Source organism: Phaseolus vulgaris, chromosome 8 (genome assembly GCF_000499845.2).
Source record: "Phaseolus vulgaris cultivar G19833 chromosome 8, P. vulgaris v2.0, whole genome shotgun sequence".
Taxonomy (NCBI): Eukaryota; Viridiplantae; Streptophyta; class Magnoliopsida; order Fabales; family Fabaceae; genus Phaseolus; species Phaseolus vulgaris.
In genome coordinates, this window is record NC_023752.2 from 48,692,403 (window position 1) to 48,764,491 (window position 72,089).

The 72,089-nt window shown below is 34.5% G+C and overlaps 2 protein-coding genes and 1 non-coding gene across 3 annotated transcripts; 2 read left to right on the forward strand and 1 right to left on the reverse strand.

Annotated features, from left to right (window-relative positions):
* Positions 1 to 4,685: 4,685 nt before the first annotated feature.
* On the forward strand, positions 4,686 to 4,758 carry TRNAK-CUU (transfer RNA lysine (anticodon CUU)). The gene has a single exon. It is a non-coding gene; the product is annotated as a tRNA-Lys (tRNA).
* A 14,820-nt stretch (positions 4,759 to 19,578) lies between these two features.
* LOC137825280 (putative pumilio homolog 8, chloroplastic) lies at positions 19,579 to 24,462 on the forward strand. Its single transcript, XM_068630953.1, has 5 exons — positions 19,579 to 20,822; positions 20,931 to 21,093; positions 22,155 to 22,318; positions 23,262 to 23,517; positions 24,057 to 24,462. Exons 1-5 carry the CDS (start codon positions 19,579 to 19,581, stop codon positions 24,159 to 24,161), a joined length of 1,932 nt encoding a protein of 643 aa, XP_068487054.1. The 3' UTR covers positions 24,162 to 24,462.
* Positions 24,463 to 41,795: 17,333 nt separating this feature from the next.
* On the reverse strand, positions 41,796 to 46,137 carry LOC137826431 (annexin Gh1). Its single transcript, XM_068632389.1, has 5 exons — positions 45,688 to 46,137; positions 45,089 to 45,234; positions 44,359 to 44,577; positions 42,665 to 42,877; positions 41,796 to 42,443 (listed from the first exon to the last, which is right to left on the reverse strand). Exons 1-5 carry the CDS (start codon positions 45,761 to 45,763, stop codon positions 42,147 to 42,149), a joined length of 951 nt encoding a protein of 316 aa, XP_068488490.1. The 5' UTR covers positions 45,764 to 46,137; the 3' UTR covers positions 41,796 to 42,146.
* Positions 46,138 to 72,089: the final 25,952 nt, after the last annotated feature.

Consider the following 72,089-nt stretch of genomic DNA (forward strand, 5'->3'; position numbering starts at 1 on the left):
TTATGGGGATGTGAAAATCATGAGATGCAAAACAAAATAACTCTTAAAAAGAGGGTTAAGAAAATCCCCTATTTCACATAAGCCTATATTATAGGATTAGGGAGAGGGTTTGAGTGGCTTAGTCCATAGAATATTTTTACACTACATGATTACTTTTGGATGTTAGTTAGTTGCATCTTGTTTTACAGGTAATTGCATTATGCACCCTCATCATTTGAAGCGACTCCATGTAAATTTGAAATTTCAATTTTATCTTTTGGATTATACAATATGAAATCCATAATACACAAAGATGTATAATTGATTCTTCAATCTGAAATACATATTTTATGAATTTTTTAATTTTGTTCAAGTTGCTTAAATACAAAATCATTATATTCCAATACAAAATTAATTTTGTAATAATAAAAATATTTCGATAAATTAAGCACATAACAAGGTTGTTATAAATAATCATGTCATATACTACTTCTAAAAGTTCACGCACTACATATTTTAACTTAAAAATACAAAACCTAAGTACATAACAAAAAATCCTCCTCCCTCATCCGTGATGTTGTTGGGATAACTACAATGCACTTTGGGTTTTTTTCCATCCTGGAGTACCTTCCAACATATGTCCACAATCAATAATGTGTTGTAGGATGTCAGTGATCCTTCTAAATTACATTTATTGAAATGAAATTGGTCATTTAAAATATAAAACAAAGAATCATGGTAAAATAACAATAGATACAAAAGAAGATAAATTACTCACCAGACAAGCATAGTCATACTAAGATGCAGGTCATGTCTCACCATCATTCGAACTATGCGACTGATGATGTGGTAGTACAAACGATCAATCTTCGTCCACCCCATGAAGTATGTACAAGTGTGACATTGATCTCAACTAGTGCATGTATCCGATTGCACTTGATGATGGATGTGAAGCCACTCTCAGACCCATAACAAGGTGGTTAGTAAAGTGCAATCATCGAGCATGAATAACAACCACTCCTTCCAATGGTGGGAAGGTCGAGGAACCGTTTGCTCGAACCCAAACTGCCGCAATACACGCTTTTGAAAATGACCATGAGAGCACATCCCAAGCCAAATATATTTGAGAACATGAATATCACCTCAAACAACCTATTAAGACTATGGTTGTCATAAGGAGTCCATATCACCCCAACATGGATAACACCATCTAATTTAACGTGCACAACACCGACTATACATATATGGTATCGATCACATAATATACAAACTTAGGAAGAACCTTTTGATATGTGAGATTGATATACCTCCTTCCCATTCCTAGGAAGTTCTCACATGTCCACCTATTATGTCATCAACAAAACATATTCATATATTCAACTGAAAATAAATCTAAAATTTTCAAATTCTATATATTGTTTACCTATAAAAGTATGACATAACCACCTAGTTACTTTGTTTGGACAAAGTATGCATCCCTCAATCGGTCATACATGTAGGCGAGCGTGGCAGCTCCCCATGCGTATCCACCACACATCTTCAAATTGTTGAACAACGTCAAGTACAATACGTTAACATATGTTGCACTTTTATGAGCGAATATTTTGTACCCAACAAGATGCAACAAATAAGTATGAGTGCCAAACTCCACTGGCTGAAATGAAAACCTTATCAACGATCTCATGGCTAATGTTGCACAATGGAAACAATCTGATGTTAAGCACCGAGACCTCAATTTAAGGATGAGAGATCCCAAGTTTACTTAACTTCCGGTCGTGGGAGACCAACTTCAACTCCACTTGATCCTAAAAAAAATATGGCAATGTTTCTAATTGCAAACAATAACACATGACCAAATATAACTAAATTGTTTATTCCTTACTTCTCTCTCCCAGAGTCTTAAGGTCACGTGATCAACATAACTCAGTAGTAAAAAGGTATCAAAAGGCCTACCAGTGAATCTGTGATGCTCATAATGTCTTCTTGCAACTTTTGGCAATATATCACCACCAATGTCAATGGAAGTTTTCTCCTAGTCTCTTTTTGCGGATTGACGTTGTTGGTCCCTGTCTAGCTTTTCCTTAAGATGCTTCATCTTTAGTCCTAACAATTTCTCAACCAAATGCCAAAAAGGCCAAATGATTCCATTAAGAGTAATTTTTTTTTAAAAAAAATGCATTCCAAAATATGCATTCTAAAATTTATTAATATATTCCTGGATGCACAATCTAGAATGCATTTATGGATTTGAAAATGTATTTCAGATTGTGCATTTCAGAATGTACACAACACATCAAAATAGGTTAAGAATTGTGTAATCCATAATTTTCTAGATCACTCAATCCGAAATAAACCACCACCAACAAAAACAAAGAGAGATTCACGAAAATTAGCCTCTTCAAGTTGTACAGTGGGGCATCAAGGTCCGAGGCTATTCTTCAAAGGGAAACACTTTTCGGCAAAACCTCTTATACAAACAACGCAGGAAATGAAGTGAGTGAGGAGAAAAGAAGTAGGATATTTTATAAATGTGAAGCATAGTGTTTTGGACAAACACAACTTCACACCATAGGGTTGTAGAATGCAATGACCTATACAATTACATCATATAAATAAATAAAAAATTAAAAAAGTGTTTGTACATTAAAATTTGATTGATGTGTTATAATATCAAATATTTAATGAAAATATTTTTTTTTATTCAAATTAAGGCAATTCATGGATTTAACTAGAGGTCGAACTAAACCTTTCACTACAAGAAAACCATGAAATAGAAACCAATTTGTAGAAATCAAAATAATTAGTTGCAATAGTAACTAAATTAGAGACTATTTTAAAAACTAAAACAAAAATTGGTTTCTAAATTAGTTTCTATTATTTTCTATTATTGTTAAATAGTTTCTAAATTGGTATCCAATTAGCAACCAAGGTTTTTGCTACCAAATTTAGAAACTAAATAATTGGTAGTTAAAACCTTAGTTGCTAATTAGATACCAATTTAGAAACCATTTACAATAATAGAAAATAATAGAAACTAATTTAGAAACCATTTTTTTTTAGTTTTTAAAATGGTCTCTATTTTAGTTCCTATTGTAACTAATTATTTTGGTCTCTAAAAATTGGTTTCTATTTCATGATTTTCTTGTAGTGATTATGCTTGTTTAGACATTAGGATACCTTATGCAGAGGAATAATTCTGGTCAACTTTTTAGTGGCAGATTTTTTTTAAGTTATTTGTCATTTTTTTTTTATAGATTGTCCAAGTTACTTGTCAATTTTTTTTTGTTGGTAGACTGTCCAAGTTAGTAAATATTTTTAACAATAAAATTAATAAATTATCCAAATAACTCATCTATTACTGCATATAGATGTAGAATTATTTCTTTAGCCATAGATTCATGACTGTTAACAAATCTTAGACTTAAGTGTTATTTTCTTATTTTTCTTAAAATTCAAAGTGTGGTTAATTCCTTTATTTGATTAATTGATAATGGTTTTATTTGACTTTCCATGTTAATTTCACTCTTTCTATGGATTTGGAATACTACCAATTGTTAGTTTGTAAATGTAGGATAAAATAGTAATTTAAATTTTAAGTATAACATTAGATTAATAATTAATTTATAAAAATAGAAGCAAATTATTTCTTGATTGAGATAGTTAGAAAGATAACACAAAAAAAAAAAACATAGCCTTACCAAAGAGAAAAAAAGGAAGACTAGCCACTTGCCAAAATAGAGGTATTTTCATTTCTTTGCATTTCATTATTTGATAAATACATTTAGACCAATAATTTCTTTATATTGTTATGCATTTGGTTACTGCATTATATGTTAAATGTATGGTTCCATATTTTTAGTTCACTCCTGAAGTTAAATGAAAGTGTAAGTTTTATAAGAACAATTATATTAGAGTAATTTGTTCTTATTTATTAAAGAATAAAAAATGATATCAAAGAAAATTTACCAATAACATATATTTTTTATATAATGGTATATATATATATATATATATATATATATATATATTCTTTCTTAATTTCAATAAAAATATATAATATTATACCAAGATGTAATAAAGTTTTTAGTTTCCAAATAATATTTAATTTATTTAATATAGTAACTAATTGTTTTTTATTTTTATTATTTTTTTAGTGTATAGTAACTTTTGTATATAAAAGTTAATTAATAAAAATTTATTCAGTTGATAAAGATCAATTTATATCTCATAAGGATATACGAGTTTAAATTTTGTCATATAATAGTCTCACTAGGATATGATAATCTTTATTAATAATATGTAAGTGTCTTTATAATTGTCAATTGAATCTTTAAATATATTCTAAAAGTAATGAATTTGTAAGACTTAATACACATATATTTTTTAATATATATATATATATATAAATTATAAATAAACATATTATTTTAATAGAGATTCTATACACATGTTTAAATTTAAAGAAAATTTCTTATAAACTTAGACAAGGTTATTACATAAGTAATTAAGCTTCTTCAGCTTAACCAATTTATATTAAAATAATATATTTATTTTTAAGCTTACTCTAATAAGTAACATTCATCGGAAATATTTTTACAAATCACCAATTATATTTTTACTTTTATCCATCAAAAGTATTCTTATATCATATATATAATATTCAATAACTAAGAATAAATTGTAAAAGATGAAAATTAATAATATCTGCCCGTCTAGCTCAGTTGGTAGAGCGCAAGGCTCTTAACCTTGTGGTCGTGGGTTCGAGCCCCATGGTGGGCGATTTTTTTTATGTTTTCTCTTTTTTAATTTTAGGGTTTTTTGTTTTCCTCTTTTTTTAATTTCTTTTTCCTTATAGTTTTTTTTAAATGTACTGTTAATGTATTTTTATTTTCAATTTTATATTTAATATTTATTTCTAAAGATTATGCATTTAAAAATGTTTTTAAATAGTTTTAAATTTAGTAATCAAATATTAAAATTACAAGATACAAAAAGATAATAACACTTATATCTCAATTTAAATGTATATTTTTTAAATATAATAATCTTTTTAAATATGATTTTATTAATTATAATAAAATATACTTCTTAGAAAAATAATAAAAATGATTTTATACTCCAAAATAATTTCTAAATATTATTTTTTATAAACATATATTTTATAATTAAAAACAATTTAAATTATTTTTTAAATATTATTTTGCTGTATATATATATTTATTTATTGAAAATTATACCTTTATTTATTTTATTTATAATAATACATTTATTTTGTTAACCCAACTTCAGTGACATTCTTAAAATTCTTAACCTCTCACTTCATTGTCCCCAAATTTATCAGAAATTTAAAAAAGAAAAAAAAAATGATACATTTCAAACAATTATGTACAAAATTCATAGTATACAAAGTAATTATAGTAAATGTGTAACTTTAAAAGTATAATTCTGGTAACTAGATAATAAAATCATGAGTTACAAAAGATGAAACACTTATATCTCATGTAATTCCTTCTAAAGATACATTTTCATACAAGAAAGGAGAATGCGAGAAATATTATAATACTACTTTTTAAATATATAATTATTTTTTACAATTATAAATCATGAGGTATAAAAGATAATAACCCTTATATCTCAATTAACTCCTTTTAAAATTAATTTTTATAAAAAAGTAAAATATGAAAAATGTTTTAATACTATATATACTATTCAAAATGTATAACAGAATTCAGTCATATATTTAGTGTGATTCCTTTAATTTTTCTTCGCAACATAAAATAATATAGTAAAGGTTAATATTTTTATCCTTTTATAAATGTGGCATTTATAGTAATTAAGTGTAAAACTGATTGATATAATTATCACGAAAGCATAATTTTAAAGTATACTTTCTGGCAACTAAATAATAAGAGCACGAATTTAAAAGCATAATAACACTTATGAATCATTTTATTCAACCCATTAATATTTTTTTTTTTAAATTAAAAGGCACCAGTAATTTTTTATTTATTTAAATTGACAACATGAGTATCACTCTCGAACTAAAATTAGAAAAATTAAAGTATTATATTTTGTTTCTGCATTATGTCAGAACGTATTACCTATATTTCAAATATCAATACCGAAATAATTGACTGAAAATAGAAAATACGAGTCACTCGTTTGTACCACAAGAATATATAAATAAAAAAAGTAAGATAATAATATTGAGATCTTGTTACTTCAATGAAAAGATTCGCATCTAATAAATATACATTATAATTATTTATAATTTTTGCATCTGACAACTTTATTATACACATTATTTGTATATAAATATATCACGTAATTATAGGAGTTTGAATAATATATATTCCCATTTTTTTTCATACATATAATTTAATATATAAATAAAAATAATTCTGATTAATTTTAATATATTTGATATTTTTAAAACTTTTATACATCTATTTTAACATGTGGAAAATATCTTCTGAAAATCCACATATATATTATCCTCTTTTGGTAATTCTGTTTTTAGTGTGTAATTTATATATATATACATATATTATATATATATATATATATATATTATATTATATTACATGTTTAATATTTTACATCATATATTATATATATTTTCAATAAGATGGAGATATTTTTTAACATGATGTTCAATGAATATTATTAATTAAAATATAGTTAATAAGATAGTGAAATTCATAGTTACTTTTTAATGTATAATATAATTGTCACACTAAGATTCTTGTTATACAATGACTTTTGCGAGATACATCCTTATTATTAATCATATTCTATTAGAAACTGATTATAGGTTAGGGTAAATATGCACCTATTTATCTAAGTCTAATTCATAAACTTTATATAACTTTTCACTACCTGATGTCTTAATCTACATGATCAAATAATTAATAAACCTTTACTTAATAAGCTAATATGTTTGATATCTCGTCACATAGGCCAACACTTTCACCACACATGTTACCATCCAAAGTATCCAATGCACATCAAGAAAAGGGTGACATGTCATATATATATATTATATATATACATATCATATCTCACCTTATCATTATCATCACATACATATCATACATTAATCATATATTTCAACACATATATAATTAGTTACATTTATTATATATTATCATCATTAATAATATTTGAATAATAAACCATTGAGCTCCTTTTGTTCAAGTGCATTCACTTCCCATTACTCAGAAATACCATCTCTCTTAATCACCAATCTCCATGCTCGAGTGTCCATCCCTTAAGTGTCCTCATCACCCTATTGTAATACATACCTATTGGACTTTTTCCAACAAGGTCGAGAGGTTCATGCATTGTTATATCAATGCTTGAGAAACTATTTCACCACTTTAGTTCCCTAACTTGGTTGCATGATTCTCCAAGGTTTTAGAACTCATGAAACACCGCCAATCATCCTCACTTGAGTGGAAGCCTTCTAAAAGAGAAAGAGTTTCTCTAACCGCTCTTTCACTCAAGCGACAAGCTCTCACTTGAGCTAAACACTCAATCACTTGAGAGTTCACATAATCGTTCAAGCCATGGTGAGTAGTGTGTTAAGTCAGTAGATGATCTAATACTCATAAGATGATCTAATGATATGAGTGTTTATGTGTTTTGATGATAATAAACACTATAAGATGTGTTACAGTATAACAAAGTTCACTCATATGCAGTATAAGTTTAAAACATTAAGAAAATGAGCAAAGACCAACAAATGTTAACACATTAGACAATACAACTAGCAACAAGACGTGTTAAACGAATGTCACATACTCATAGTAGAAAGACTATCAGACAATCCAATATTGATCTTAGTATAGGACAAATGTCTAAGAGCTTATAAAGATAACATTCAAAGAAGAAAAGACGCGTAAAATGATATACATAAAAAGCTCACGTCAAATGATCTCATTGGAATGCATAAGATGAACTCATTAAGAAGATCTCATCACAAGATCCTAGTGCACGTGGAATCATTAGAAGATCATCACACGATCCCCTTGAAGATCATAAGGCAAACGATATCAAAGCACTTGTTTACAAGCAATCGGACGAACACTAAAGATTGCACATATCAGATGATACAAGTATCTTCTACTCTTTAGACAAACCACTTTGTCATGGAAGTGGTCATATTAAACTTTTACCTTCTTAGAAAGTTTTATGACATTATTATTACGTTTTCAAATCTTATTTGATATCTCTAAAACATAGAAAATATTATTTTCAAATAAGATTAATGATTAAATGGTTTTGGAAAGATTTTGTATTTAAGAACGTAACATAGAAGAATTTGAAAATCTCAAATACCTTGTGTTTAAATGTTTTGTGAATGGAAAATACTTTCTTGACTATAAAATATTTTCAAATACAACTTTGCAATTAGAATTAAATTTAAAACTATATTGGAAAGTTTTTTAATGAAAAATATTTCATTATAAAGTCTTAGAAAATGAGAGCATGAAAGTTTTACATTCTTAGAATGTTTTATGACATTACTTTTATGTTTTCAAATCTTATTTAAAATCTCCACAACATAGAAAACATTATTTTTAAATAAGATTAATGATTAAATGGTTTTGGAAAGTTTTCGTATTTGAGAACATAACACATACCCCCTCCGAATCTAAAACACTATAAGAAGAACTATTGTTGTTGAGATCCCAACCCAATCCCTTTAAATGATTGGGGTTGAAAATATGGTTTCTTCTTATTGTCCTAACCATTCTATTTTTGGCCTTCAACCCCTCCACCACCTTGGATTTCTCAAACGAAGCGAAAAACTCTTTGATAGATAACAAAATCACAATCTCTTTTATCTCCTATCTTAGGGCATGATGTGAGTTGATTTTAGGTGTTTTCATTTATGGTGACACTTTTACTTAAGATTGGAATTTTATCAATTAATGGTGAGGACCTAAGGAAGATTCTCATAGGACACGAACTTAACCAAGTGATTAAGTAAGTGTGAAAATGCACTTCATAGAGGCAAAGATGAAAAACAAAATATAGTGAGTATGAGATGCAATTGCGAAATTGAAATGGGCACAAGGTAAACATCAATGGTGGACATGGTCTCCCAAATGATGCACCATACTCATGATTATGAGTGAAACCCAAGAGCAACAAATAAGAGAACTAAAAGACAAAAAAACATAAAAGGAATGGAGAAATGGAATGAGAAAACTTATGGTGGTGGGTGAGAAATGTCACGCCACTTGGAGGGTGATTTTCTTCCAAGATTAGTGTGTTGGCCACCACTTGAGAGCTTCCCAATCACTCAAGATAAGTCCTCAAACCTAAGAGGACATAAGCCTCACTAAAATGATACATACACTCCCTCTTATGCTAAAGGCACCTTATTCTAGCCTATCTTTGCTATTTGGACCCCTAAAGTGAGCCCAACATTATTTACAACATATTCTATCTCTTAAGAAGACCAAAAGGAAGAACAGTTGGTGCTCTGGTTTATGCCCATCTCAACTGGTCGAGCCCATGAGATCCTCGGTGGGGTCTTGAATTGTTTGCTGAGATGACTGCTCGCCATGTGCTTTGTCTTTTTCTTCTTTGGTCATCATGAGAATATGGCTATTGCACAAATTTTTTATTTTTATTTTTTTTAATAAGCAATAAAGATTTAATAAATAGAAGTACTAGGGGTACTCCAACCCATTTACACAATTCCTTATACTAAAGAAATGAGGTTTCCAGATAACATGCCTAAACATACACATATATATGCTAATCTTAACCTCTTTAAAAACAACAAGATGTCAATACATAAACCAAATTAGCTATAAAGGAATCCTACAACTTAGTCCAATTCCAGACTATAAGCGTATCAACTCAAAAGAAAGACTTTGTCTCCTTGCTATCTATTGCATTTTCCAAGCATCCATTATGATTATAGTTGTACCCCAAGGGCATTCCTCTCATGCAAACTAAGAATCCAACCAAAAGCAAAGAAAGGGCGTTAATCATCAATGTATTGATTTTAAACATTCATATACATTAATACACCAATCAGAATAAGAGAAATTTGACTTTGGAAATTTATAACTTACCCATGTCCACGCCTTTACTTGGGCCAAAGCAAAAATTTCAACAGGATCCACCACTGCATTATTGAAAATTATCCTATTCCTATGATTCTAAATTCCCTAAATAATAGAAATCCACATACATTTCCAAACACAATTTCCCAAGTAGTTTAGACCCGTAAAACCTATTTGTTCGAAATGTTGAATAGCATTATCACAATGTACAAAAGCTCTACCAGCCCAAGCATCAGACATACACCATACTTTAGAAGTCACTTTACATGTGAAGAAAATATGATTTACTGTTTCAAGCTCAGACCCACACATGACACACATTCCCCTTCCAACCTGAATTCCTCTATGTACTAAATTATCATATGTTGCAATTTTACCAAATAAAACACGCCAGGCAAAGTAATGTGCTGATGGTAGAGCTTTTAGGCTCCAAAAAGAATCAAAATTGAAAGCAGAGCATGAATGTGACTGCAAATTATTTTGTTGGCAAAGGATTTTATAAGCAGAATTAACAGTAAAACAATTTGAGATATCACCTACCCACATCCACTCATCATTTCTACAAGCATCTATTTTAATAGTCTTCAATTCATCCATAAATTCATTTATAATTTCATTTTCCCATAAAAACCACTCTCTTCTCCATTCTATTTGCCATACCCACTGATTTTCTTGCCATACCCCATATTTATCTACAGAGCCCTATTTAAGCACTGAGTTTGAAAAAATTCTGGGATATCTGTTTTTCAAAGTATCATTCCCTATCCAATGGTCTGTCCAAAACATAATATTACTCCCTGCACCGACCTTCCACCTTCTTTAATTATCAAACCAAGAGTTTGAGTTTCCTCCGCACTCCTTCTTGATATCTCTCCACCACCAAGATTCAGTATTTGACACAACACTATCATCTAACTCTCTCCAAGACCCATATTTAGATTCCAATACCTGTTTCCAAAGTCCTGATTTTTCACAACCAAGTCCCCATTTCCATTTCCCAAGAAGAGCCATATTAAACAACTTTACATCCTTAATTCCCAGTCCTCCTTCCGATTTGGATTGACATAGAAGGTCCCACTTAATCCAGGCTATCTTCCTTTTATCACTTCCCCATCCCCATAGAAAATCTCTTTGTAATCTTGTGATTAAATTCCCAACTGTTGTAGGCATTTTGAACAGAGATAAGTAATATAAAGGGACAACTGAAATGACAGATTTTATCAAAGTAACTCTTCCAGCAAAAGATAAAAATTTTCCTTTCCAACTAGAAAGCTTGCTTTTAATTTTTGTTATCATATCATTCCAAAACACTTTTTTCCTATGATTATCTCCCACAGGAACCCCTAAATATTTAAAAGGAACTTCCATTTGATTACAATTTAAAATCGCAGAGTATCTTAGAATTTCAGTATGTTGTGCACCTATACCTGCGATTTTACTTTTTCGAAAATTCACCTTCAAACCAGACACAAGTTCAAAACATCTTAGAGTACATTTAATTGTGTTAATGTTTTTCACATTATCCTCACAGAAAAATATAGTATCATCAGCAAACTGTAACATACTAACCTCAACCTGATCCAAGCCTACTTTAATCCCATCATAGAGTCCTTTTTGTTGGGCCACTCTCATGACTCCAGCCAAACCTTCAGCCACTATAAGAAATAGAGATGGTGCTAAAGGGTCGCCCTGCCTTAGGCCCTTTGTCGGTTGGAATTGTTCAGTAGGACTTCCATTGACAAGTATGGATATAGATGATGATTCTAAGCAACTCCTAATCCATTTAATCCATGTATTTCCAAACCCCATCCTTTGTAACATATAAAATAGAAAATTCCAATCCACAGAGTCGTAGGCTTTCTCAAAATCAGCCTTAACAATGATACACTTACTCTTCTTCTTTCTTACCTCCTCTATAACTTCATTTGCCACAATTATGCTATCAAGAATACCCCTTCCTTGAATGAAAGCCGTTTGTTTATGATCAATGATTATATGCATGATTTTCTGCAGTCTTCTAGCTAAAATTTTTGCTATGATTTTGTAAAAACTGCCAACTAAGGATATTGGTCTAAAGTCCTCTAATCTAACAGGGTTAACAATTTTAGGGATGATTGTGATGAAAGAGGCATTACATCCTTTTGGCCATCTCCCCCATTTTTGAAAGCAACATACAACTTTATATAATTATATATTTATAATCTCCCAAAATTCTTTAAAAAAGCTAAAATTAAAACCATCTGGTCCAGGGGATTTATTACTACCACAATCCCACACTACCTATTTCACTTCTTCCATAAAGATTACCTTTATCAAAGCCCTATTATCCTCACTGTTAATATTTGGGACGGGAACATTGTCTAAGAGCAATTGAATTTGTCGTGAGCCCGTGAATCTTTCTTTATAGAACCTTAGAACTTCCCCCTTTACCCTTGATGGTTCCTCACACCATTCATTCCCTACAAACACCCCGTTCAATCTGTTTTTATTTGACCTCCATTTTATAATCTTATGAAAGAGTTGTGTATTTAGATCTCCTTCTTGCAGCCATTTAATTCTTGATGAGATTGTTTTATAATTAAAGCACAATGATCAGATACCGTTCTATTTAAAACATATTGTTTACATTGTGGCCAAACATCCATCCATTCCAGGGAGAATAATGTCCTATCCAATCTTGATTTTGCCTCCCCATTAGTTCTATACCAAGTGTATCTCCTTCCTACCATAGGTATGTCAAATAGTTCCATTTTTTCAATGAACTCATTAAAATCTTTCATTTCCTTTTTGTATGAACCCAAAGGTTGACAACCTATTCTCTCATCTTGTTTTCTCACGACATTAAAGTCACCAAGTATACACCACAACTTAATTTGATTTTGTTCTTTAAAATTTAAAATTTCCTCCCACATTATTCTTTTTTCACTTAAACTACAAGCAGAATACACATTTACCACAACAATTAATTGATTTTTATCAAGCATTATCCCTTGAACAATAATAAAGCCATTTCCTATGTAATGATATTCTAATTTAAAAGCATTATTATCCCAGATGGTAAGGATTCCCCCTGCACCATTGTCAACATTCTTATGTATCCAGTTTATGTTCGATTTCCCCCACATATTTTGGCATATCTCAGAATTTATATTTTCCATTTTAGTTTCTTGTAAGCATGCAAATTGTATAATATTTTTTATGTATGTGCGTTTGTGTTGTGAGCCTAACCCTCTACAATTAAAACATAAGATTCTCATTAATCAACAGTCTCATTCCCTTCTTTTCTAGACAAATTACACTGTTGGTCCCTATTTTCCAGAAAATTTATTTGTTTTATGACATCGTCCTCATCCCCAGAATATGTAAACCCCAATTTTTTCGCAAGATCCCATAATTTCACCGCATCCATAGGGCTATTTTTCAACCAAAACATCCTATTACAATTTCTAATTCCAGAATTAGAGACATATATAAATGGTTTTTTATTTGCTAACCTTTTGGATGTTCTCTTCACCCCTCCATTCGGTGCATGAGTCGATTTTCTCCTTTTTCTACTGGATTCACCAATGAGCATGTTGGACCGCTGGAGCAAGGAGCTGGGATTGATTTTAGTTTGGTTGATAAGGGACATATGGTTCTGCGCAAAGTCGGAATTAGAAGTGGGTTGCATAACCTCTTTTCCTTTTATCACACGATCATTCTTTGCATCCCTTGTTGCTATGCCTTTCGTTGTCCAACAAATTGTGATCGTTTCATCCTCCCATTGATGACTCTTACAGCCGTTAGAGTCATTCTCGTGCAAGCACTGAAAGACGTGAGGGTTGAGATCAATGTCCATTAGATGGGCTTCAAGTTTCTGATTGGGCTGGCTAGTGCGTCCAGATTCCAACGATATTTTTCCATCTTCACTCCCCCTCCCCCGCCATAGGTCCACTACCGCCTCATTCGGCCCACAAAGAGTATCTGACTTATGGCTGACGTTGGATGGTTTGTTGTGAGCCGCACACATGGGTGACCCTTGATTGTTAGGGCTAACTTGGATATTATCATTATGTGGAGCGCATATGGGCCACGAGCACAACCCATCCTGCAAGACCATTTCATCTTCAAATTCCGCGCATTCCCGTCTCTGGGCTTGTGACTCGTTTGGCCCATTTGTTTGGGAAATTCTAGGGTTTCCTTGGATCATGTCCGTTGGAGTTTTGTAGCCGTTGTCTTGGGAAGCTGAATCTGGTACCACTGTGTCAGAAGAGCAACTTTTCAGAGCTTCTCTCATCGTAGGTGATTCGTACCTTCCCTTCGACGTCGTCTCTAGCGAGATTCCGATGTTCATCTCCGCCACCATTTTTGAGTTCGTAGACATCAACTTTTCAAGCTCTTTTGCATTTTCGTAATCAGATACGTCTTCCTCCTCACCAACGAAAGATTCAGAATAAGATACTTCATCCGTATTCATCTGTTTGAGATTGTCACAGCAGATAAAGTCTTCTTCTATGCGTATTTGATATACAGATCTGTTGATCATCATTCGTTTTGAGGAACGAGCTTCAGCTACGAGTGGTATGGATACGAGAAGACGTGCATATTGTAGTTCGTCATAGTTCTCAGTAATTTTATCAACTGCGAGAAGATTTTCGATATTGATTACTGTGTTCACAAAGACGGACATTTCCCAGAGATTAAACGGTATCCCCCAAACTCTGACCCATACCCTTCGTTTTCCAACCGTGACAGAGTTATCCCATGGTCTAATAATATCAAAAAACTCCTCTAGCCATTTTTTTATTTTCCTTAATCATATCTTCCACACTAGTTTCTCCCTCTGGTGTGAGTAGCATAACATTATCACCCAAATATCTTAGACGTATAAAATTTGCTCCATTTAGAAAAAAACAGTTTTTGATATCTTCAAAATTTGTTGTTTCATTTAGATACCCAACGTAACTTCTCTTCATCCATTCTTTGTCTTCAATCCTCACCTGAATTATTTGCCCCGTCCACTTCTCAAAGGAGTTTTTTGTGTCTGTACCATTTTTAACAGCTTGAGCGTATGACATTTCACCTTTTTTCCTCCATACTTTACTTACTCTCGGTTCCATCTTCTTTAATCCGATATCATCCATGCGGTTTCCTTGGCCTCTATTGGTTTCCAGTCTACCCCCTTTAAGGTTTCTTCTGTATCTCGGTTTGTTCACATATAATTTGGCGTTTCCGATCCATATATTATCCAGTTGATATTCAAGTCTATCTGGATCATTGATTCCAGTGAATCTTACAAAACCAAATCTGTGCCCAGTTCTATTCGTTCTTCGGGGGTATAAACACTTCCTGCACTTTCCCCATCTTCGAAAGATTTTCCACATTTCGTACTCCCCAAAGTTCGTAGGAAAATGAGAAAAGAAGAAGGAGACAAGGTGCGTCTGGGATTGATAACTCATATGGACGAACTATCTCAGAGGCAATGGTGTTAGACCCGACGACGACAATCAGAAAGCAAAAGGGAGTTGGAAGTTGTCCACAACACCTCGTGGTGTTGATGAAGAGGCGAACTTTTAGAAGCTGTTTCTCTGTGACTTTCTTAGTTTGTTGAATGTGCGTACTCTCAGTCACAAATTGATGAGGACATGAACACTAACCAAAATGGAGACACACTACATAAATTGATGATTTGAACATACCACTGAGGCGATCAAATAGACAAAGAAAGCCACCAACATATCTTGCATATTTTCAAACTGATTTGACCACTACAAATAGTGTAAGTACCAAATATCCCATTAATAATTTTATTTCTTATAAATCTTTATCTCCTGCTATGCACTACTCTTTCTATTTCTTTCCATTTGGAGCCTCACACTTACAGGGAAGCTTCAAAGCGTACTTGCTGGAAACAAGCTATGCAAGAAGAGTTGACTGCTCTTGATGCCAATCATACTTGGCAGGTTACCACTCTTTTGCCTGGAAAGATGGGTATTGACTGTCGTTGGGTTTACAAGATAAAGCACAAATCGGACAGGTCTATTGATTGGTATAAGGCATGTTTAGTAGCCAAAGGGTACACATAATTAGAAGGCCTTGACTTCATAAACACCTTTTCCCTTGTTGCAAAATTGAAAACATTGTGTCTTCTACTTGTTGTTGTTGCTTCCAATGATTGGATTCTTAAACAAGTAGATGTCAATAACGCGTTTTTACGTGGAGACCTCCTTGAGGATGTGTATATATAGCCACCACCTGGCCTCACTCTCCCCTCTGCTAAACATGTTTGCAAACTCCAAAGATCTCTCTATGGTCTTCGTCAAGCTAACCGACAATGGTATGCCAAATTATCTAATTTCTTACTTTCACATAATTACACATTGTCATCTGTTGATCATTCGTTGTTTTTAAAATGCACCATACTAAAATCACTGCTCTTCTTGTATATGTGGATGATGTTGTACTAGCTGGAAACGATAATGAGGAAATTGCTCATATCACTAAGTTGCTGGATCAACAATTCAAAATTAAGAATTTAGGGGACCTCACATACTTTTTGGAACTGGAAGTGGCACACAACAAATCTAGTCTACATATCAGTCAAAGAAAGTACACCTTAGATCTCCTCCATGAAACGAGAATGCTGAATTGTGCCCCCATGCCTACACCCATGCCTCATTCCTCTCGCCTTTCTTCCACTAACAACATCAAACTTAATGAAGAAGAATAATCTACCTACCACAAACTTATTGGACAACTGATGTATCTCACCAACACACGGCCTGACATAGCCTTCAGTGTCAACAACTTAAGTCAGTTTGTTTCTTCTCCTACAAAGCACCATCAATAAGTTGTCTTTCGCATTCTAAGGTACCTGAAGGGAAATCCTGGCTCGAGAATCTTTCTTCACAAGAACAATACCAACCAGCTCCGAGGTTATAGTGATTCTAATTGGGCAACATGCCCTGAAACTAGAAAATCAGTTACTGGTTTCTCCATTTTCTTGGGTGAGTCTCTTATATCATGGAAGTCCAAGAAGTAGCAGATTATCACACGAAGTTCTTCGAAAGCCGAGTGTAGAGACCTTACATCAACCACTTGTGAAATTCAGTGGCTGACTTACATTCTTAAGGATCTTGGCATTCCTTACATTGAACCTGCAATCCTATACTATGACAATCAATCAACAATTTATATTGCCTCAAATCAGGTTTTTCATGAACGCACCAAACACATAGAGATTGTGATATGATTCCAATAACAAGATAGAGATGTTTCATAGACATGTTATGGAGTCAACTTGAGTTGGAATATGATTAGGCACTTTTTAAGAATTGGATCAATGTTCTTAACATTCAAGAACTCACCAAAACACAAGTAACCAAGCCAAACTCACATAGAAACCCATTTTGAACAACAAACCCATGGATAGAAACTCAAGAACACAACATATAACAATTATACCCATGGAGGACGTGACAAAAACAACAAGAACAACCAATTTGCACCGATTAAAATTGAATATAAGTGCAGCAAATGAAAGAGGACATCATAAGGAAGAGATTGCACCGATTGAAAGTGAAAACAAACAAGTAGAACAAAAATGGGTAATTTGGAATGAAGGGAAAATGGATGAAGAAGATGAAATGAAATAGGGAACTTATGTGGTTGAAGTTCTTGGAGATGAACACGCCACTTGAAGGATGTAAGGCTCCAAGATGAGTGTAGATGCCGCCACTTGAGGTTCCAAGATGCACTCAAGATGAGACAAGAAGAAGAGAAGACACAAGTCTCTCAATCACTCACCAATATGGGAGAATTTCTTTACTCAAAATATCAAATTTGTATTAGAAAGACTCAAGCCCTCCTTTTATAGGAGAAGGACCGGTCATGAGTGTACAAGAAGCTTACAAAGGAAGCTAACCAAGGTTACCCAACTCTTCCACTTCTAGCGCCTAAAGTGGAGAAGGAAGGGATACCTTTCTAGATTTTTCTAAAGCTAATATCTAAAGATGCTTTACACAAGAGGTATCTTTAGGTTTCCTTCTTAGCACCTACCTAAATACTATTCTATATTATTTACAAATTTATACAAAAGAAACTATAAAGAGAGATATTAATTGAAGCCCATTCTTGAAAGCTTGTAGTCTTCTTTTGGCTTTAGGCTTGGTCCTCTCTTTATTTAAATTCTTCTTTAATTTTTTAGAAGACTAGAAGGAAGAACTTCAAATATTTGGATGAATGACCTCTTCCTCCATTAGTAAAATCCTCTCTTATTTGATCTCTATCAGACTGACTACCACATTGTCCGAGAAAAAGTTAATGTTGGTCTTCTCAAGTTGCTTTCCATCACTTCCTCCATGCAAACTGTCGATATCCTCACCAAACCACTGGCTCCTTCCATCTTTACTAATCTCAAGTCCAAGCTGGGAATGCAAAATATCTATTCCCAACTTGAGGGGTGTTAGTTAAAATGATTATATATTCTTAGGTTAGTTATTTTTTTTGTTTGGGCCTTGGGCCTCCTTTACTCTTTGCCACCATGTATTTTAGGCTCAGTTTATTATTACATAACACTTCTCTAATTCATTTAATCATAATCAATTACAGAAGATACTTTTCATGTTTTGCTATTTCTCTGGTTTCACTCTTTCAATGCTTTTGGGGTTTATCTTGCATTCTTCTCTTCGTCTTTCTCACCACAAGCCTCTATTCACAGTCAACGGTGTTCTTCTCAATTAACACAAAAGATTTTTTCTATTAGATGTAATTTACTATGTATATATATATATATATTTTATTTATTTATTTATATTTACATTTATAATTATCGTGACATATAAGTTTAAATTATATTATTTATTACAATATTTAATTCAATAATATTTATTTTAATACTTTATAGGATATTAGTTATAATTTCAAAATATTATATAATTTTGCTAAATTAAATTTTTTTTTTTAAATATATGTAATTTTAATAAAAAATATCATTTAAACATACACTGATTTTATATTATAATATTATTTAATTTATTATTCCGTGTATATTAACTATAAGATATGAATATATCATGTCCAAGTTTTTGGCAGAATATATAAGGACATGAAGACATTTTTTTACACATCCTGGTACTAATATTGTGTGTGTGTGTCAAATGATTGAATGATCTAAAGATATCAAAATAACAGCTTTTTGTTGAAAGCATAACAAGAAAAGGAAACAATCAGAATTTGTAATGGCAGAAAAGAGAAGTTGTTATGGCCCTGCACCTGCATCTGCAGACCCTTGTGTTGTGTCAAGAACGGCTTGTGCAGTGTAGTGCCGATTTTGTGTGAACCGTACACACTACTCTGTCAAACTAAATAAAAAATCAAATACCTCCTTCTGCGATTCTTCCTCCTTCACTTTCTCCTAAGAGGAAACAGGTGGATTCAAACACCATACTGCCACCTGTCCCCTTCCCCCTTTTCTATTCCCATTCCCCTTCTCTTCTCTCTTTTCCCTTTCATCACAATATCCGCAAACTACGCCATGAGAAACGAAGAGGTTGGAGCTTGGTTGAATGGGTTTCCTAACCTTCACCATGCCAACGTTACGCCACAACCTTCCACTGCTCCCACCAACGCCTTTCCGATGTGGGGCCAAAACAACATCATCAACCACGACCATGATGTTGATGTCTTCCTGTCTAATGATTTTGCTAGAATGGGTGTTTTTGGTGAACAAGGGAATGGCGCTAACAAAACCAGAGGATATGGCCATGGACATGGACATAGATATGGTGTTGATGTTATGGACTCATCGTACACACATGCATTCCCACCCTCACACCCATACTCACACTCAAACTCACACTCACTCTCACTCTCACTCTCACACACACCTCGTAGTTCTTTGGATGGATATGCACATGTTGGTGAAGAAAGGGGTGCCCTGTCGTCTGCTTGGGGTATGAAGCCTTCTTCTGATGTGAAGGGACACAGTTTTGGACCCCCAATGGAATTTAACCAAAGGAGGAACACTTGTTATAGAAACCTTCAAAGGCAGAACCCGTTTCATGCTAGAGGGCCATTTGCAATGGATTGGGATATAAGGAGTCCCTTTATGCTCCCTCAAAGTTATCCCTCCATGCAGCAATCCAAGCTTACTACGAATGTGAACAATCCATCGCCTCATTTGTTCCCTGCAGTGAAAGAAAGAGCACCAACAAGGGTGGTCGTAGCCCCCAGTGGTGAATTTTCGCATTCTAGAGGGGACCCTGTGGCCTTTCAATGTGATGGTGGGTTTAACATGCAAGAGAAGGATGTAAAATGGTGTGTTGGAGGTAAAGGGTGCAAGTCTTTGAGGGCTTACAGAGGTAGTTTACCTTCGCCAGCTCAAACAGTGCCAGATGAAGTTCCTCAATTCATTCCTTCTCGCGTTCCTACTAGGCATGAAAATAATGGCATTCTTGCAAGTGATGTTTCTCTTTCTCCGCGGCCATTGTTCAATTTTCGTCCTTTGGTTAAGTTCCAAGGTTACATTTATCACCTGGCAAAGGATCAGAACGGTTGTCGCTTCCTACAGAGGATGGTTGATGAGGGCACCTCTGAAGATGCACAAATAGTGTTTAAAGGAGTTATAGATGATGTTGTTGAGCTTATGATGGACCCTTTTGGGAATTACCTCGTGCAAAAGCTGATTGATGTGTGTGCTGAAGATGAAAGATTTCAGATTGTGTCAATGTTGACTAGAGAACCAGGGCAACTACTCAAAACCTCTTTCAATACCCACGGGTATATGTATCCTCCCGTTGAACTTCAACATTGTTGTATTTTTCTAAATCTTAATGCACCTGTTTTCTTTTTCTCTATGACATGCTGAATTGATAGTATTGTTATTAGAACTCGGGTGGTTCAGAAATTGATTGCGACTGTCAACTCTAGAAATCAAATTGCATTGCTGAGGTCTGCCATTCAACCTGATTTTCTTGATCTTATTAAGGATCTCAACGGAAATCATGTTATACAACGTTGCTTGCAGTACTTTAGTTGTAAAGATAATGAGGTATAATACTTCTCTCTTTTGCTTCTTGTGTTACTTTTAAAGTGGACAACTAATAGTTCTCCTCTGGTATTTAATTGAACAATATGTAAGAACTATATTACACTGTAGTGTTGATGAGGTGATGAATATAGGGAAAATAAACATACATCAAGCGATTGAGATTTTATATTTAACCTCAAATTTTGTTCTAAGTTGTATGGAGGAATCATTTCAGATCTTGATTGACATCATCATCATAGCACAAAATGGCCTATAATTAACACCACTTAGAGCATAGGGAGGGCATTCCTGTTTTTGTTAAAGTCTCACAAAATGGTTTCATTCAGTGAAGTCTTAGCTTCTTAGTGTGAGCTGTCATACCTCACACATCAATTTTTTCAGTGTCAACTAGAATTACATTTCGGAGTCTCAAATCTTTCACTTTGTTGAACCCTTTTTTATCTACATGGTAATCTCGGAATCTAAGTTATACACTCTATTTCAAAATATCATGGTTTTATCTTTATTTCTGAGATTTGTGTTATATCTGGTCACTTCAGAAATTTCTGAAAGGTAAGTCGACTGTAGAAAAAATTTCGGGTGGGAGAAGGTTGAGTTCTCTCCTAAGACCATAATGCTGAAGCATGATCTACTTGGCCTGAGTAGTTTGTTTTTCTTTTTCTTTCCCAACTAGGAATGCTCAAAAGGCTAATAATCTACTAGATAAGAAGCTAGTGAATAAATATTTTGGTTAAGTATTGAATATATACCATTGAGCCGGGCCTAAAAATGTTACTTACAGTAATAGCTTCGGGTCGTTTTGTGACATCCTCTAATAATGTAAAATATTTTACTTGTTGCCATTAAAATGTGCTTGGACAATCTCACACACGCGCGCATATATAAATATTTAAATAAAAATTTAAAAATAATCTTGTTTACTCAGCCGATTCATCATTTGTTTATCTAGAAATGTGCACGTGCCTTAACATCCGATTCTTCATTTGTTTTTCTCTCCCTTAAACCTACTGGATTTGACTGAAAGTTTCATCACACTTGTTTCCCTCTATCATTTATTGCAGTTTATCTTTGACGCTGCTACAAATTTCTGTATTGACATAGCTACTCATGAACATGGATGTTGTGTACTCCAACGTTGCATTGATTACTCCACCGGAAAGTACCAAGATAAGCTGATACAGGAAATATGTAGACATGGGCTTATTCTTGCTCAAGATCCATTTGGGTAATTAGCCTGAACTTGTACCTGTCAATATTCTGTTTTGATATTTATACATTTCATATTTGTTGGTCTAAGTTTAGGATGCCACAAACACAAGTTTTGAACTTTTGGATTTCATAAATCCTCTCAATGTTTAATCTTGGACAACACGTACTTTTGACCAGTATTTATAGCTATTTTAGAAATTGGCATATAATATTTTATTCCACGATCCTTTTGCTTTGTATTCACAGTTTTTTTTCTTCTAAATATGTGAAGAGAATTAAATTAATGCATATCTTTAAATTTAATATTTGTAAAAGTTTAAGGTTGTGGGTTGGTTTTGGGGTTATATTCAAAATGGGGTTAGGGTGGACTCCTAGGAGAACGTATTTATGCGAATGTATGCGATTGTTAAGGATTAGGGACTTTAGCAAGGTAGACTGGTAAGATTAGAAAAAAACTAAAATATAGAGTTAAATTTTCTTCAGTAGATATCTCACTTCAAAAGAAAAAAGAGTAGATTATCTTACTAAACAAACAACATTTGACTTGTTTGAGTGAAACTTTGCTAAAACATCCCTAAAATCAAAGTCATGGATTATTCCACTCAAATGGAAAATCTTGATGAACCCATTTTCAAAATGATTTTAATTGGATCTCCCGTAACCTTGCCAAGCTTTGAAATTTCTTTTGTTCTGTATTTGGTTCTTAGCATAGTGTTCTTCCATTAATGACGGGTAAATTAAAATTCTTCTTATACTCCTGCTAGGTATTTCAACTTCATTTATTTTCCATTTGTATTAATATGTTAGCTTTCTTCTGTGACAACATGCACTAATGATAGTTAAAAAAAACATTGGAAGCATAGTTTGTATTTGATTAGTTACATCTTGGATTAATTGTTTATTTATATTACTTTAAAACCAGTCTCTCAAAGCAAACTTTTCAATATGTTGCACTGCAGAAATTACGTTGTTCAATATATTATAGAGATGGAGATCCCAAGTATCTCATCCACGCTGCATTTCCAGTTCAAAGGGAACTACGTAAACCTTTCCATGCAAAAATTTAGCAGTCATGTGGTTGAAAAATGCCTCATGCATATTGCAGAGAGCAGGTCCGGAATAGTCCAAGAAATGTTATCTTTTCCTCACTTTGAGCGGTTGCTACCAGACCCATTTGCCAACTACGTTGTTCAACGTGCTCTCGGAGTGACCAAGGTTTGAAACCCAATATACAATAAAGAAAAGGCTTGTAATACATTTTCTAACATATACTGTTTACTATTATGAATTGAAATTTATAAAAGAATCACTATAAAAGATGAGACTCACTTCCTTTATATAACTCATGAATAATGAGTGAGTCTCACTTTCTTTCGTAGAACTAATGAATTCTAGGGAATCGTAAAACAGGTATTGGAGAGAAAACATCAGAGGGTGATAATATGATAATTTGAGACTATTTCTTCTGTAGGACGAAGCTTCCACTTTTTACTCTAACGCACTGACACTTTTTTGTCACATTTACCTTACCACTTTGTTAGTTGATTTTTATTAAAAACTATGAAACTATGGATTAGATTAGTTGATTAAAAGTGAAACTCACAAAATTTTGACTTTCAAAATTTTAACTAATGATAAAGAATGTATTATTAACATCTCTTGCACTCACTAACAGCTCTACCTCAATATCTTGCTTTATTATTCATTTCAGTATTGTGATGCTTTTTTTTCTTGTATCTTTTTCTCTGAAATAGGGTTCTCTGCATACATCTCTAGTGGAAGCAGTTCGACCCCACAAAATCTTGCGCACCAACCCTTATTGCAAAAGGATTTTCTCAAGGAACATACTTAATAAGTGATGAATGACTGGCAGCTAGACAAGATATGTTGTTGTCCTCTTGAGTTTTTTTCACTATTTTTCTCATAATTAAGTCTCTCTTTGTTTTATACTTCTATTATGTCCTGGCCACTAGCATATGTTGTATGTATGCCTACTTGACTGTATAAGAATCTGATTTGAGCCTCCTACTGATTTTCCCATGTGATATAAGGCTCTGAAAGCTCAAGGCAATTGTTTTCTAGATGCATATAATGCAGGTTTATACTGCAGTATGTTGTGCTATGGATGTATGATGTACGATACATCCTATGATGTTCTTTTTTTTTTTTGTTTTCTACGTAGAATGATGTGTAGATTTTGCTGGATGTTCTATTATATAATAATACTTTGTTGGGAGTTTGGGTACTTGGAAATTTTATGTCCTTGTTGGGAACAAAATGGCTAAAGTGATAAATAGTCTCTTCTTTAATGGATTGGATGTATTAGATGGTTAATAAATTTATTATGATGTTATTAAATTTTGTTTTTGAAAGATTGGTGATAGATTGAGAATCCTACACCAGAATATAACTAAAAAGAAAATTAATTTTTTGTCAAATGTAGATCTAGGTGAAGAGATCAAATAATTTTGAAATTACATTGGATCACACAAAAAAAAATATGATGAATGTTATTTATAATAATTGTACAATGAAAGACGTCACTTTACAAATTGGGGTGTAATACAATATAATTGCAAAATTGTTTTATCTCTTCAAGTGGGATCTAAATTCACCAAAAAGTTATCTCTCATTTTCGTTGTAATTTTGGTGCATAGTTATCCATATATGACCACTATTTTATCTAAGAGTTATATAAATTTAATTTGTATACATTTTCCAGCAAAAACATTACAATTTTTTCTTTGATTAATTAATTAATTAATTTATACTATCTTTTATGTTAAAAGCAACTTAAATATACCTTTAGTTATTGAAATATGATTATTTGAAATTAATTTACACTACAAGAAAAACATGAAATAGAAACCAATTTTAGAGACAAAATATAATTAGTTGTTATAGTAACTAAATTAGAGACCATTTTAGAAACTAAAAAAAAAACATGGTTTCTAAATTACTTTTTTATTATTGTTAAATGATTTCTAAATTGGTATCTAATTAGCTACCAAGGTTTTAACTACCAATTATTTAGTTTCTAAATTTGGTAGCAAAAACTTTGGTTGTTAATTAGATACCAATTTAGAAACCATTTAACAATAATAGAAACTAATTTAGAAACCAAAATATTTTTTAGTCTCTAAAATGGTATCTAATTTGGTCACTATAACAACCAATTATTTTTTGTCTCTAAAATTGGTTTCTATTTCATGATTTTCCAAGCATACATCTATTATGTAACATCCCTCCTTAAACTTATGGGGGGTATTATTAACAACCATAAGTTTGTGTAGAAGATGATGAAAAGCTAAGCCAGAAAGAGGTTTGACGAGAAGATTCTCGTTACTTGAAATTGTGAGGGAACATGAACAAGAAGAAGACACTTGCTTTAGACATGATCATGGAAAAAATGTAGGTCTAGCTCAAAATGTTTGGAATGAGAGTGTGATACAAGATTAACAACAAGAAGAACATCCCCCAAGTGTTTTGAGTAGATAGTAGGTGTAGACGGTGAGACATGCAACTCAGTTAGTAAGGACTCAATCCAGAGGATTTAAGCCAAAGTTGTTGCCACACTCCTATATTCAGCCTCAGTACTACTTCTTGAGACTACTTTCTGCTTTCTCGATGACCAGGTAACGAGGTTGCATCCAAGATAGATGAAGTAACCGGTGGTGGATTTGTGGTTTTCCAAATCAGTTGCCCAATCAGAGTCGATGAAGCCAATGATAGAGAGGTCATATGAAGGTTGTAGACGAAGACCATGGTTGTTCCAGCTAAATATTGAAGAATCTGTTTAACAACATTCCAGTGACTAAGTTGTGGTTTATGCATATATTGGAAATTTTGTTTACAGAGAAAGAGAGCTCAGGTCTAGTAATTGTGGCATATTGAAGCGCACCGACAATAGAGAAATAAAGAGTGAGATCTTCAACCAAAACATAATTGTCAACGGTTAAACACAACGATGAGACCATTAGAATGGACTGGGAATTGGAACTAAGCATATTTGTTCTATGAAGCAGATCTTTGATATATTTAATCTTAGAGAGATGAAGAATATTATCTTTCAAACAAGTAGCTTCAATTCCTAAAAAATAGTGAAGAGGACCAAGATCTTTCAAGGTAAACTTTTGACTTAGTTGTGTGATGAGGGTTTGCACCAGGGTAGAAAATGTTCTTGAAAAGAAAATATCATCAACATAAATGAGCATGAAAAGAGTTTCCTTGTTGTGAAACCTGATGAAGAGTGATGTATCTCTTTTCGAAGCTGTAAACCCCATGGAAGAAGAGTATGAGACCATTTTTAAAACCAAGATCGAGGAGCCTGTTTGAGACCATAAATTTCTTTATATAGTTGACAAACAAGAGTTGGATCAGAGGCAAAGAATCTAGAAGGTTGTAGCATATAAACTGAAGTGTCTAAGTCACCCTAAAGAAACATGTTATTGATGTTAATATGATGAATCAGTCATGGGAGGACAAAGCTAACATGAGAACAACGTGAATAATTGTAGGTTTGACTACGAAACTATACGTATCTGTGTAATCCACACCTTTAGACTGATGAAAGCCTTTAGAAACCAATCTAGCTTTATAGCGTTGAAGAGTGCCATTAGCATTGTACTTGCATTTAAAAACCCATTTGCAACCAACCAAGTTTGCACCAGGAGGAAGATGAGTGAGGGTCCAAGTGTTATTTTGGAGAAGAGCATCATATTTCAAACGTATTGCATTAAGCCATTCAGGGTGAGTCATAGCTTACTTGTAACTAAATGGTTCAAAAGAGTCATTAATAACATATGTATGTAAACTTTTAGGTTTAAAAATACCAGCCTTCGCACGAGTGATCATGCACTAGTGCAAAAAGGACTTATTTCGACACTACATTTAAGGTGTTTTTACGGTCAGACGTTGTCATTCAAAACACGGTGACATTTTTGAAATTATCTAAGAGGGAAACTTTACCTCATAGTCACCTTCTTATACAAAACACTTTGTTGTAAGAAGGCGGTTATACCAAATAGTCGCCCTCTTAGACTCTTTTTTTACCCTAACTCAGAGTGCGCCACTTACACTTTCATACTTCCTTTCTCTAGCGCTTTATTTTCTCTCTTGCTCTTATACTCTGATGCTTCTTCATCGTCTTCCTCAAGCCTGCATTGTCTTCTTCATGCCATAGGTAAGTTGGTTTCGAGCTCTCTACTTCTTCTTCACCATTGTTTTTTTGTTTTTTTTGTTTCTCTTTTTTTTTTAATTTTCTGCCATTGATCGAAGGTCACCATTCGTATGGTTTCATTGCCTTCAATGCTGGTGTTTGGGTTTTACTGTGCCCCATTTGCTCTGTCGCCACTACTGCTGTTGTCGCACCGCTCTTCACCTCCATCGTTGCCTTCACACACAAGGTTGATGGTCTTTTAAATTTTTAAATTTTTTTTTTAATGTTATTAATTTGTTTACTTTTTATTTTTTATAATTTGTTTTTTTTTTAAATTTATATTATTTTTGTTTTTAAGTTAGAATAGAATTATTAAATTATTATATGGTAGATAGATTTATATTATTTAATATTTATAATTAATTTAATGATTTTTAATTTGTATATTTTGTATTTATTATAATTTGTATTCATTATTAATTTATATTATGTTAGTTGTTAGGTTAAAATAGAATTATCGTGTTGGTATTGAGTCTGAGGGTATTCGACCCTCGGCAATTGATACATGTTGGTATTAATGGCGAGGGTGTTCGACCCTCAGCAATTGATACATGTTGGTATTGATTTCGGGAATGTTCGACCCTCGGCAAACGTGAGATTTCACACTCATTATTAAATACTTGAATGACTATTACAGAATATAAGGGATCGAAATTAGATTAAATCTGTTCGCATAAGTGATGAGTACGAAAGAGAAGTAGAAGAATTTATACAATTTGTGCAACGTAACACGAATAATAGTGGTCATGATGAAACAAAGATTAGGTGTCCATGTGTTAACTGTTTGAATGGAAGGATATTGGATGTTAAGAAAATCAGGGAACACCTTTATGTGATGGATTTCTTCAATCTTATACAGCTTGGACATGGCATGGTGAATTATTACATTTACCACGTGTTTCCATAACCAAAGAATATGTGGGGTCCATCATGGATGATGCAGTACATGGTGAAGTACATGATGATCGATTGGAGGACATGATTTGTGATGTGGGAGCTGAGTCTTTTGAAGAAGCGCATGGATATGGAAGTATGTCAAGCGATGGAGAGACTCCGTTGTATCCTAGATCAACTAACTTCACGCAGTTGTCGGTAGTGGTAAGATTGATGAATTTGAAGGCAATAAATGGATGGACGGATAAAAGCTTCACGAAATTACTTTAGTTGTTGATATATGCTTCTAAGGGAAATACTCTGCCTCATCGTAATTATGAGGCCAAAAAGATTTTTTGTCCAATGGGTATAGAGTATATAAAGATACATGCATGTCCTAATGATTAGGAAAGATTTTGAATTGTCGAAAAGTTGTCCGAGGTTTGGGTTATCATGTTATAAGTTGAAACAAAAAGATGATGATACTATTGAAGAGATAGAAAAGCATGGACCCATAATGAAGGTTATGCGATATCTTCCCATCATTCCAAGGATGAAGCGTTTGTTTGCAAACCCAAATGATGTTAAGAATCTTAGATGGCATGTAGATGAGAGGAAATGTGATGGCATGTACCAACATCCAGTGGATTCTATTCAATGAAAGAAATTTGATGACGAGTTTCTAGATTTTGGTAAAGAATCAAGAAATATATGACTTGGTTTAGTTATAGAAGAAATGAATCTGTTTGGTAATATGAGTACGAATCACAATTCATGGCTTGTTATTTATAACTTACCTCCTGGATTGTGCATAAAATGAAAATATATGATGTTGTCTATGATGATATCCGATCCAAAACAACCAGGAAATGACATAGATGTTTATCTAAGTCCCCTAATTGAAGATTTGAAGTTAATGTGGGATTAGGGTGTTGAAGTATTTGACGGATTTGCTAATGAAACTTTCAAGATGCATGCCATGTTATTTTGCACCATCAATGACTTTTCGGCATATGGTAACTTATCAGGGTATAGTGTTAAGGGTCATAAAGCATGTCCAATATAAGAAGAAGACACAGCTTCTCAACAATTGAAAAATGGAAGAAAGAAAGTATATCTTTGGCATCGAAGGTTTCTTAGAAGTCATCATCCTTACCGGAAGTTGAAAAAAGCCTTTAATTGACATCAAGAGACTAGTAGTCCACCAACTCCATTAACTGGTGTTGAGGTTTACGTAAAGGTAAATAACATAGACCACACCTTCGGTAAGTCGAAAAAGAAGTCATTTATGACAAACATATGAAAGAAAAAATCAATCTTCTTTGATCTTCCGTACTGGTCGAGGTTAGAAGTTTGACATTGTATAAATGTAATGCATGTTGAGAAGAATATGTATGATAACTTAATTGGTACACTTCTTAACATTAACGAGAAGACGAAGGATAGTCTAAATGCTCGTTTAGATTTGATTGAGATGAACATGCGAGGCAAGTTGGCATCGATAGAAATGGGTAAGCGTACATATTTGCCCCCAGCCTGTTACACCATGTCAAAAGATGAAAAAAAAAATTGTCAATGTCTAAAAGGTGTGAAAGTGCCACAAGGACATTCATCAAATGTGAAGAGCCTAGTGTCAATGCAAGATTTGAAGTTAATTGGGTTAAAGTCCATGATTGTCACATCTTGATGCAACAGTTGTTGTCGATAGCTATTCGTGGGATCTTACCAAAGAATGTTAGACATACCATAACCCGTTTGTGCTCATTCTTCTCTTCCATCTGTTGTAAAGTCATTGATCCATTAAAATTAGATGAACTTGAAGATGAAATTGTTGTTATCTTGTGTGAATTGAAGATATTTTTTCCTCCATCTTTTTTTGACATCATGGTTCATCTAGTTGTGCATCTGGTAAGAAAGGTTAGATTGTGTGGACCAGTGTACTTAAGATGGATGTATCCTGTTGAGCGATATATGAAAATTTTGAAAGGTTATGTGAAAAATCATTATCGTCCAGAAGCTTCAATGATTGAAAGGTACATAGTTGAAGAAAGTATTGAATTTTGTTCAGAGTACATGTCAAAAGCAAATCCAATAGGTCCCCAACTAACTCATGGCACCACAAGCGTTCTACAAGTAAATATTTACGTGGTGTACATATTGTAAGCAAAACTCGATTAGAAGTCTTACAAGAACATTTGTATATATTGAATAACACATATGAAGTTATACCTTACATAGATGGTCATAAAGTCATTGTGAAGGCAAATAACCCAAGACAACCAGAGAAATGGGTCTTGATGGAACATAATAGAACTTTCATGCCTTGGTTTAAAGATGAGGTGTTAAAGGATTCAACGACATCTGAGACCTTGACTTGGTTTGTTGTTGGATTGAAGTTTAATGTCATTTCTTGTACATCTTACTGTTAGAATATATGACCTTAAAACGAGAGGGGGGGGGGTGAATTGTTTAAGAGGAGTTTTTGAACACTTTTTCAGCTAGAACAAAATCCTTTGTGTGAATCCAGATCAGAATTTCAGTTAGCCAAGAAATTAAGCACAAAACAGCAAAGCACCAGAAAAACAATTGGTTGTTTCTGCGAAACAATCAGTTGTTTATACTAGTAAAGCAATAACAACTGAATTTAAATGAGTTTAAGGGAAGAAAGAGATACACAAATAATTTATATTGGTTCACTCTTAAACCAAGAGCTACATCCAGTCCCCAGAAGCCATTGGGCAATCCACTAAGCAATCAAAACAAATTACACACAAACCACCAAAGTAGTGACCTTGAACCCTTCAAGAAACAGACTCACTTTGGCACAATACACACCAAGAATGTTGATCTTGACCACCTCAAGAGCATACAACACTCCTTGGCAATAACACCAAAAACTACAGAATATTCAGAATGAATTACACTTGTTTACAGAACAATCTGAAATCAATACAGATATAATCCTATTCCACTCCTTCTTGAGAAAACCCAAAGCTTGATGTGAATGTTCAAAACTTGAAAGCAATCTTTCACAACTGAAAAACTCAAATTTGTTTCTCTTGTTTGTTATAAAACATAAACAAACCATTTATACTTTTCAAAGATTGGTCAAAGCATTTAATAGAGGAGCGTATTCAGTTGGAAAACATTTAAAGCACATTCAACTAACAAAACAAAATTCTGTTAGGATTTTCAAAAAAATAATTGATTGAAACCACGAAACAATCGATTGTTTTGGTTTGACAGCAAGTCAACCAACCAAAACAGTTTTCAACCTTTTCAAAAATACCTAAGAGTAAAACAATCGGTTGTTTCCACAAAACAACAGGTTGTTTTTCACTTAGTTTGAAAAACACTTAATTTCAAAAAGATTTTAAAACACATTAGCTTTAGATAAAACAAAGAGTAGATTACACATTTAAACTACCCAGATCCTATCCTAAACACAACAGCAACTCCAGCCTTGCATCAAACACGTGGATTTGGATTCTTCAAAGCCTTTAATCACTCTTGATCAACAATTACGAAGTGAACAATTGTATACTTTACACGAAGTCTATGGATTAAAAGAGTACAATTCAAAATTCTAGTGCTATTCTTGAATCCGAGTCAATGCAGTTTTCCACTTCGAAAGATACAAATCCTCTACTTGGATCAAAGGCATACTCTGGGTTTATAGAAGAGATATGGGAGGATGACTATACTAAGTTTTTCGTTCCAGTTTTCAAGTGTAAATGGGTTGACAATAAAAGTGGGGTTAAAATTGATGAATCAGGATTCGCACTAGTGGACTTTCGAAAGATAGGGTATCGAGGTGAGCCATTTATAATGGTTCAACAAGCATCTCAGGTTTTCTACGTCAAAGATCCTTCGTCAGAACATTGGTATGTCGTTTTACATGGGAAAAACCAAGGGGAGGCCGTAAATGATATTGAAAATGGTGACCCCCGTTCATTCACACCAATGATAATTAATAAAGATGACGATGTAGTTGATGATGTACATGCAACCCGTAAAGATCAAAATGAAGGAATTTACATATGAACATTCAACCCACTACGGTAATAAATTTAGAAATATTTTTAATAATAAGAATTTAGAATTTTATGTATTTGTGTTATATGATTTTCTTTCGATGCAGATTAACTAATGTTTGTTACCTAATTTTTTAACACATATATGGTTGACGATCATACTCTGATCAGACCCTGATCTGGACGAGCCAACAAAGGACCTACTAGATTGAAGCGTCTCTCATTGAGACATGCTGCTGATGAGAAGACACCTGTTGACATTGACGTTAACACTGGAGTGGCTTCTGGTCCTAATGCTGAGACGTTTAGCAACTATCTTGGAGTTGTTTCTTGTGAGAGGCTCTCCATTTTGATTAATTCATGGGATGATGTGTATGAGGTGGATCAGAGCATGCTCTAGGAGGATGTTCAGGTAAGCTTTACATTTTATCGTTATCATATAATGCTTTTTAATATTCATTGATCAATTTTAATTTGATGACATTATTTTGTAGGAAAATTTTGAAATCCCTAATGTGGAACCGCTTCGATCACAGATCATATCCAATATCAGAATTAAATTTCGTTAGTTTAAGTCAACACTGACGACAAAATATATTTTTGGCAAGTATAAAGGCGAAAATCCTTGTTTAAAGTACAAACATATTGATGAAGAGACAAGGCGTCTTTTTGTTCAAAGTCGTAAATGTGAAGCGTGGATGGTAAGTGAAGTTACTTAACTATTTTTATTTATATAACATTAATAACTAATATTATTTAATTCACTTTGTTTATTTCATTTATGACAGGATCGTTGGAAGAAAGCTCAAGACATAGCATTAGAAAATGTTACCCCGCACGTATTGTCTCGTTCGGGGTATCGAAAGCTTGAGCAATCACTGATGGTGGAAAAGGAGCAATCCAAACAGGGGATTGGGTCTGAGATTGATACAAGGGTCACTTCTTGATGTGAGTTAATTTTTAGATGTTTTCATTTATTGTGACACTTTTACTTAAGGTTGAGATTTTAGTAATTTATGGTGAGGACCTAAGGAAGATTCCCACTGGACACGAACTTAACCAAGTGGTTAAGTAAGTGTGAAGGTTCACTTCATAAAGGCAAAGATTAAAAACAAGATATAGTGAGGATGAGATGCAATTGCGAAATTAAAATAGGCACAAGGTAAACATCAATGGTGGACATGGCCTCCTAAATGATGTACCATACTCATGATTATGAGTGAAACCCAAGAGCAACAAATAAGAGAACTAAGAGACAAAAACATAAAATGGAATGGAGAAAATGGAGTGGGAAAACTTATGGTGGTCAGTGAGAAATGTCACGCCACTTGGAGGGTGGTTTTACTCCAAGATGAGTGTGTTGGCCGTCACTTGAGAGATTCCCAAATTACTTAAGATGAGACTTCAAACCTAAGAGGACATAAGCCTCACCAAGAGCTCACACAATTTGTGCAGAGTTTTTTTACTTCATTCAAATTCAACTTGTAAAATAGAATGGGTAGGCCTCCTATTTATAGGTGAAGGAGTCTTGGAAAACAAGCAAGAGATAGGATGGGAAAAGGGAAAAAATGGGCAGTCGTAGGGTTTGACCGAACCCTAGGCTTGTCCTTCTAGAAACTAGATCAAATTGCCTTCCTAAAGGGCTAGAAACAAGCTAAAATGATAACTGCACCCCCAATTATGCTAAAGGTACCTTGTTCTAGCCTATCTTTGCTATTTGGACCCCTAAAGTGAGTCCAAATTATTTACAAACATATTCTATTTTTTAAGAAGACCAAAAGGAAGAACTTGTGATATTCAGTTTTATAGCTTCTTCTTCTTTTGTTGATTCTTTCTCGAGGCTTGATGGAGCCTGACTTTGTATCTTGAGATGACTGACCCTTTTGGGAAGTGCTTGTTGTGTCCTTAGTTATCTTTCGATTTGTATCACTTCTCCTTCCTCACCACTGATAAGTGTCTAATTTCAGTAATATTTCATATTAAAATATAGGCACTTATGAGGATTTATTGCTAATTTACATATAAAATAATTCCTAATTTATGAATTTATACCTTTTTACATTTTTATGATCTTTATTTGAATAAGAGTATTTTATTCTCAAATTTCGTGTTAATAGAAGATTTTTAGGGACGATTGAAGATTTGGAATAAAGGAGAATAATTTGAGCTAAAAAGATAAAGTTGGAAGGTCCCAGAATGAAAAAAGATGCAAATAAAGATTGGGCCTTTTTTATGTTTTATCACTTAGCCCATTAGCGCGACACAGCAAGCCACCTAACCCTAGAAAATTAGGATAAATAGGGGGCTAGAGGTTCAACCCTAGTGTGCCAGATTGAGAGGAAAACACCATAGAGTGAATTATAACCCAATTGGGAGAATGGAAGGTGCTAGAAGTATGCGTGGCTAATTCTACCCTTTGGGATTGGGAGTAATCTGTTCAAACTCTTATGTATTGAGGTGATATCTTATATATTAATATTCAGTTCTTGATTGATTATTGGTATTGTTGTTTTACTTTTAAGTTTCCGTGACAAATTGAGAATCTTAAATCTGACCGGGAGGTATTTTTAGGGTTCGGACCTAAACAACAATACTTAACATATTTGAGTGCTAGGAATAGACTTGAAATGTTAATTGCTATTAAACGTCTGAGCTTCGTTCTAAGTTGTTCTTATAATTATGCGAGGGATCGATAGTTAGGGGACATTCTTAAGGATTTTATATGCGAGGAATCGATATAAATGATTTTTATACGGGCATCAATTTCAATCAAAGAACTTAATATTGACATGCTAATCAAAATACTTGAGAGTGAGAGGGATGAAACTAATCCTTATTTTTCCAATTGAAACAACTAATTCTTTGTCTGTTTTCTTATTGATCAGTGCCAACACAATTAATTCGAAACTCTTTTAATTGTTCTATTTTTATATTTAGCGATTATTGTACTCGATAATTCACTGTTCCTTGTGGGATCAATATCCGTCCTTAAGGACAATTATTACTTCTGACAAACGCGGCGCACTTGCCGTAAAAAGGTCATCAACCACCTTTCCGCCACGAAGAATGGAAGATGGCTCGAATTAAAAAGTCGGGTGCATTTAGTTCTGAGCAATCACGGGTAGTCTCAGAAAAAATTGTAAGTTATTTTTATCCTTTTTTGCATTTATTTTAAAGCATTAATTATATTAAAAACTTATATGATTTTGGTCTCTTGCAAGGTAATTTTGTATGTGAAGGTTGTCGCGATATTCTTGTTGAAGTAATTGGACGACCTGAACACTATGGTCGTGTTTGTGCAGCTGAAAAAGGGGTTGAAATTAAACTATATTTCAAAGTTGCACCACAACACTCATCCTCCTCCCCCATCACAGAGGCCAAATCAGAAATGACGAGTAAGATACGTCAAGAATTAATGAGAAGATGAGAAAGAAGATTGAACAAATGTGGCTAGAGTTGCGACAAGAGTTTCTATCGCAACAAGTTTGTGTTGAGCCGGCTGAGGCGCTTGTTAGTCCAGCTCCAAGAGCACAAAGGGGAGTTGTGTGGCTCCTACAACATCAAGGGAGGATATCATTGGCCAGACGAGCCAATGTGAGCTACTGGTAGACGGCGACATGCTTCCTCAGGTGGTGGCCATTGGAAAAGTCTATCAAGAGGCCACCACCATACATAATGTTCCCCTCTCCCCTAATGTGGCGAAGGTAATAGTGGAAAGAATACGAGTAGTTGATGCTTGTGTTCCACTACCTTACGATGAGGTAACAACTGTGGCCGATGCATTCCAGACATTCGTAGCCTGGCCTAGACACCTCATTCGAATTATACCATAACCTTTGGTAATAATTTCATTTCATTATATTAATTTATATGTATATATTACATCTAATTTAATATAAATGTTCTTTATTTTGTAGAAACCTCGTCGAAAACCAAGTCCCAAAAAGAAGTATGAGGTTCTGATTGATGATCTTATAGCATCCTTAGCTGCAGCTGCAAGAGAGATTGGTCATAACTCTATGGACATTCAATGGGATGATACATTTTTTGAAATAAACACTGACATTCCATTGTACATATGCATGTCAGATTTGTTAGAATTTGCAGCTGGGGATGAGCAGCTCAATATAAATATAATTCAATTTTTATGATGTAAGTATCTTTACCTATATTTCAATTTACTTTATGTTGAATTATTATTGATTATGCTTTAACTAATATCTTGTAGGTATTTGCATGGAGTTTGATGGTAATGAAAATGTCTATGGATTCTTAGATCCCTCATATACTAATCCCACTGGAACAAAGAAATGTGAAACCCAATCATACATCACTAACACCCTGGAAAAAGAGGGAAAACAAATTTATTTATACCCTTATATTAATGAGTAAGTTTAATTATAAGTAGTCAATTATTACTATTTCATGTTTTAAATATTTACTATCTCTTTTCATTGATGATATAAGGGTCATTGACAGTTACTTTTCTTATCCAAAATTGATAAGACTGTTGTGTGGTTCTGTTCCCTATACAAGAGGCCATCCACACATCTAAAGAATATGATTGATAGGTAAGTACACTATAAACTTAACTCCGTATGTTACTAATTAAGCATATTCTAACGCGGTTTTTTGTATTAATCAATTGATGGCGTGGATATAAATCTTAAAAGGTCAATTCAATTCAAATTATCAAAATCTGAAGTGGATCGCATTAAAGGTTTGTAATTTTTGTCTTTCTCTTTTCATTGTTCATCAATATTAACTTTTATTTTCTATTGAATTATAGTGTAATAGACAACCAGGAAGCTATGAGTGTGGCTATTACATTATGCAATGGACGGTTACCATTGTAAGACTAGGCCTTAAAAGTGATTGGGAGCAGGTAACATGATGGTAAATTATTTTTATAATTCTTTAACTTATATGTATCTTAACACTAATTTATGTGAACCTTATTTTGTTATATAGTTCTTTATAGATGAGCAAGCAATGCCTTTGGCCGTCATAAAATATGAGACAAGCTTGGGCCCCATATTTCCTAATTTTTTTTAACTCTAGGATAGTTAATCAATAGTGTAGGAATTAGATAGATAGATAGGAATATATGTAAGATATATGTTATTAGTGGTTGTAATACATTTTTATCAATATATATAATTTGATTATTGAATTTATGTATTTTTCTGGTTGGGTTATAATTGAACAGGTCAATTTAGATAGAAGTTAGCATTAAACAGAATGTACTAAAAAAAATACCATCTACAAGGGCGACTATTTACCATACCCGCCCTCTTAGATTCAGCGGAAAACTTTATAAGGGCGGCTATGGTAAATAGTCACCTTCTTATATGCTTCATAATGCTTTATAAGGGCGATTGTGGTAAAAGTCGCCCTTTTACACCTCATGCATAGTCGCCCTCTTTGTTTGAATGCGTACAACTTATGAGGGCGGTTTTTACCACAATTGTCCTCTTTGTCTGAATCTAAGAAGACGACTAAATAGTCGCCTTCTTCTCTGTTGGACATAAGACTACATGTACATCAAAGGCGGCTAGAAAGCCACCATTTTACAGTGAAAATAGCTACCGTTTTTAATCCTTTCTGCACCAGTGATGTGATGAGTGTTGGTTATAGTGTGATTAGTGGTAGGAAGAGAAACTTGATCTGCAGAACTTGGTAGAGAAGGAGCAGAAACAATGGCTTGTGAAGGAAATGTATAGGTATAATTGATAATAGTAGTAGAAGGACAAGTAGACAAAATAATAGTTAAAGGTGTATAATGTGAGCAAGAAACAGAAGAAGTCGTGACATTAATATTAAAAGGATTGTCAGGCATAGTATATGGAAAAAGATATTCATTGAAAATCACATGACGAGAAATAATGGTCTTACCAGACAATGTAACTTTTATATGTGTAATTATACCCTATAAACAAAAACAATGAAGAAAGAAAATCAAACTTGTGTTGATTATATGGATGTAAGAGGAGGTAGCATGCACAACAAATTATTTTGAATAAAATATAATCATTTTTTATTGAGAATAATTTTTCATAGGAGCCAACATTGTTCAACACAGGTTTTGGAAGTGCCTTTATTATATGTACAACAAAAACAAAAGCCTTTCCCCAAAATTTAAGAAGAGGAGAAGAAGCGGACACGAGAGCCAAACCAGTATCAGCCACATGTTTGTGTTTTCCCTCAATGGATTATGTTCGTGAGTGTGTGGGCATGTCAGTCTGTGATTAATTCCATTACTATGTAGAAATTTTGTTAATGATAATAACTCCTTCGCATTATCACATTTAAGACATTTTAAAACGCAACCAATTTGTTTTTCAACATATGATTTGAAGCGTATAAAAAATCCATAAGCTTACATTTAGCATTGATGAGATATAGCAAAGTATATATAGAAAAAACATTAAGAAAGACAATGTAATACAAAGAACCATTAATAGTAGTAACATGATCCGTAGATATCTACAAAAACTAATTCAAGAGGTTTAGTGTAAACAAAGGAAGAAAAAGGAAGTTGGTGAGACTTCGCAATGACGTAGAAATCACAAAAAGTATTATGTTTGTTACATGGTATATGATTCATACGCATAACAAATAATAATTCTAGAAGAAGCATGTCCCAACCGTTTATGTCACAAATGATATGGAGTCATTATAAGATTGCAAGAGATATTAACATAAGAATGTAGAAAACTTTGTAAGGAAAGGAAGACATATAAACCATCATGTATTTTTCCTTGGAGGATTATCTCCTTGGTCTGGATTTTTACAAAAGAATGATTAGGATAGAACTCAAAATAAACATGGTTGTCCCAAGCAAATTATGATACACTAAGAAGATTCTTGTTAATAGATGGAACATGTAAAAGATCATGTAAAAGAAAAGACTTAGACAATTGAGGATTTGAAAAAGAAGCATAACCAATATTGTGAATAACCATACTTGAACTGTTACCAAGCTTCACAATATCAGTACCACTGTAATTAGTTTTCTTGGAGAAAATCATTGGATCATGAGTTATATGGTGGGTTGCACCATTATCTGAGTACCACAAAGGATCGTTTATAGTGGAGGGAGCACCTCGTATGGAGGACATAGAGTCATCCATAGACAAAGACTGAAATTGAGATTTGTTAGCAGAAATAGAGGAGGAAGTAGTGTTATCATACAGATGTCAACACTTAAGAGTTGTGTGACCGAACTTGAAACACAATTGACATTAGACACGCGATTGTTGTGAAGCGAAAGAAGGAAAAGAATTGTTCCGAGAATTCTTATTCTGGTTTCAAAACTCAGGTTGACGTCAGTTGACAAAAGACTATTTTGATGAACCACAACCACCCTGAGTATTATTGTTACGAAAAGATGATCTTGAAGGCGAGGAAGTACTCCATGGAGTGGACATAACATTTTCTTGAATAAGAAAAGGTTCACCGAATCTATGTTTCTCAAAACACGCCTCTTGAGCAAGAAGAAAAACTTCAATATCTTGGACGATGCAGGGATCAAGACGCAATATGACAAAAGTAAGAAAGGAATCATACTCCTCAGGTAGATCGTCGAGAATAGCTTCAATATGATCTTCAGATGAAAGCAGAGACCTAGTGACAGTAAGAGAATCTACAAACTTCTTGATATCAAGAAGATACATAGAGACAGACCAATCACGTTTAGGAGTCTTTAATTGGAGTTTTGGGTCTTTGATCTTCGCACGAGTATGAGAGACATAGTATACTCTCAACTTTTCCCATATCTAATACGTGGAACACAGAGACCCACCATCTGTGTAAGAAGAGGCGTGGACATGGAAGCGAGAAGGCAAACAACAATGAAGAAGAAACGCTTTTTTTTAAGAAAAATTTTCAGATGCAGAGGAAAGAAACTGTTTAGGTGGCAGAGGATTTCAAGAAATGAAGAAGAAATGGCAAGAATTTTTGACGCCACACAAGAAAATTGTTATCATCAAGTTTGAGAGACAAAAGCATGGAAAAAGTATGAAGTTGAGAGAATGCAGGAACTTGCACAATGACAGCAGTACAAGAGGAGGAAGAAGGAGAAGACATTGTGAAGGAAAGAGTAGAGGAGAAAAAAAAATTACTCTTTTATACCATGTTAGTGTATCAGATGACAGAGAGAGAACATAAAAAAAATGCAAATTTTTTTATTGAATTGTATATGATACACATATAAGAGAATGTATATATAAGAGTCCAACAAGCATACATGTCTAAGATTCTTCAGGATGAAACCATTCTAACTAATTTTACATCTGGAATATTAAATGTCAATCCAAACATACACTTCACGAAAAACTTGCTTGATCCCGATACTTGTATTAGATCAAGGTACTCTTTATCATTACTATTAATTTTATAAATTATTAGCTGAAACACAAACTCGTGTGCTGCATTTCTTATGATAATATCTTTTTTATAAATATATACATATAAATTATTTTATTTATGAGATTTTATTTATCATATTAAAATAAGATAATTAAATATACTATTATTATAATATATACTATACTAAAGTTATGTTTTAATAAACAAGTTTAATTGTATGAAATAAAATACTTATAATTATAACTAAACAGTAATAATAAAGTTAGAGTTGCACTATTTGTTAATTTCTTTTTTGGTTTTCCATGGTTACTTTTTGTTTTTGTTAAATCTAGTTGAAACTTTCTTTCCATTATTTATCAGTTTCTTTCTTATTTCCTTTTTTTTCTATTATAACTTAATTTTCTTTTATTTTTACATTGATACCATCTATAAATTTTGTATTATAACTTTAAAATATTATTAAGAAAAATAATTTGTACACACTAGAAAATTTCGATTATATATTATTATAAATGTTATAAATATTTAAAATGAATTTTTTTTAACCTAAGATTTTTATATTTGCAATATTGTTGTCTTAAATATTTATTTTTAACATTATTTATTGTTATCATTATTAAAATACTTTTATGAATGAAATTAATTATATATATATATATATATATATATATATATATATATTCTTTTATTGAATGCGAGTTAATCAGTTTTGAATAAAAGAACAATTATAAGAAAATTGTCAAATAAAAGATTATTTTTTGACCTAAAAAGCAGTTTTTCTTTTTATAAATTTTTACTTTCAATTTAAAAGTAGCTTGCAAATTAAATACGAGTCATACAAGTAATAAACAAGTTTTTTTTAACTTTAATCTAAAAAAGGACCTTAAAATTGAATGTGTCATACTGACTTTGTATGAAGATACGGTTAATTTCTAGATACCACTAACAGATTTATCAAATCTCTGTAAAATGAGTAATATCTTAAGACGCAAGACCAATACCAACAATCCTTATCTATGTATATTTATTTAAGTGAAGTGACCCTAAAGTCATGGTGATCTACAAAATCTGAGTGTCACACAAGTATAATTGCTGGAAGAGTGCCATGAATAAGGTGAGTGCTAGAAAGTGCTACAAAAAGTATTTCTATCACCCTCTTATATGTATGTTTGGCACTCAGTCGATTCTCTTCTAGGGCTTCAAAAAACCCACCCAAGTGAGCCAAGGTGGTAGTATATTTTATTCATCTCAGCAAGACATAATGCTCCAAAACACATGGAACAAGTAAACCATCACACTGAATACTATTTAGTACCTCTGCCACAAGTACACACACAAAGGAATATAGGTCAAGCATCACCCTGTCCTAAAAGCGCCAAAAGCATTTTCTCATAGTCACCAGAGGTGTCCTTGGCAATGGCACGTTCAAGAGGGACACTGTTCCTCCTTTGATACTCTTCTCCAATAATTTTCAAATCAACTTCGGCCCTGGTGACCACCACTCTTGTAAGGTTTTCTTCATTGGTTCCTTGCCCGCCGATAGCCAAACGAACAACCTTCGCAAAGTACTTCTCAGGATGGATCAAGCACTTCGTAGTTGCCCTTAGTAAAGCCAGGAACTCATTCTTTGGATCAGCCTTAAGGTCCTGCAATGCAACATTGGCTCACAAAATCCACATCAGTCTAACCAGGTTCCATAAAACCAATGGGGAGCTGCCAAACTTCAAGGCTAAGCAAGAAGTGAGGTGCATAACTCAGATACATTGTTTCTTTTTCTCATATTTGAAGAGTCGCAAAAGGGAGATGAGAGAAAGGAAAGTAGGAAGCATGTAAGGAATTTAGAGTAATGCAAGATGAGCCATATTACCTTGTTGATATCTTTTCCAAATTCATCTTTGTAGTGATTAAAAGCAGCATTAAGTTGTGCTCTGCTCCTTGTAGCGAAAATCTTGATGAAGTCGTCATCGGTATAAGCCTTTTTTGAAATCTTTTCATGCAGCAATTTTGCCTCAGTTTTTGCCAAGCTCAAGTCGACCTCATCTCCTTCATATCGATAAGAACTAACCAGAAGTAGTAGGAGCTAAAGAAAACAAATGTTAGCTAATTTTGTCTCTTGGAGTGAAAGAGAGTGAGAGAAAAACCAAATTATATTAAAAAAAAAAAAACACAAACAAAGCAACAATTTTCTGTTGGAGAACCCAACAGTGAGAACACAATGTATCAGAGAAGTGGTCTAATCAAGGGGTGTGGAAGGAGAACGGGATGAACATTTTCCTTGTCAACATTTATTTTCCATGTTATTATCAAGGGAAAGAAAGTTATTGAATGAATTAAAGGAACTAAAAAATAATAGCCACAACGTAATATGGTGCCTTGTGGGGGACTATAATTGCATAAGGAGATCTGTCTAAAAGATATGGTAAGGGGAAAAGTGAAAATGATTAATTGGGGAAAGTAGAAAATTAAACCTCTTTATTGATGAAATGGAGATGGAAGACATCCCAATTGTTGGAAGGAAATTCACATTATATAAACCAAATGGATAGATGAAGAGTAGAATTGATAGAGTGATGGGGACAAGAGAGTGATTTGATACCTGGCAAGGAAATGCACAATATGTTCTCCAAAGAGACTTATCCAATGTTCCTTTATTAGTAAAAACCTCAGATTAATTGGGGGCCAAACCATTTAAGGTACTAGACTGTTTGAAGACAGGAGCTTTCAACATAGTGCGAGAGACATGGACAAGATCATTATGTCCTTGGTGTAAGAGGACAGAGGAAATAGAATCCCATCTATTCTTCGTATGTGAAAAAGTGTGACCAATTTGGCAACAATGTTGTAAATGGATGGGGGTTCAAACTGTTTTCCCGAAAGAACCATAAATTCATTTTTTTCCCAACATTCTCTTTGCAAGTTAAAAACTTGAATGCCAATGCTTGGAGGAACATGTGGTTTGCTATTACATGGTGTATATGGAAAGCAAGGAATGCTTTCTTAGAACGTCCGATTAGATGCAATCTGGCCGGAAGCAATTCTTAGAACATGGATGTGGCTTAGGAATCTAGGAAAAAACAACCTCACTATATGTCCTCTGGTTGAGCAATCCTGCTGCTTGTCTTACGTAGTGGTATACTTTCCTGGCTATGCACAAGAGCAACACATGGTGGCAAATGTCATAAGCAACAGTAGGAGCAAAAACTACTCAATGATACAGTGGCATCTAGTTGGATAATAGGTTGGTGGAATTGGGTGGGAACAAACATACTGAGATGGAACTATGTGAGAAGAGAGGGATGAAAAATTATTTTGTCATCGGTTATCATGCATTTATAGATCACATGGAATAGTGGGGAGACCCTATGTATTGTTTGTAAGTTTTTTTATGGTACTCAGGTACCAATTAATTTTAATACACCCTTATTTGCGGACAGAAAATAAACACTACTGAGAACCAGCTAGATGGGGAAATAATGCAAAATCATCTAATTCATAACAATAAAACAGGACTCTAAAATGTTTATTTCCACTAATAACAAGGTTAGGCTCAAGAATCAGTACCTTACGGAAGTCCCCTGTTGTGCGATGTGCAACATCCTCCTCAAGAGACTTCTTATAAAGAACATGGTAAGCCCTCCTTGCAGCAAGCAATTGTTCGGAGGACCTAGCGCAGGATATTTCCACCAGAACCCGATTGCTTGAACTCCACTTTTTAGCGGCCTCATTTGCCAAAAATGCATCACGTTCAGCAGAATCAAGTGCCCAAAGATGAACCAGCCTCTGGTGAGGAGAAAAATTCAAAATGCATATCAGTTTCAAACACACCAATAAAAGATATGCATATTATTCCAACAGAGTAGTTTTATTATCCACTTTTGTTACCATCCATTTTGGCGGCAAGTCATGCTCCCCGGTTAATCAGCTTAATACATTACTTTTTGACACCAAACACAGGCTCTAACTAGAACTGTGTATTTAAATTTTAAAATTAATCAAAACTCAGACAAAACCAGCGTATGCCACAATCTCTTGAATGGTGCTCATTTAAGTATACATGCAAACACCGTAGTAGGAACATCCTCATGAATGAATGGAAAGGATACGACCATCATACCACGCGCATATTATGGGTACAAATACACTTTTCATCACTTTTTATATTATTATTAGAGACCTCCTTTCTTTTAAAGAGAACCCAGCATTTTATACATGATCCATTGATACGTCAAACGATACACGACTATTGAGAGGATTGTGTAATTATGAAAAAAAACTATATTGCTGCACTGACCTCAAAATCGCTCGTGAGTTCTTTGTCCAAGACCTTGAGGAGATCTTCTCCATAGGTCTTGGCATAAGTTTCTCGGATAATCTTCCTCTGATCAGCACGTCTATGACCCAAGATGGATATGATAAGCCCCTCGTTAGTCCCCCAACCTACAATTACATTTGATAAATTGAAAACACATCTAAAGTGACATCAAAGCAAAACCAATCTATAACCCACGACACTATCCTCAACTGAAAACAAAATCACAATCTATAAACGGCATGATTTTACAATAACTTGGAAAAGCATAATCATAAAGCATGATCTTGAATTAAATAATTCTGACATTAGATTATCATGTATCACTTGAAAAGTCTTGGATTAACTATTCCTATATAATAATTAATAGAGTATTTAAAATCATCCTTTTCTGTCTTTCAATCTAAAAATAATCGCATGACAGATAAACAACACCTTCCATTATTGTTACCTTTACATGCACAGATGAAATCACAATAAGAGTAAAAGGCGCAAGAAGGCATCAAATAACGTGCTTAAGGTTAATTTACACCGATGGTAGCAGATCATTAAAATTTAAAACATGAATTGAAGAATGAAACCTGCGAAGGCTTTTCGGAGCTGCTCACAGTCATCGGCAGCAGAGGGAACAGATTGAGGCACCTTCAACGTCGACATTGTTGTTTCACTTTTTTAAGCACTCTCTGCTCTGTTTTGTAATGTGTTGTGGGAATGAAACAACTGAATTATTATTATATGTGTCCCACATGCAATTTCGAAGCGGAAATACCTGTTTTCTGACTTCCCTACGCCACAACTTATCCTCATTTCACGCTTCTCCTTTTCAATTCAATCTCTTTGGTCTATCCAATGCTTCCATTAATGGATGGATGGAGAGTGATGACGAATTTCGATCGCGAGACAATGCCAAAATTTTGTGCTGCGTGCTGCTCAGAACGTGCCAAATGGGTTGCAAATTTCCAATATCACTCAACTTTCTCTCTATCTCTGAATTTAGTTACTAATTAGAAAATTGTTAATAGGTTTTTCTTGTTTTTTTAGTTGCTTTTGTTGTGACTTATTTATCATGTATATAAATATAAAATTATTTATTCTTTGATTATTGGGGTAGGGAATTTTGTGATAAAAAATTAATTCTCTTTTAGATTCAGAATATATAATTCTCAATTTCTGAATTTTTTGAAAAAGTCATCTTTCTATCTTAATTCTGAACATTTATGAGATGTTGCATTTCCAACTTCTACTCTTCTTCATTCGCTCAATTCTAAAATATTTACTAAATGATTTTCAGAAATTATTTTGCTTTTTTATCTCACTAACATTTATGTTTATTTTAAAAAATTTAACCTTAGGAAAATAAAAATTATAAAAATATGAAAAAATATTACTATAAAATCTAAACCTATTTTTTTATGAAATAATTTATTAAAATATCTAATCAAATTTTATTAGTTTAAATTATTAAAAACTAGAAAGTTATGAGTACGTAACGCAACATACTAGGTTAAACATCAATTTAGGCGTTAACTAAAATTCTTATAGTAATAATATTTTTAAGGTTATTGTTAGTAATGATGATAAATAGAAAATTTATAACAATAAAAATTTTACTAAAATATTAATTATACATACATATGTATTTTTTTATTTTTACTATTATAATATGTATATTTATATTTATTTAAATCACACTCTTTCAAATTCTTTTAAAAAATCACTGAGTGTAAAACAACCACAGATTAAACCGATATTTTAATAGGTAGAATTTTCACTTTCTTTAGCAAATATATCTTTTTCAAAAAAAAGATTAAGATTCAATCAACCCTAAATCATCATAAAGAGTGGATTAACACATTCAAATACTTCTAGACACACACAACAAGGTCTTCAAGCAATCTTTTTGAATTTGGAGATATCAAAACATCTTGTTTAACATCCAAGATGAATCCAGCTAAAAATATTATGGCTAAAGTTCCATTCCGATATTGCATTTATGTTATTGTTTTGTCTCAAATCATGTTTTCACTATAATATTTGGATTTTGAAGGTTCAACTCTAACGGGTATTCAAGGAGGGGTTTCTCATTCGGATGTCTGAGGAAGCTTTGGTTGTGCCCTAGATTCACAGCTTGAGGTCAAACTTCTTCTAAATTTTATGGAAAGTTGATATCTTTTGGTTGCTTTCTTTATAAAAACAAGAGAAGAGGAACCTGTAGATTGAGCATGGACCCAAAGAAAAGAGAGAGAAGAAATTCAAATGGGTATGTTAAAAGCATTAGAGATAATTAATTATGAGAATTAAAGTATTATAAGAAAAAATTAATTAGTTTTCTGTTTCTAATTTAACACACTTATTGCATGAGATTGGTTAACTTGATTGAAAAATAATATTTATGATCCAGGATTTTCAAACTTACTAAGAAAAGGACCCCCAATTCAGAGGCAGTTTCAAATCCAACTAGAAGCTTACATGTGCTTATTTTACTACATGATTGTTTGGAGATACTTTAGTTAACTGAAATACAAATACCTTGTTAGGAATACATTTGGTTTTAGTTGACCACAAAATATAACAAATCAAAATAGTAGGTGGTCATGGATTTGGATTTTTCAAATCTATTTAGATTTAAAATCCATATCCACTTTAACTAAACCAAATATATTTGGATATTTTTAAATTTATGGAATGAATCTAGATTAAATCCACTTTGTTAAATCCATTTTGTCAATTACATTAAATTCATTTTGATATGGACATACATTAACTTGGCTCGAACTGGGCTTAAGCCGACTCAACCTGGACGCACACCAAAATCGACTCGGGCCTGGACGACTCGACATCAACCCGGGCCCGGACGACTCGACATCGGCCCAGGCCCGGACAACTTGACATCGAACAGGCCCTCTCAACTCGACATCGGCCCGAACCCAGACGACAAGACATCAAGCTCGGGACCGGACAACTCGGCATCGGCCCGAGCCTAGACGACAAGACATTAGACCCGGGACCGAACAACTCGACATCAGCCTGGGCCCGTACGATTCAACATCGGTACGGGCCCCTACGACTTAACATCGGCCCGGGCCCGTACGACTCGACATCGGCCCGGGTCCATATGACTCGACATCGGCTCGAACCCGTACTACTCGACATCAGCCCGGGCCGGTACGACTCGACATGGCCTAGGCCGGTACGACTCGACATCGGCCCGGGCCCGTATGACTCGACATCGACCCGGGCCCGTACAACTCGAGATCGACCCGGGCCCGTACGACTCGACATCGACCCGGGCCCGTACAACTCGAGATCGGCATGGGCCCGTACAACTCGACAGCGGCCCAGGCCCGGGCCCGTACAACTCGACATTGGCCCGGGCCCGTACGACTCGAGATCGCCCTGAGCCCGTATGACTCGAGATCAGCCCGGGCCCGTACGACTCGAGATCGACCCGAGCCCATACGACTCGAGATCGGCCTGGGCCCGTACGACTTGAGATCGGCCTAGGCCCATACGACTTGAGATCGGCCCGTATGACTCGACATGGCTTGGGTCGGTACGACTCGACATCGGCCCGGGCCGGTACGACTCGACATCGGACCGGGCCGGTACGACTCGACATCGGACCGGGCCGGTACGACTCGACATCGGCCTTGGCCCGTACGACTTGACAGCGGCCCAGGCCCGTACAACTCGACATTGGCCCGGGACGGTACGACTCGACATTGGCCCGGGCCCGTATGACTCGAGATCGGCCCGGGCCCGTACGACTCGAGATCGACCCGAACCCATACGACTCAAGATCGGCCCGGACCCGTACGACTCGAGATCGGCTCGGGCCCGTACGACTCGACAATGACTCGGGCCCGTACGACTCGAGATCGACCCGGGCCCGTACGACTCGAGAGCGGCCCGGGCCCATACGACACGACAACTGCCCCGGCCCGTACGACTTGAGATCGGCCTGAGCCCGCACGACTTGAGGCCTGTACGACTCGAGATTGGCTCGGGCCTGTACGACTCAAGATCGATCCGGGCCCGTACGACTCGAGATCGGTCCGGGCCCATACGACTCGACATTGGCCCATGCCCGCTCGGCTCAACATCGGCCCGGGCCTGCTCGGCTCAACATCAGTCTAGGTCCATGACAACGGCCCAAGCCCGCTCGACTCGACATCGGCTCGGGCCCGCTCGACTTGACATCAGCCCGGGCTCGCTTGACTCGACATCGACCTAGGCCCGCTCTGCTCAATATTGACCTTGGCCCCCTCAGCTCGAAATCGGCCTCGGCCCGGACGACTCGACATCGGTCCGGACCCGGACACTCGACAACCCCCGGGCCCAAATGACTCGATCGGTTCGGGCCTGCTCTGCTTGATATCGGCCCGGATTGTCTTGGCTCAACTTGGATCGGGCCAAGTCAAAACCCAACCCAAAATGCAATTTGGATCATGCAAAAATGTATCCAATCCATATCCAATTAAATGGATAGGATTTAAAATCCAAAAATATGGATTTGGATTTAAGATAAATCCATTTAAATGGATTAAAACTAATATGGATTTGGATCCTTATGGATTGGATTTGGATCCTTATGGATTGGATTTGGTAATTTGGATTTTTTGCCCACCCTTATAAAATAACAAGCGTAAACCAGAGCTAACCATTTAAATTTCTTTATTTTAAATAATATAATAGGAGTAACACAAACCATGAAAGAAGTCAATAATATCTCAACACTATAGTTGTCAATAAATATGTACCTATGTCAAAGAGACCTTATTGATTGCCACCAAATCATAAATGAGAAATGAGGTATCTTCTCTCTTGCTTATGTGTGTGTGAGTTATCATTTAGATAAATCTAAAACAAAATTTATAAAAGACAAGACACAACTTCCAAATTCCTGAGGTAGATAAAACTCACTTGATAACAAAGTAAATTGAATAAACATATATACCCCATTTGAATATCTGCAAGGAAATCACATATTGATCATTTGGAAAATAAAATTTGTCAATCAAATAACATCCATAACAAGTAACCAGCATCATATATCGTGTCCCATCAGCTTTCCATGTGGCATGGTAGTATCGTTGTCTCAAGAGTTGCAGATTGTCTCTGCAAAAGTAGAAAACAATGATCTAAAGTAACAAAAATAAAGAAACTATTGTACCCTTGTGTCAGACGACTTCTAGCTATAAGAAAGTTTACAAAATACAAAGAAAAATTAAAAACGCATCTCAGTATCCAAACACTATTGAATCTAAGAACCAACAGTTCTGGAATGGGGATAACTAAAAAAAAGTTTGAGGCAACCAAAAAGCCAATAACCAATAATTCAAAAATTACAAGACATAATATAGTTAATGCTTTCAAATTAAGTTCCATTCCAATTTACGAATGAAAATGCATGTACGAAATAGGTTGCCTTACACTTTCACCATCAACCTGCAGAATAGTGGATTGATACTGGATGCATGACATGGTTGATCCCTCAAGGAGACTTAAGCCACGATTCATCAACGAAGTTCATGAATTTGTTTCAAAGGCAATGAAGCAAATTTCCTATATATACACAAGATGGAGGGATAAGGTGTCCATGCATTAAATGTATTTGCGAGAAAATCCTTAAACTTTCTTTTTTTAGGACTCAATTGCTACAATATGGATTCAAACCCAAGTACAGAATATGGGTTCATCATGGAGAACATGGGTCAAATTAGGACAACTTATGTCATGCGTCGAGCAACTATGATGATATGAATTATGTTGATAAGTTTGGGTCAGTACGAGATATAAGAACTCAATATGAGAACTTGGACAATGATGGTATGTTTGAAGAATAGTCTCCTAATGCATTCGCGCAGATGTTTTATGATATGTTATGAACCAATTTATGAAGGAGCAACAAAGTCAAAATTATCAATAGTCATTCGACTTTTAGCTACATGAACCAATTGTCATGCTCCAGAGAAGTGTTTAGATTACATCATAAAATTGTTAAATGATGTAGCTCCAAAAAAAAATTGCATACCTAAGAACTACTATGAGGCCAAAAAAATTGTGTCAAGTCTTGGTTTGGAAGTAGAAAAAATCGATAGTTGTGAAGGTGGTTGCACGTTGTATGACAAGGAGGATATCTATTTAATTGAATGCAAATTTTATCATCTTCCTTGTTATTTTAAATCAAAGGGTGACAGGGGAAGATATAAAAATATTCCAAGGAAGAGAATGTTTTATTTGCCAATCATCCCAATATTGCAAAGACTATATGCATCAATGGAATTTGCTAGTCAAATGAGATGGCATTTTGAATATAGAAAAGATGATGGGTTGTTAAGACATTCATGTGATGGGGAAGCTTGGAAGCACTTTGATAAGATATATTCAGATTTTGCATCTGACCCCCGACATGTGAGGCTTGGTTTATGTCTTCGGATGGGTTCACTCCTTACTTCCAAGCTTCAATCTCCCCATAATCTTGTTGGCCAATATTCATTATTCCGTATAACCTACCCCCTGAAATGTGTATGACCAAACCATAGATGCTTCTAACTTGTCTCATACTAGGGTTACCTAACCCAACTAAACAAATAGATATCTACTTACAACCTCTTCTTGATGACATTAATAAATTGTGGAATGAAGATGTATTCACATATGATATCTCCAGAAAACTTTGTCATGCGAGCTTGCTTGATATGGACAATAAATGATTTTCCGACTTATGAGATGTTGTAAGGATAGGGGATTAAAGGAAAATTAGCATGTCCTTATTGTATGGAGGACACAAAATCTTTTATGTTGAAATATGGTGGTAAAAATAGTTGGTTTGACTGTCATCGACGATTCTTACTACTTTGATGTCATGCACATAATTTTTTTTTATCATGTGTTCAATATTGTCATGGAGGTCAAAGGTAAAACAAAAAAACAATCACAAGGCAAGAATAGATGTTGCTAAATTCTGTTTACGTGGGGACTTACAGATGGTTCAATTACAAAATGGGAAGTTAGCAAAGCCAAAGGGAAACTACAGTTTCATCACAAAAGATGCAAAATCAATTTATAAATGGATTACAAAGTTAAAGATGCGAAATGGTTATGCTTCTAACATCGCAGGGTGTGTAAATATTGATAAAGGGAGTATGCATGGAATGAAAAGTCATGATTGTCATGTTTTCATGAAGTGTTTACTACCAATTACATTTCGTTCATTACCAAAATTTGTCTGGAATGCCATTGCTAAAATAGTAAATTTTTAGAGAATTATGTTCTAACACTTTGAGGATGAATGATTTAATTCATATGAAAGCAAACATACCAATCATTATTTATAAACTGAAAAGAATCTTCCCACCTGGTTTCTTTGATTCAATGGAATACCTCGTTATTCATTTTCCAAGGGAGGCAATAATTAGAGGTCATGTTCAATATAGATGGATGTATCCTTTTGAAAGGTAACAACCTTCTACTCAATTTACATGCTCCTAACCATTGTATAATGCTTAAAACCTGTTGTTTATTGTAGGATGGTAGGTGATGCAAAACAAGTAGTGGCTAATTTGACAAGGGTAGAAGGACTAATATATGCATTCCACTGACACTGTGAAGTAACTTATTTTTGTTCCCATTATTTCAAACATGCAAGTTTGTTGTCAAATGCAAATTTGAGAAATTATTCTCGAACTACGACAAATGAGGGAGTAGAATCATCATTCTCAATTTTTGTCAAAAGTGGTCGCCCAACTGGATCATGCAAACAATTTTGGTTAACTAATGATGAATCTCGTTCAGCCCATGTACATATCCTCATCAATTGCAATGAGGTCAAAAACTATACTTGAGTAAGTTAAATACCACATTTATTTTTAATCATCATGTTTGAATTACACTGGTGTGATTGATCACATACTTTTATGAAGATTGTTCTCACAAGTTTACTCCAACAACGATGAAGAAGCATCAATTTGTATACATAAGTATTTTTTCAGAGTGGTTTAAAAACTATGTAAGTGTTATTTTATAATCGGTTGATTTTAAACCTATACTATAATGAATTTACATGTAAATTGTGTTTATGACTAATTCATAAGTTGTTGATGAGAAAAATGGAGTGATCGGACCAAACATGAAGGCAATAGCTTGGGGACTTGATTCATCTATAACATTGTGGAATAAGTACTTTGTTAATGGGTACAAGTTCCACAAAAAGACATAGAATGAAGGTAAGAAAACCGCAAACTATGGGGTTCATGTAAAAGGTGTGACAGAAGGAGGACAAGATGACTGTTGTAAAAACAGAGTATTGCAAAATAACAGAGTATTGCAAATGAAGATTCCATAAACAGAAATAGAGGATGCGCAGAAAAACCCTAACTCCTTCATAGTGCCGTTGGAGGAAATATCGGAAGCATGGGTGAAGTGGAGACAGTTTCCAAGTTGAAAATCAAACGTTGCCCTTTCAACCTTGGATCGTGGCCGCACGAATCGGAAGTTGGGCGCCTCCGAACTGCTGGATTTTCGAACGTTGTAGATCGTTACGAGAGGAGTGGGAGGTTGACTCCTTCCTTCACGCTGGTCTTCCCTCTTCTGCGGCGACAACCTTGAACCCACTAGGGTTTGAAGAGGCGGCACCTTTGGGGGTTCTCCATCTATAAATACCGCTTTCCCCTCTTCAGAAAACGGAACTCTCACTACTTCATCTTCTTCCTCCGCTCACCATCTTCTTCTTTCCCCAATTTCCACTTTTCACTTTCTCTCTCCTCTTTATTTTAATATTATAATATTTTTGGGTTCTATTTGGTATTACTCTTTTAAAGAGAAACTTGCTAGTTCTGATCCTCGGAAATTACCGGGAGGTTCCTGTTGTATCCTGGGGGACTTGCGCAATACATCGCGGATAAGTCCTTACGGGCAGTGATTACTCACGTCTCGGGAAACTATTTTTGTTCGTTTTAAAGCCATTTTAACTACAATCGTAAGGACTTATGGCTGAAAATCCGAACAACAACGACAACACTGCTCCGGAAACATCAAATGTTGTTTCTGCAACACAAACCATTTTTGCGAAACCATTTCCGCACGTCTCCAAAATTGAAGTCTTCACCGGTCAGAACTTCCGACGTTGGCAAGAACGCGTGTCCACCCTATTGGACATGTACGGAGTTGCTCATGCACTTACAACTGCCAAACCCGACTCAACCACGGCTGCGAAACAAGTTGACGACTGGATCCATGCGAATAAGGTATGTCGTCACACTTTACTCAGTGTGTTATCTAACGATCTGTTTGATGTTTATGCTTCTTATAAGAATGCGAAAGATATTTGGGATTCTCTTATCCTCAAATATACTGCCGAAGACATCGTCAGACAAAGGTTCGTAATTGCAAAATACTACCGCTGGGAGATGATCGAAGGCAAAGACATCAAAATCCAAATAAACGAATATCACAAGCTGATTGAAGATATCAAAACTGAAAGCATAAAATTGCCAGATGAATTCGTGTCCGAACTCTTGATCGAAAAGCTTCCACAGTCTTGGACGGATTACAAACAACAACTGAAGCACAGACAGAAACAGATGTCTCTATCAGATTTGATCACCCACATCATCATTGAAGACACAAACAGGAAGGAGTGCGCTGCTGCAAAGGCCAAAGCTTTGTCTGCCAAAGCAAACGTGATAGAAGACAAACCAGCTCCAAAAAGGTACGAGAAAAAATTTGATCACAAAAAGAAACCTAATAACAAATTCTCTCGTCCCAGTGGAACTAACCCCACTTTCAAGAAAAAAGGAAATTGCTTTGTCTGTGGAAAGCCAGGCCATCATGCACCTCAGTGCAGACATAGGGCTAAAAACGACTATCCTCCTAAGGCAAATCTAGCCGAAGGGGAAGATACTATTGTGGCAGTCGTTTCACAAGTAAACCTTGTGACAAATGTGAGCAAATGGGTGGTAGACTCTAGGGCTACCAGACACATCTGTGCAAACAGAAATGTGTTCACCTCCTACACAAGTGTGGGGGATGGAGAAGAACAAGTATATCTCGGTGACTCCAGGACAACTCCTGTCCTAGGAAAAGGAAAAGTTCTTCTGAAGCTCACATCTGGTAAAACTCTAGCTTTGAATGATGTGCTACATGTGCCATCAATTAGAGTTAATTTGGTCTCTGTGGCATTACTAAGCAAAGTTGGGGTTAAAGTGTCATTTGAATCTGACAAGATTGTTATGACAAAAAACAATGTTTTTGTGGGAAAGGGATATTGTGATCAAGGCCTTTTTGTATTAAACATTTCTGAAATTATGAATGAATCTAAATCTTCTGCTTATATAGTTGACTCGTATGATATATGGCATGCTAGATTAGGACATGTGAATTCGTCGTATGTTATAAAATTGCAACGACTAGGATTAATCAACATGCATGACAAACAAAGTAGTAAATATGATGTATGCGTAGAATCTAAAATAACGAAGAAAACATGTCACTTTGTAGAACGTCAAACTGAAATTCTTGGTTTAATTCATACCGACCTTGCTGATTTAAAACAAACCATGTCTAGAGGTGGTAAAAATTATTTTGTAACCTTTATAGATGATTTTTCCAGATACACCAAAGTGTATTTAATTAAACATAAGGATGAAGCCTTTGATATGTTTTTAACTTATAAAGCGGAAGTAGAAAATCAACTTAATAAGAAAATTAAGAGAATTAGATCAGATAGAGGTGGTGAATATGTTTTATTTAATGACTATTGTGTAAAAGAAGGTATTATTCATGAAGTAACCCCACCATATTCACCTGAGTCTAATGGAGTAGCTGAAAGGAAAAATAGGACTCTTAAAGAAATGATGAATGCCATGCTTATTAGTTCTAATGCTCCTGATAATTTATGGGGTGAATCTCTGCTTACTGCGTGTTTTTTACAAAATAGGATACCACATAGGAAAACTGGTAAAACACCCTATGAGTTGTGGAAAGGTTATCAACCTAATTTGAAATACCTAAGAGTGTGGGGGAGTTTGGCTAAAGTGATGTTACCTGATCCTAAGAAAAGGAAAATAGGCTCTAAAACATCTGATTGTATGTTCTTAGGATATGCAGAACATAGTGCTGCCTATAGGTTTCTAGTTCTTAATAGTGATATAATTGAACGCAACACTATAGTAGAGACGAAAAACGCTGAGTTCTTTGAACACATCTTTCCTCTAAAGAGTAGTGGTACATCTGAACAACCTATAGATAGTGCTAATGATACCTTGAGTGAGGATGTTAGGAGAAGTAAAAGACAGAGAAAGGAAACATCTTTTGGAGATGACTTTTATACTTATCTAGTTGAGAATGATCCAATAAGTTTTGTAGAAGCTACTAGTGCTCCTGATGCTAAACATTGGGATAAGGCCATTAAAACTGAGCTTGAATCAATTAAGAAAAATAATACGTGGACCTTAGTAGATCTGCCTAAAGGAGCAAAACCCATTGGTTGTAAATGGATCTTTAAGAAGAAGTACCATCCTGATGGATCCATAGAGAAATATAAGGCAAGATTAGTTGCTAAAGGGTTTACTCAAAAACATAACATAGATTACTTTGATACTTTTGCACCTGTTACTAGGATTTCCTCTATTCGTGTATTGCTAGCCTTAGCATCTATCCATAAGTTAGTAATTCACCAAATGGATGTTAAAACAACTTTTCTGAATGGTGAATTAGAAGAGGAAATTTATATGACTCAACCTGAAGGTTGTGTAGTCCCAGGTAAAAAGGAAAAGGTATGCAAACTTTTAAAATCTTTGTATGGTTTGAAACAAGCACCAAAACAATGGCATGAAAAACTTGATAATGTTTTACTTTGTGAGGTTTTTCTACCAATGATGCTGATAAATGTGTATATTCTAGATCTGAAAATGGTGAATATGTCATTATATGTTTGTATGTGGATGACATGCTAATTTTTGGTACATGCAATGATATAGTTTTTCAAACAAAATTGTTTCTTGGATCTAAGTTTGAGATGAAAGACATGGGTGAAGCAAGTGTGATTCTAGGAGTTAAAATCATAAGGAAGGGAGATAGTATATTACTATCCCAAGAAAAATACACTGAGAAACTTCTAAAGAAGTTTGGTTACTATGACTTTAAGTCAGTGAGTACCCCTTATGATGCTAATTCTAAATTAAAGAAGAACAGAGGAGAATCTATTTCTCAAACTCAGTATGCCCAGATAATTGGGAGCTTATTGCATTTAATGAGCTTTTCTAGACCAGATATTGCTTATGCAGTAGGTAGATTGAGTAGATACACTCAATGTCCTAGTCAGGATCATTGGGAAGCACTTGCGAGACTCATGAAATACTTGAGAGGTACAATGGATTATGCCATTGAATATAGTGGATTTCCAGCTGTGCTAGAAGGGTACAGTGATGCTAACTGGATCTCTGATTCAGATGAGACAAAATCCACTAGTGGTTATGTATTTACACTTGGGGGTGGTGCAGTTACATGGAGATCAGCCAGACAAACTATTATTGCAAGATCAACAATGGAATCTGAGTTTGTTGCTCTAGAAATGGCTGGTAGTGAAGCTGAGTGGTTGAAAAACTTCTTAGCAAACATTCCTTTAGGAATGAAACCAACCCCATCTGTATCAATGCATTGTGATTGCCAATCGGCAATAGCTATAGCTAAAAATAAAAGCTATAATGGAAAGAATAGACATATACAATTGAGACACAATTTGGTGAAACAGTTGTTAAAGAGTGGAACGATTTCTATTGACTATGTCAAGTCAGAACGGAATCTGGCAGATCCTCTGACAAAACCCCTAGGGAGAAAAATGATTTTAGAAACATCGAGGGGAATGGGACTTAAGCCACTCGCAAACAAACAAGTGATGGAAACCCAACCTTTGTGATTGGAGATCCCATGAATAAGGTTCATATGGGTAAAAACAAGTCACTTGTTAGTTCTGCTAGCACTAAAATTGATTTTAAATCAATTTTGTCCATTCCTATGGTGTGTGTGAAGTGCTAGATACTGCATTATCGAGAGGATAAACTTTGTGGTTAAAATTCAGAGGTAAAAGAGTTTTAACGATTTACAAAGTTCTAATGATTTTCATATCCCTTATGGGTGGTGTATAATTTGCAGCATACACTTGATGAAATCACCTATATGAGTGTCAAGTGGGGCCGCTTGCATGAGATCTTGGCAAGATCTCTATAGCACTCATGAATACCGGGCACGCGCATGGCCTAGTAGCGCAACACAGCGATAACAGCAAGTAATGTGGGGGTGTATTGTGATTGATAAACCTCTAACACATACTAAGTGTCTTGGTTCATATAGCTTGCTATACCAACTACACTATGTGTTACGTTCATTAATCTAAGACTGGTTCATATAGCTTGCTATACCAGATCTGATGCATTACATCTTAGATGAACCCAATTTTTTCTTTCTTCTTCTTATCTCTATGTTTTATCTTTTGCAATATGTGGGGGATTGTTGTAAAAACAGAGTATTGCAAAATAACAGAGTATTGCAAATGAAGATTCCATAAATAGAAATAGAGGATGCGCAGAAAAACCCTAACTCCTTCATAGTGCCGTTGGAGGAAATATCGGAAGCATGGGTGAAGTGGAGACAGTTTCCAAGTTGAAAATCAAACGTTGCCCTTTCAACCTTGGATCGTGGCCGCACGAATCGGAAGTTGGGCGCCTCCGCACTGCTGGATTTTCGAACGTTGTAGATCGTTACGAGAGGAGTGGGAGGTTGACTCCTTCCTTCACGCTGGTCTTCCCTCTTCTGCGGCGACAACCTTGAACCCACTAGGGTTTGAAGAGGCGGCACCCTTGGGGGTTCTCCATCTATAAATACCGCTTTCCCCTCTTCAGAAAACGGAACTCTCACTACTTCATCTTCTTCCTCCGCTCACCATCTTCTTCTTTCCCCAATTTCCACTTTTCACTTTCTCTCTCCTCTTTATTTTAATATTATAATATTTTTGGGTTCTATTTGGTATTACTCTTTTAAAGAGAAACTTGCTAGTTCTGATCCTCGGAAATTACCGGGAGGTTCCTGTTGTATCCTGGGGGACTTGCGCAATACATCGCGGATAAGTCCTTACGGGCAGTGATTACTCACGTCTCGGGAAACTATTTTTGTTCGTTTTAAAGCCATTTTAACTACAATGACTTCTTTGGCATCATCGAACATATTTATGAAATACTATATCTTGGATTAAGTAAGAAGATTCCCCTTTTCTGCTGTCAATGGTTTGATCCAACACAAGATAGAGGGACCAAAGTTCATTCAGAATATAACATTGTAGAAATCAAGATGTCTGGAAGATGTATTCTGTATGATCCCTTCTTACTTCCACAAAAAATAAGACAAGTTTATTATGTTTCCTATCCAAACATTTGTAGAAACTTGCATGGTTGGTGTGTGACAATTTGAATACAGGTGTCCAACCATAAAACAAATTCAACTAAAAAAACATATATATAATCATGGTTGTTGCACAAAGTGTTGTCATACACCAATTTAGAACAGAATTAGTACTTTAAGTGTTGATCTAATGTGATTCACTAATAAAATAAAATAAAAACAGCAAATGTTGGTGAATACAACGACAATGACTATCAACAAAGCCATTGTCATATGTCAAATAAACAATGATATTTCTTATTTCAACTATTGTCTAAAGTGACCCAAATATAAATGAAAAACAAATATTATGAGGGGTGATAAGTTCCAGATTTTAGTAATATTGCATATTAAAATACTGGCACTTATGTGTATTAATTTCTAAAATAAGTATAAAATAACCCCTAATTTATGAAATTATACCTTTTTACATATTTTGTGATTATAATTTAAATAAGAACGATTTATTCCCAAATTTGTGTTAGTTTCAGGATTCTAGGGAAGAATGGAGATAACTGCGCAAAAGGAGAATATACAAAGCTAAAAAGGGAAAGTTGGAATGTCCCATCATCACCAAATTTGCCCCATACTCGCATAAAGTCAAGACGACACCAATTGATCTCGCTCAAACAAGCTCATTCTCGCTTGAGTGAGATTGCTCCAGTAACATTGGGCCTTTTTACATTTTACTCGCCCAAGCGAGCCCATTAGCGCACAAGTGAGAAGTCACTTAAGCCCAAGAAAATTAGGTTAAATAGGAGGCTTGAGGCACAACCCTAGGGGTGCAAGATTGAGAAGAAAACATCATTGAGTGAATTGTAACCCAATAGGGAGAATAAGCACTAGTGCAGAAACATAAAACAAATGCGGTTGTTTTGAATTTATAAATGCGGTTTTATAACCGCATTTGATCAACACGCACTTGTAAATCAAGAAATATAAATGCGGCTATATAGCCGCATTTATAAATACCATTTACAAGTGCGGTTATTTGCTTTAACCGCACTTGTATATGCCGAATCATTAAAAAAAATAAAAATTTTAAAACATCGTCAATCTTGTGTAAAGCCAAGATTGATGAAGAGTCACGGGAGCGAACAACGGTGGCGGCAACAGAAGCGACGACGGACAGGAAGCAGCAACGGAGCAAACCAAAAAATCCACAAGAAACCACGAAGACAATGAAAGAGTGCTTCGAGACCACTAATGCAAGGAAAAAAACATATATAAGAAAAACGAAAAACATTTATGCATATATTTGTGAAGATGAAGAGGAAAAAAGAGAGTTCAAGAAACTTACATTGCACAAATGGAATGCAGATGCAGTAGAAGGAGACAAACTCAGAGTGCAAACGCGAAACGAAGGCAAAGACGAGAAATAAAGTTTGAAATTGTGTGTGGCGCGCTTCAAAATTTAAGGTAAAAAAGGATTTACGAATGCGGTTAAAGGTAAAACCGCATTCGTAAATCAAAGAATTTTGATTTACGAATGCGGTTATTAAAATAACCGCATTCGTAAATCAAACGCTTTGATTTACAAGTGCGGTTATTCAAATAACCGCATTCGTAAATCAAAATAATTTCAAAAATGCCACCGCGTTTTTTTCGAAAGCGGGTAGCGCAAAAGCCGCATTAAATAAAGCGTATCCTTTTCTTCTTTTTGCACTAGTGAAGAGGTGTAAGAAACATTAGAGGAGACAACCGTCAAGGAGAAACATCCTGGATCTTCTTTTCTTGCTCTCCCTGCTTGTAACAGTCATCATGTGTGGCTAATTCTACCATTTGGGATTGGAAGGAATTTGTTCAAACTCTTATGTATTGAGGTGATATCTAAACATAATATTTTGTTCTTGATTGATGATTGGTATTATTATTTTGTTTGTAATGCTTGGTTTACCATGATCTAGAATCTTAAATTTGACTGGAAAATACTTTTAAGGTTTTGACCTAAATGATAATACTTAACATATTTGAATGCTAGGAATAACTTTGAAATTTTAATTGCTATCAACGTCTGATCTTAAAGACAAGTTTTTTTTTATAAATATACGAGGAATCGATATTTAGAAAGCATCTTCATAATTTTATATGCGAGGAATCGATATAAATTATTTTTACATGGGCATCAATATCAATCAAAGGACACCATATTGTCATACTAATCAAAATACAAAAGAGTGAGAAAGATGAAACCCAATCTCTATTTTTCCAATTGAAGAAACAACCTTTTTGACTTGTTTTCTTGTTAATCATTGCCAGCATAGCAAATCCCAACAAACTTTTATTATTCTGTTTTACATTTAGTGAATATTTTACTTGATTATTCAACTGTTCCTTGTGAATTCGATATCCATTCTTAGGGACACATTATTACTTCTAACAACGTGGTACACTTGCTATAAAAATTCATAGGGGGGATACATTCACGATAATTACTATCAAACTCATCAAAATAACTCAAATAAATGATGACACTTGTAACCTTTTTTTTCCGTGTAGTTTTTAACTATAATTGAATTAATGACCTTAAGTTGTCTTTATAAGTTATTTTTAACCATTCTTAAAATATTTTCTTTAGTAGTAAACTAACATAATTTGTCACCTCCCCAATACATTTAACTTCTTGTTGTTTGTGATCTTTAATATCCCATTGTTTTCCTTCTAAATCATGGTGATAAAAAAAGGAAAGAGACATGAGAAGTTTTATGCATTAATGGTTGTGCAAGGTGGTTGCGAGCGATAAAGGAAAGTGTTCTTTATGGTTTTGACAAAGAGAGAGGGAGGAGAAAGCATAAGAAAATACGAGGTCAAAAGGGATACTATAACAAAAGGAGGTGAAAAATATAGTCTTAGCGTTGAAACAAATATAAGAGAACAAACATAATAATTGTATACTAAATAATTTGGTTTAATAATTGTGTTCCATTTTATAACGACTTCATTTTTTTTTATCGGCAAAGAATAATATAATCAAATCGAACCATTTAAGGGATGTTTCAACCCATGTATAAAAACCTAGGTTCCAATACTCCCCACCCAATTACCCTTTTCCCAAACTAAAAAATACTATTTCATGCCTAGTTGCAAAAACATCTATACACCTACCAAATGTTCCCATCATTCAAACATTCAATACATTAAAAACACTTTAACAAAAGATTTTGTTGTGGTATGTGTTCCTTGTTTTTAGCCCTATCTTTAAATTTATCAACATCTTAACAAAATAAGCCATACAAATTGCATAAAGTACAACCAAGAAAATACAATATCTGCATACAATAAGTCGAATAAATATTGTAGAGTTGTTGAGCAACTTCTTGTTCAAATAACAAATCCCACAATATTCTCTATTATCTTGTTGCCCTATGTATTCTCTTTCCATTACATTTCATCATGCTTCATTCAGGTCTGCCATTTCTTATATCACTTATAACTGTGTCAGGGTTAGCCCAAGATACATATGCTTCCCTTGAGACGAGCTTTGTAGTCTCCAAGTGTTCCAGTGAGTTGAGAGTTGTATCCGTGTTGCAGACAAGTCATAATCGGTGCAATTTTTGGCAAAAAGATCCTTACTTTTTCACATGCATCTAATAAGATTTCCAGCACACAAACAAAAGCATATACTATATGTACCCCATACTAAATTTGACCAAAATTATACTCATAGAGATATTAAGCAGAGCTTTGGACATTGCACCCAGTCGGAGTAGGAGAATCTAGTTTTAGGTATTTTATGAGTCATTTATAGTCAGGCATAAAGTTATGCCAAGCAGAATATCTCTTCTACTTCCATCTTACAATTGTTGAACAAGATGTTATTTATAAGTTTCCATAACATCCAAACTATGGCAACCCACATTCCTTTCCATATCTTATTTTGTTTTGCATTCAGATTAAATAGGTGGAATTTATGAAAATAGTGCATTAAATTCATGTGATCGACAAACTATATCCCTACCCACTTATCGCACATCTCTTAAACACTTTTTGATTTCATACACCCTAGAATAATGGGTTTTACAGTTTCCATGTCTAAGTTACAGAATTCACATTGGGTGTTAAGTAATGTAATCCCCCTATAGACTAGTTGTGCCTCAATAGGAACTCTCCCTTCTACAAGCCACCAAACTATATATTGAGAAGTAGGGAGCACTTGGATGCTCCAGAACATAGAATACAAGGTACCACTCTACCCTACATTATTTTCTTGCACACAAAGATAGGCAGACTTAATCGTATATTCCCCTCTATCTTCTCTCTCCCAGACCCATGAATCATCATCTTCTTTGTTGATTTTTATGTATCTTATAGTCTTCATAAGATGTGCTTCTTGTTGTATCTCCTAAAAAAACTCCTACGTCTCCAATCTAAGTCTCATTGTCATATTTGACCCTCTTATCTCCCTAGTTCTGCAATATGTCTCCCTTTGCATTCTAAAACTGCATATGGTCTAGGAAAATAGGTTTTCAGAGGTTCATCAACAATCCAATCATCCTCCCAACATTTAACCTTATTCCTTTTTTCCTATATTGCATTCTATATGTCTATTAAACAAATTCTCAAATTGATGTTCCCCATATACCTTCCTCAAGTCTCTCCACCACATCAATTCCTCTTCAAATTTTTCTATTCTTTCTAGACACCTCCATGATCCATATTTGAAGCCTAGTACTTCCTTCCACAAACCTTATTTTTCCACCCCCAATCTCCATTTCCATTTAGCTATGAGAGCCAAGTTAAACCTTTCTATATCCTTAATTCCTAAGCCCCATTTTTCCTTTTCCTTACACAAAACATCCCATTTAATCCATGTCATTTTCTTCTCCTCTTTACCCCATCCCCACAAAAAAATCCTTTGTAATCTTATTATTCTCCTAACAATTTTGGGTAATTTGAACATAGATAAATAGAATACCATAAACAATTGACATAACAAATTTTATGAGGCCCAGATAATTGGCAATCCATATTATAAAGATAATTAAAAGCTAAATAACATAGTCAATAACTGAATTAATTAAGTGTATATATATTTTAGATGTAAATAAAAATTGATAAAGATAAAAGTGTTAAAATGTATGTCTTTAAACTAGAGGGGGGTGAATGGTTTAAAGAGGGATTTCGAAAACTTTTAAGCCTTGAATGAAATTTTTTCAAGAATATCTTGATAAAGAAATCAGTTTTTCAAAACACAAAGCTGAAAGCACAGCACCAACAAAACAATCGGTTGTTTCGCAGAAACAATTGGTTGTTTATATCAGTTTACAAATATCAAAACTGAATTTAAAGAGTTAAGGGAGAGAGAATGCACACAGATATTTATACTGGTTCACTCTAAACCCAGAGCTACATCCAGTCTTCTCAGAAACCACTGAGGAATTCCACTAAGCAATCAAACCTAGATCACTTACAACACAACCAAGAAAGTGACCTTGATCCCTTCAAGACACACACTTCTCTTGGCCAACACACCAACACTAAGAATGTTGATCTTGATCCCCTCAAGAACACACAACACTTCTCAACAAACACACAGAAGAAACTTGTTCAACAGATACAAGGATTAAACTTGTTACAGAAGCAAATCTGAAATCAATACAAGCAGAAATCCTATCTCACACTCTTTGATTAATCTCAATCTCTAAGCAATCTCAACTCTTTGAAAATCAGAATCTTGTTGTTCTAAAAAAATTGTTATTTCTCAAATCTATTTTACTGAATTTATTCAAAGATGTTTGTTATCAAATCTTAACAAACTTATTCATTGCATTTAAAGATTGGTCAAAGCATTAAAGACTGGAGCGTAAACCGTTAGATTCATTTAAAGCTTAGTCAAAACAAAAACCATTTTTCTGTTATGGTACCAAAAAAAACAATCGGTTGTTTCCTCGAATCAATCGGTTGTTTTGGTTTTAACAGCTCAATCATTTGAAAAACAGTTTTCAATCTTTTCTAAAAACATCTAAGTATAAAACAATCGGTTGTTTCGACAAAACAATCGGTTGTTTTTCACTTAGTTTGAAAAACACTTTTCTTTTAAAAGATTGAGAATGCCTATGCTTTGGATTCAATCAAGAGTGGATTACAAAACTCAAACTACCCCAGATCCTAACTAAGACAGCTCAGCAACAGCAAGCACAGCCAAGCCTTCAACAACCTTCAAAGGGTTTGGATTCTTCAAAGCTTGAACACCACTTGGTTAAACAATCTCCCCCTATTTGATGAAGCCAAATCCCTGATGCTTGTGTTTGACTTGATTGAATCTGAAGCAGTACCTGCAAAAATAGCATATCTACCATCCAATGCTTCTTACAACAGCAGGTTAGTTTTTCACATATTTAAATCATAAACCTGATAAACAATCGGTTGTTTACTCGAAACAATCGGTTGTTTCTATCAACAACAGCAGAAATCAGATTTATATATGAGATTTTAACATATTTAAACAGTTTCAGATAAGGATTCACAAGACCAATTAATTCTCCCCTTATTTGTCTTCACAAATAGAATTTAACAGTAACAAAACAGATTTAAGAGAGATTATTGAGATCAATTTAGGAAGAAGAACCTCTCCTTTGGTAGTGGTTTAGTGAAGATGTCAGCTAACTGCAGTTTGGTCTCCACAAACTTTACTTCACAGTTCCCATTGTTTACATGATCCCTGATAAAATGATGTCTTATCTCAATATGTTTGGTCCTTGAGTGCTGAATTTGATTTTTGGTAAGATTGATGGCACTTGTGTTATCACACATTAAAGGAACTTTGCTGATCTTTAATCCAAAGTCTACAAGTTGTTGTTTGAGCCATAGAATATGTGCACATCATCTACCAACAGCTATATACTCAACCTCAACAGTAGAAAGAGCAACACAGGCTTGCTTCTTGCTATGCCATGAGATTAGACTTGAGCCAAGGAGATGACAAGTCCCACTTGTGCTCTTCCTATCTAGATTGCAACCTTTCATTGCAGCCACAAATTCTTCACACAACCTATCTTGTGTAGCACCAAAGATGATGTCATCAACATAGATTTGCACAAGAATTATTTCTGAATTTGACTTTTTGATGAAGAGAGTCTTGTCTACCATTCCCCTTTCATAACCATGAGATAGCAGAAAGTTATTAAGCCTTTCATACCACTGCCTTGCAGCTTGCTTCAGTCCATACAAAACTTTCTTCAACTTGAAGACATGGTTGGGATGTTTATGATCTTCAAAGCCCCGTGGTTGATCCACATAAACTTCCTCATTGATGTAGCCATTTAAAAAGGCACTCTTGACATCCATTTGGAAGAGTTTGAAACCACTCATACAAGAAAACGCCAACAGCAGCCTCACAACCTCTAATCTAGCAACAGGAGGAAAGGTTTCACCATAATCTATGCCCTCCTCTTGATTGTAGCCCTTGGCAACTAGCCTTGCTTTGTTCCTTGTGATCACGCCATCTTCATCTAACTTGTTCCTATAAACCCATTTTGAACCAATAATGTTCATTTCATCAGTTCTAGGGACAAGAAACCATACCCCATTCCTTGCAAATTGATTTAACTCCTCATGCATAGCTTCAACCCATTTCTCATCCTTGAGACCTTCATTAATTGACTTTGACTCAATTTGAGAGACGAAAGTTGTGTGCCTGCAGAAGTTTGAGATGGAGCTACGTGTGAAGACACCTTCCTTTATCTACCCTATGATGTTTTCCACTGACAGATCTCTAGGAATTCTCCACTCTTTGGGCAGCTCACTCTGTTGCAGAATTTCAATTGGTTGTTTCTGCGAATCAACCGATTGTTTTCCTGCACAGATTTCCAGCTTCTCCAAACTGATGCTTTGTTCATCCTCTTCAACTCTGGTCTTCGGGATTTAGATGTTTCTGTGATCTACCTCATCAAAGACAACGTGAACTGATTCTTCTACAGTCATCAACCTCTTATTGTAGATTCTATATGCATGACTTGTGAGAGAATACCCTATGAAGATGCCAAGATCCGCTTTTTCATCAAACTTCCCCAAGTTTTCCTTTCATTATTGAGAACGAAACAACTGCAGCCAAACACTCTGAGATGGTTTATGTTAGACTTTCTTCCGTTGAAGAGTTCATATGGAGTCTTCTTCAGTATAGGCCTAATAAGCACTCTATTCATCACATAACACGAAGTGATCACTGCATCCGCCCAAAAGTACTTAGGAAGAGATGATTCACTAAGCATTGTCCTTGCTAACTCTTCAAGAGACCTGTTCTTCCTCTCTACCATATCATTCTGTTGTGGAGTTCTTGGTGCAGAGAAATTGTGCAGGATCCCCATCTTCTCACAGAACTTGCTGAACTTCTCATTTTGGAATTCTCCTCCATGATCACTTTTAATAGAACCTATGTTGTAGTTCTTTGTATTTTGTAACCTTCTTGCTAGCTTCTTGAATGCAGAAAAGGCACCACTCTTTGATTCCAAGAAAAGAGTCCAAGTGTACCTAGAAAAGTCATCAACAATAACAAGAGCATAATAATTTCCACCAAGACTCATAGTTCTTGAGGGTCCAAAGAGATCCATGTGAAGAAGTTCAAGGGGTTTTAAAGAAGAAACAACATTTTTTATTTTAAAAGAACTTTTCACTTGTTTTCCTTTTTGGCACGCTTCACAAATGTGATCCCTCTCAAACTTGAGCTTTGGTAGCCCAATCACAAGATCCCTTGAAATTAGCTTGTTCAAGTGATTCATGTGAATATGAGCAATTCTTCTATGCCAAAGCCAAGATTCATCTTGCTTGGATAGAAGACATCCAATTGAACATGGTGAAGAGATATCTAGAAGGTACACATTATTTACTCTCTTACCTACCAACATTACCTCTTTTGTGTTGGGTAGACAGATTTCACATGTGTTTGACTTGAACATCACTTGATATCCCTTGTCACACAGTTGGCTAATGCTCAGCAGATTGTGTTTTAGACCTTCTACATAGAGCACATCATGGATGACCAAGATGTCTTTGTCTCCCATGGATCCTCTCCCAAGAATCCTTCCTTTATTGTTGTCCCCATAGGTGACATGCCCTTCTTGCTTAAAGGAGATGCTCAGGAACTTTGATTTGTCCCCTGACATGTGCTTGGAGCATCCACTGTCCAAGTACCATTGTTGTTTGCTCTCCTCCAAGATTTCCTACAAAAAGGATTTTCAAGTACAAAGATTTGGTCCCCTTATGAATGTAGGTCAATTTTGTTTATATTCATCAATTGAATCTTTATTGCACTTAGGAATCCACTTCATAAAGCGCCTAGGAACAACATATTTTCTGATTTTACAGAACCTCACAGAATGGCCTATTTTCATGCAATAGAAGCATGTAACAATTGGTTGTTTCGATGGTCCAATCGGTTGTTTTTCTGGCATTTTTTAAAATGATTTTGAAAATCTATCTTGTTTGTTTTGTGGATTAAAACCCAATCCAGCTTTTCCAAAAACACAGTTTTGAGATGCTAAGACACTCTCAAAGTTGGATTGACCTTTAGAAAGCTTATCCACAGTTTTCACAAGATGGTGAACCTTATTTTCAAGATTTTCGCAATTTTCACAAACAAGAGTATTACACTTGCAAGAGGAGTTTCTGTAAATGATTTCAAGATTTTCAAAATCTGTTTTTGAATTTTCTAATTCCTCTTCCAGTGATCTTACTATGTTTTCAAGCCAGTTGTTCTTTTCTTTTAACTGATTGTTCAAGAGGGCCAATTGGTTGGCTTCTTCATGCGTTTCTTGAAAAGCTTGAAGTAATTGACCATAATTTTCAGAGTTTGAGGAGTTAGATGAACTTACACTACTTGAGTCATCCTTTTTTCTGGCCATGAAGCAGAGGTTGAGGCTTTTCTTGTTTTGCCTTCTTTTCCTTCTTGCTTGACTCTTTGACTTTGCCTCCTTTGGTTCATTGTTTCCATGAGCAGCCTTGAGTGTGTCCCACATCTCTTTAGCAGTTTTGCATTTTGATATCCTGAAAAACTCATTAGTATCTAGTGCAGAAGCTATTATGTTTTGAGCAGTACAATCAAGCTTGGCCATTTTAAATTCATCATTGGTCCATTGAGACCAAGGTTTTGCAATGAAAGATCCATTCTTTTTAAACTTTGGAATGTAAGGATCATGCTCAATTGAATCCCAAATTCCTTAATCAATAGATTCCACAAAGATTTTCATTCTGGCTTCCCCATATTTGTAATTCAATCCACATAATAAAGGTGGTTTGTAGATTGAAGCACCTTCCTCAAAAGATTGTTTTCCAACCATAGAAAAAAAATTGGATCAACTTGAATAACTTTCAAGAACCAAGCTCTTGATGCCAATTGTTAGAATGTATGACTTTAAACTAGAGGAGGGGTGAATGGTTTAAAGAGGGATTTCGAAAACTTTTAAGCCTTGAATGAAATTTCTTCAAGAATATCTTGATAAAGAAATCAGTTTTTCAAAACACAAAGCTGAAAGCACAACACCAACAAAACCAGCAGTTGTTTCGCAGAAACAATTGGTTGTTTATATCAGTTTACAAATATCAAAACTGAATTTAAAGAGTTAAAGGAGAGAGAATGCACACATATGTTTATACTAGTTCACTCTAAACCCAGAGCTACATCCAGTCTTCTCAGAAACCACTGAGGAATTCCACTAAGCAATCAAACCTAGATCACTTACAACACAACCAAGAAAGTGACCTTGATCCCTTCAAGACACACACTTCTCTTGGCCAACACACCAACACTAAGAATGTTGATCTTGATCCCCTCAAGAACACACAACACTTCTCAACAAACACACAGAAGAAACTTGTTCAATAGAGACAAGGATTAAACTTGTTACAGAAGCAAATCTGAAATCAATACAAGAAGAAATCCTATCTCACACTCTTTGATCAATCTCAATCTCTAAGCAATCTCAACTCTTTGAAAATCAGAATCTTGTTGTTCTAAAAAAATTGTTATTTCTCAAATCTGTTTTACTGAATTTATTCAAAGATGTTTGTTATCAAATCTTAACAAACTTATTCATTGCATTTAAAGATTGGTCAAAGCATTAAAGACTGGAGCGTAAACAGTTAGAATCATTTAAAGCTCAGTCAAAACAAAAACCATTTTTCTGTTATGGTACCAAAACAAACAATCGGTTGTTTCCTCGAATCAATTGGTTGTTTTGGTTTTAACAGCTCAGCCATTTGAAAAACAGTTTTCAATCTTTTCTAAAAACATCTAAGTATAAAACAATCGGTTGTTTCGACAAAACAATCGGTTGTTTTTCACTTAGTTTGAAAAACACTTTTCTTTTAAAAGATTGAGAATGCCTATGCTTTGGATTCAATCAAGAGTGGATTACAAAACTCAAACTACCCCAGATCCTAACTAAGACAGCTCAGCAACAGCAAGCACAACCAAGCCTTCAACAACATTCAAAGGGTTTGGATTCTTCAAAGCTTGAACACCACTTGGTTCAACAAAAAGTTGCATGAACTCGAAAAATAAAGGCATATTTTAACAAAATATTCTTGTTGATGAAATTGTTGAAGAAATATTTATAAATGGTGTTAAGACCCTGAGTAAATGTAAGTTTTATGAGGACTCTACACTGATATAGATTTTATTCAAATAATCATAGTTTAAATACTCTCACTAACTTGATCATCAGAGTGTGATCAATAGGTGGAACCCCCTTCCTCACAAAGCATTGGCATCTCGGTTCAACAATACCAAGCAAAGTCGCTTCAACTCAGAGTCCACTTCCAAGTCCAACCAAGGTCAGCATGCGAGAACATCTTTATTAAGTCTTATATTTTTTATCAAATTAACTAAAACACTATTAAAAAGTAATAACGTGACAACTATCTTGTATGACATGTAAGTGAATTTGCTCGTGCAACTAACTTTGATATGGTAGTTCAAACTTATGACTACCTACCATTCTAATGGTTTGAAGATTTCGCTCAAATTCGCTTATACTCACAAGCTATGCATGTGTCATAGTAATTAAGTTAAGATCTCTGCTTTTTAACGAATTGATTTTATTATTTTTAAAAAGATACGTTTCATAGTGCAAAAAAAAAAAAAATTTAATTGCATATATTCTTATAATTAATCTTATTTATTGATAATTGCAATTATATTATTAACTTACTTTTAACTTTTAAAGGTAGTTTATGAATCCGTCTCCCTGTGTGATAATTTTATGTTTCGAATAGTAATACCTATTAAATTATGTAAGGTATTCCTTAAGAAAATTAGATAAATTGATTAAGTAAGATGTCTAAATTATTATAGACTATCTTGTACGTGTTCAACTAAAAAAATTATATAAGTGTTCACATGAAAATATAAGTTTAGAAGAAAATAAATTTGGAACTAACATTAGTAAAAAAAAAAAAGAGACTTTTCGTGTTGATTTTTAGGCCTAAATTATGTCATATAACTAAAGTCTGACGTAAAAAAAAGTCTATTTAGGTCGAATTTATAATTTAACGTAAAAAAAATGCTTTTACATCAAATTAGCAACAAAATAATGTAAAAATAAATATGTTT

What these genes read in the sequence shown, in the direction of transcription:
- LOC137826431 (XM_068632389.1), bottom strand. Translation starts at nt 45,763, where the DNA reads ATGTCGACGTTGAAGGTGCCTCAATCTGTTCCCTCTGCTGCCGATGAC. An exon ending in CAACAGGGGACTTCCGTAAG is followed by an intron (nt 42,878 to 44,358) that starts GTACTGATTCTT and finishes TGTTTTCTTTAG; the next exon opens with CTCCTACTACTTCTGGTTAG. An exon ending in TTGGAAAAGATATCAACAAG is followed by an intron (nt 42,444 to 42,664) that starts GTAATATGGCTC and finishes GTTGCATTGCAG; the next exon opens with GACCTTAAGGCTGATCCAAA.
- LOC137825280 (XM_068630953.1), top strand. Translation starts at nt 19,579, where the DNA reads ATGAGAAACGAAGAGGTTGGAGCTTGGTTGAATGGGTTTCCTAACCTT. An exon ending in ACCTCTTTCAATACCCACGG is followed by an intron (nt 20,823 to 20,930) that starts GTATATGTATCC and finishes TATTGTTATTAG; the next exon opens with AACTCGGGTGGTTCAGAAAT. An exon ending in TTAGTTGTAAAGATAATGAG is followed by an intron (nt 21,094 to 22,154) that starts GTATAATACTTC and finishes CATTTATTGCAG; the next exon opens with TTTATCTTTGACGCTGCTAC.